The sequence below is a fragment of the Pezoporus flaviventris genome, unplaced genomic scaffold (assembly GCF_033815535.1).
Source record: "Pezoporus flaviventris isolate CSIRO_AGI_PZ_B2104156 unplaced genomic scaffold, CSIRO_AGI_Pfla_v1 ptg000038l, whole genome shotgun sequence".
Lineage (NCBI taxonomy): Eukaryota > Metazoa > Chordata > Aves > Psittaciformes > Psittacidae > Pezoporus > Pezoporus flaviventris.
In genome coordinates this window covers 586,328-657,665 of record NW_026892586.1, presented here as the reverse complement: position 1 = coordinate 657,665, position 71,338 = coordinate 586,328, and the positions used below count along the sequence as shown (strand labels likewise).

The window sequence follows — 71,338 nt, the reverse complement described above, 5'->3', positions numbered from 1 at the left end:
TCTTAATTCATGTAGATTCCATGGTTCTGGAATGGCACAAATTGCTTCTATACGATTTATTCCCAGTTTTCGCTGCCCCTGCGAAATTTCTCATCCCAGATACAGTACAGTCATGCATGCAATTTGTGCCTTTTCTTTTGAGACCTTATAACCATTCAAGCCCAACTGATTTGGAATTTCAATTGTTACCTTTATGCACAGGGACTCTTGCTCTGTTGTGATAAAAATGTCATCCACATACTGTAGCAAAAGGTATTGTGATCTTGGTACCTGTATTTTTCCTTGAGTAGTCCATGATTCCAATTCCTTGGCCAGTTGGTTCCCAAATAGGGTTAGACTGTTCTTGAATCCTTGTGGAAGTCTGGTCCATGTTAATTGTGTCTTCCGTCCATTCTGTGGATTTTCCCATTCAAACGCAAATAATTTCCTACTACTTTTGTCAAGGGGAATGCAGAAGAAGGCATCTTTTAAATCAATCACTGTAAACCACTTATACTTTTCCTTCACAGATGTTAACAATGTATAGGGATTTGCTACTACCGGATGGATGTCCTTTGTTATTTCATTTATTGCCCTCAGATCTTGTACCAACCTATACTTGCCATTTGGCTTTTTTACTGGAAATACTGGTGTATTGTATTCTGATTCACATTCTTCTAAAATTTGATATTTTAAAAATTTCTCAATTGTTTTTATAATTCCATATCTTGCTTCTAGTTTTAATGGATATTGTTTAATTCTTACTGGTCTAGCTCCATCCTTAAGTTCCACTGTTACTGGTTGAGCCATTTTTGATTTCCCCGGAATTTCTGTCTCCCAAACTATTGGTATCACAGCCTGTTCTACCTCCTCCGGGATTTGAGCAATAGGCTTATCTTTAAGGACCAAAATTTTTCCTGTTTTTGATTCTGGAATTTGCATTATTAACTCACCATTTTTGAAAATAATCGTTGCGTCCAATTGAGCTAACAAATCCCATCCCAAAAGGGGAATGGGGCATTCAGATACATACAAAAATTCATGTGTTAATTCTTTTCCCCTGAATCGCAAGTCTAGGGGCTGCAGGAATGGCCATGTTTCTTCCTTCCCTGTGGCTCCTACAACTGTTGTAGTCCTCTTTCCTAATTTTCTGTGTAGGTCATTTAAAACCGAATAAGTGGCCCCTGTATCTATTAAAAACTTTACTTCTTTATTTCCCAATTGGATTTTTACAAGGGGCTCTTCGTTTCCCACCCCACCTAGTCAGCTTTGATTATCCTATTCTCCCAATACCATCACCTTAGCTGTCTCCGATCCTGCAAAAGGTGCACCTATTTCACCTATTACTAACACTATGATTCCATTCCGTTCTAAATGCTCAGTATCTGAAGACCTACCTTGCTGTGAGGGAGCATGTAGGACCAGCTTGGTGGTCTTCATTTGGGGTGGGTGAGCCCAGACAAGCTGGGGTGGGCACTGGGCAGCTGCTCATGATGAAGAGGGTTGACCAATGTACAAGGGGGTTGTACAAGGGGGTTGTACAAGGCGGTTAGAGGAATTAACTTGCTTAAACAAAAGTATTGTCTGTACCTATCATGCCTACTAAGCAGAACAAAGTCACTAACTATTGATAAGGAAAAGCAGACCCCTGGTTCTATTGACAAGGAAAAGCAGACGCCTGATTCTACTGATAAGGAAAAGCAGACGCCTGAATCTACTGATAAGGGGGAGAAGTAGATGGTTTATGGCTGGGACACTGACCAAACCCTAAGGCCATATGTGAAGACTAAAAGGTGAAAAGTTCAAGAAGAGGAAGACTCATTTACTTCATCTTGAGACCCCTGCCCATGACCAGAGGGGGCACTGCGCAGTCGCAAAGGACCTTCTAGCTCAGTATAATACGAAGCGGGGATAGGACATGAATATGTATAGGCGTATTGTGCAACCTTATGAATACCTCTCAGAGGTACCTGTGATATATAATTTTCCTATTTATTTTACTGATTACTGTTTTTTAACTTTTAAACATCATTCCCCCAATATCACGGGCTGAACAACATCTCTCCAGCTTAGCTTTCTGTTTTTCCCTGTCCTTTTCCAAAGCCAAAATTAGGGATCTGGCAGAGCTATATTAATTTCCCATTCTGTCTGCCACTCCGGGTGGTTTCTTAAAGTGAAAAACATATCTGTATATATTCCTTCATTCCATTTTCCTGGCCACCTCAAAACCAACATTAACTGTAACAATGTATTATAATTCAGAGTTCCATTTTTAGGCCATTTCTCCTGATCTTCCAAAGTATATAAAGGCCACCATTGGTTACAATATTTTATCAATGTTTTCTTGTTTACTGAGCCCCCAGAAGACCCTCTCAGTTCTTTCCAATGTGCCAAACTGTAACCCAATGGGCTTTTCTTCAGAATTCCCTTGTTTTGACCGGCTCCCATTTCAAATAATCTTTTACAAATCTCTATAGCTTCTCTTTCCCAGTGCTCTGCAAATGCACTTAAAAAAATATGAGAGCACCTACACACAAGTTTTATGATATTCTCAGGGGGTTCAGCAAAATAATATCTCTGGGTTCTGCAGATCAACTCCCCTGTTGTTAGATCATAGTTTCAGTTCCAGCAAAATTTACACTGTCTTAATATCCACGGCAGGTTGCACTGATGCGCAGATAGACTCCACAACTCATTAAAAGTTGTAAAGTAGGTATGCTTTTTATTCAGCGCTGAGACGCATGGGGATAATTTCTCATACATATTCATGTCCTATCCCCGCTTTGTATTATACTGAGCTAGAAGGTCCTTTGCGACTGCGCAGTGCCCCCTCTGGTCATGGGCAGGGGTCTCAAGATGAAGTAACTGAGTCTTCCTCCTGTGGGTAGGGGTCTTCAAGATGAAGTAAATGAGTCTTCCTCTTCTTGAGCTTTTCACATATGGCCTTAGGGTTTGGTGTGGTCGGTGTCCCAGCCATAAACCATCTGCTTCTCCCCCTTATCAGTAGATTCAGGTGTCTGCTTTTTCTTATCAATAGCTGCTTATCAGTAGAATCAGGTGTCTGCTTTTCCTTGTCAATAGAACCAAGTGTCTGCTTTTCCTTATCAGTAGAACCAGGTGTCTGCTTTTCCTTATCAATAGAACCAGGTGTCTTTGTTCTGCTTAGTAGGCATTTACAACAGACAATACTTTTGTTTAAGCAAGCAAATTCCTCTAACCCCCTTGTACAACACCCCCCCCCCCCCCCGTACCACCCCCCTGTACATTGGTCAACCCTCTGCATCACCACTGTTCAAAAGCTATTATGCACCCGTATGTAATGCTGCAAGCCTCTGGTACTGAGTGTAAAGTCCAGGTCTCAAGAGTAGGACTACAGATATTAGAGGTTATACTTCTCTTATACAGCCACTGGGGCACAGAGAGGGAACTCTTCTTAACCCCCCCATTAGCCACAGTTTACTTTTGTCTACTCCTCCCCCACTGCTTAAACACTGTAATCTTTAACACTAACGACTGACATATACACACAAAACACTTAGACACAATACAAAACAAAGACACTTCGTCAGTCTCTGGCCGCTCTCCTGGCGGAGAACATGGTACCCCAGATCAGGACTCCACACTTGCTTTGTAGCTATGCCACGTCTCAGCCACACAAAACACTTTCACAGCCAAACGGGATCCCACAGGCACACTCCACACAGTGGTTCCGCTTACCCTTCTCCTGCTTCCTAGAGTCATTACCAGGCCCATCCTGGCTCCCAAAACTTGGTATGCAGCGGAGACCTGGTGGGTTTGCCTACTTTTCACCTGCTTACTCTACAGTCATTAGCAGGTCCTTCCTGGCTCCCAAAACTTGGGATGCAGCAAAAACCCGGACTCGCCCGAACTGCCTTCAGGATTGCTTGCAGCCGCTCTATCGGTCAGCGAGCCCCCTGCTTGCAAGCCCTACCTGCCAAGGGGAACTTCTCTGTGCGCCAGACGTCTTTGCGCGCCTTACCAGCAGCCCCGGGCCATGCGTACGCCTTACAGGCCCCCTAAATTACATAATTCCATAATTACATAATACCGTTTCTCTGCAGTCGGCACAGGTTGTTGTCTGTCCCAGCAGTGAGCAGACGAGAAGCGGAGCTCCTCCAGGCAAGCGGCCTGGGGTGCCTAGGATGTCTGCCTCTCAGCCGATCCTGCAGCCGAACAGACGTCTCCTGGCTGGCTTGCCAAATTGATACACGGATAGACTCCACAACTCATTAAAAGTTGTAAAGTAGGTATGCTTTCTATTCAGCACTGAGGTGCATGGGGATAGTTCCTCCAAAGTATGCACACCCAGGGTCATTTTTCCCTCTACATTTATTCTCTTAAGGTATACATATGCATTAGATTACTCGATACACCTATACATATTTAGTATCTATCCCCGTTTCATATTATAATGAGCTAGAAGGTCCTTTTCGATTGCTCAGTGCCCCCCCTCTGGTCATGGGCAGGGGTCTCAAGATGAAGTAAATGAGTCTTTCTCCTGTGAGTAGGGGTCTTCAAGATGAAGTAAATGAGTCTTTCTCCTGTGAGTAGGGGTCTTCAAGATGAAGTAAATGAGTCTTTCTCTTCTTAAACTTTTCACCTTTTAGTCTTCACGTATGGCCTTAGGGTTTGGTCAGTGTCCCAGCCATACACCATCTGCTTCTCCCCCTTATCAGGCACCTGTTTTTCCTTATCAATAGCTGCTTATGAGTAGAATCAGGCTCTGCTCTTCCTTATCACTAGAACCAGGTGTCTGCTTTTCTTATCAATAGTTAGTGCCTTTGTTCTGTTTAGTAGGCATGATAGGTACAGACAATACCTTTGTTTAAGCAAGCGAATTCCTCTAACCCCCTTGTACTTTGGTTAACCCTGTATCGCTCTGATCCATTGCCTTGTGGCTATGAGGGCAGCTCTGTAGCCTGCGGCGGGGCCCAGAGGCACTCGGAGAAGGAACCAGTATGTCGGAGCGAGCACCCCCCACCCAGTGTCACCCGGTGTCCCGTCCCCGTCCCCCTGCACCTGTCCAGGATGTGTTGCTTTGCTCATGGGTTTGGGATGGGGCCGCTTATTTGCAGAGGAGATGGTGGTGTGAGCCATGCCCTGCCCGCCTCATATCCCTCTGGAATGCTGGGCAGGGGGAAGTTGCCTGTGTCCACGTAGGGCCGTGACGCCAGAGACATCGGTCCTGGAGGAGAGGCTGCAACCATCTCTCCTCCATCACCCCGGGAGCGTGACAGGACCCCGGGGTGGGTTTCTCCTGAGAGACCTGGGTGCTCCATGTCAGGTGGCTGCTTCCCCCTCCTTCTGGGTGACTGAGGGGAGGAATGCTTGGAGGAATTAATGAGACAGACCTTGCTTTGTTGCTGGCCCAATCCTCCTATCTCCCAGTCCTCCCCAGACTGTCACAAAGTGTTTGGGAGGGCCTCACACCATTAACTCTTTCCCTGCCGCACCTCTGGCCATCCCAGGGCTTGCAAACAGCCTCAGAGGGTTTTACCTTTACCAGATTCTCAGAGAAGATTACTGAGGCCACTGGGAAGACCTGACCTTCCTATAAACCCTGTGTTGGCTGAAGACCTAGCTCCTGGATGGTGGCTGAGGAGCAGCCTTGCTGCATCCACTAACAGGGCTGGGGTGTCAGGCTATGAGGCTGTGCAAAATCAGGCACCCACAGGGCTTGCTGCTGGCAGCATTGCTGGTTCTCGGTGGGTGGAAGTCCCCAGTGCATCACCACAAGCTCCTGGAGCTGTGGTGAGAGCTGGTGTGGTGGTAGCTGAGCCCCCATAGAGGACACAACATGATGGGGTTGAGCATGGGAATGCAGCAGCCATGGGCAGGGCAGGGATGGGGATGCTGGGATGGGCAGCAATGAGGTGGGTGTTGGGGTGTGACTGGGGGATAACCATTAATCTGCAGCAGGGATGGTGGTGGGGATGGGGGCATCTCTTCCCAAACCTTGTCTGAGGCTTCTGGCCAGCACTCCCGCTTTGCCCAGGGATCTGCAGCTTGGGTTGCTGCGGGGTGCCTCAGTTGGGCATCATCCAGTGCCTGCTGCTACCCCAAAAGGAGCTGAGCAGTGGCACAAGGACATTTCCCAGGGATGCCACCATGCTGGACTCCAGCCTGCACTGGTGGCTGTGGCTTGGTGGGCACTGGAGCTCCTTCCATGGCTCTGACTTAAAGGACAGGACCTGGGAGACCCATCGCAGGCAGAGAGCTGTCATTTGGGGTCCCCAGGGAACAGTGCAGGCAGCCCAAGGCCTGCCTCAGCATGGGTTGAGGCCATCACCAGGCTGGGATGAGCTCACTGCCTCGTGCTTAAGGTTATTTGTAGGGCGGCAATTTATATCACTTCTATTTCTGCTGCTGTGTGGGGATGCTGTGAGGGGGAGAGGGCTGGAGGCTGCCACAGCCCTGGTGCCCGGATGCGGGGAGCCTGGCCCCTTGGCAAGGGATGCTGCTGGTGGCCTTGGTGCCAGCCTGTCTGTGGTTGAGCCTGGCTTAGTACAAGGGCTGGTCCTTCTCCAGCCCTCAGGGCATCAACCCTGCAGATAAAACTCTGCACAGTATCTGCAGCATTGGACTGCCAGGAGGTTTTGAAGCTGCTTTGCTGATTTCTGTAAAAACTAAAGTCAGAGGGGTCGGCTGTAGCTCTGTGATGGGGGATGAACATCTGCAGCTCTAGGACCTGGCTTTCCCATACCAGGACTGGCTCTTAACCTGGCCACATGTCACTTGGTCATTCACTGTGGTTCTCCTTCAAGCCACACTGGTGACATGAGGAAGTAATTTTGTACAATGAGGGACCAAGATTTCCTATTCTAGCTCGTGTAATTAGTGTGGCCCACTTACTCCATGTAGCATCGGTTGCATGATGTGCAGAGGAGGCCCTGCCTTTGAATATCCATGGGCAAACAGGGTGCCAGGAGGAGCTGTGCTTCAGTGCCAATCACTTCTGAAGCAGCTCAAACCCCTTCATAGGCTGCCAGTATCTCTTTCTCAGTGGGAATATAGCTGGCCTGGGATCCTCTGTATCCCCGTCTCCAAAAGCCGCAGGGTCGACCTCAAGTCTCCCATGGAGCTTTCTGCCAGAGGCTCCAGGTAGGACCATTCTCCCCAGCTGTGGTGTAGAGTACATTTTTCACATCTGGCCCTGTCTGGACTGGTCCAAGGGCTACTGCATGAACTATCTCTCGTTTAATTTGTTCAAAAGCTTGTTGCTGCTCAGGGCCCCATTTAAAATCATTCTTCTTCCGGGTCACATGATAGAGAGGGCTTACAATCAAACTATAATTTGGGATGTGCATTCTCCAGAACCCCACAACACCCAAGAAAGCTTGTGTTTCTTTCTTATTAGTTGGTGGAGACATTTCTGTTATCTTGTTGATCACATCTGTGGGGATCTGTCTACGTCCATTTTGCCATTTTATTCCCCAAAATTGAATCTCCTGTGCAGGTCCCTTGACCTTACTCCGTTTTATGCCAAAACTGGCTTTCAGCAGGATTGGGATTATTTTCCTCCCTTTCTCAGAAACTTCTTCCGCTGATGATCTTTAAGGTCCTTTCCAACCTTAACTATTCTGTGTTTCTGTATTGCCCCACACAATAATGTCATCAGTGTATTGCAGGTGTTCTGGAGCTTGCCCCTGTTCCAGTGCAGTCTGGATCAGTCCATGGCAGATGGTAGGTCTGTGTTTCTACCCCTGGGGCAGTCAGTTCCAAGTGTACTGGACGCCCCTCCAAGTAAAAGCAAACTGTGGCCTGCACTCTGCTGCCAAAGGAATTGAGAAAAATGCATTGGCAATATCAATTGTGGCATACCACTTGGCCGCCTTTGTCTCCAGTTCATATTGAAGTTCTAGCATGTCTGGTACGGAAGCACTCAATGGTGGTGTGACTTCATTCAGGCCACGATATTCTACTGTTAGTCTCCACTTTCCATTAGACTTTTGCACTGGCTATATGGGGCTATTAAAGAGTGAGTGGGTCCTACTGATCACTCCTTGGCTCTCCAGTGTATGGATCAGCTTATGGGCAGGAATCAGGGAGTCTCTGTCGGTGCGATACTGTTCTGCTGACAGACAGGGTGTGCCACAAAGTGACCACACACTAGCTGTATAATATGCACAGTTCATTAAACAAACACACTGAAGCCAATAAACCCTCCATAGCAAGCACACTAATGTGAATTAGGTAAATATCTCTCTATATATAGCAAATAAGTACAATAAATCAAATCAGAGAGATGTGTATATAAGTACCAAGGAAAGTTAGCAATGCATTAAATTATTACCATATAGAAAGAACAGAGATTAAGAAGAAATACATCACCAATTACCACTGAATCATCATCCTGTCCCACACTTCCAGCCGGGAAGCCCCATTGCAGCTGATGCCAGGAGTCTCAGGTGACTGGAAAAACTCCTACATGGTGCGTCCACCCATAGGTGAGGCTTCTCTCATGGCCACAAGAGGGTCCTGCTTTTATACCTTTATCAAAATAAATAGCTGTATGCCAGATCTGTAACTGTTTATTCGTGGGGCCATGCAGTTTCTCATGATCTCACCTGGTCGACTCTGAGAGCATTGGCCAGGCACCCCAGTGCGGCCAAGTATGAAGGTCATAGAACAGCTGTACACTTCTGTTTTCCTGTCTCTTTCTGACAAACAATCACGATGAACATAAACATATATACTCTTTGGAATACACTGTGGCAAACAACATCCTTTGTTATGTCTCTCAGTCATGAGAGGGAATCAACTCGCAGCTAGGCTCCCATCCATTACATACATTCGGTCCTTTGATTCCCAGTCATGACAGAGACACATGTGACACAACGTCTCATAATTGGTAGCATAGACAGCAATTCCATATTGTCAATGAACGTAACAACTATTATGCACACTGAGGGATGCTATAGTTATATTCCCAAATACTACTACTCAGATGGTATACATTTTCAGTACTATCAGCACAGTGAGTATAAGAACTAGAGAGGTTACAACATGTGATAGCAAGAACACTAGCATTAGCTATAGTTACTACATCTTAATCCATTTGATGTTGTACAGACAATTATTAGTAGCATTTTTCTGACAAACTGGTTTTCCACCCATGTACTCCTGAGGAAATGTTGAACTTGCTACAATGGCAAGGTTCATTCACATTACAGGTGCAATTATCTTGTCTGCAAGATCTGGTGCCGCTCTTCCATCTCCAGCGCACAAGCGAGATGTCAGTCCTTTTCAGATATCTTCCCGGGGTAATGTCATCATCCAAAGGGGCCATAAGACATATGAGGACAGCTAGGATCTGTAATTTCTGTAAAACACAAAACTAAAACATAATAATATTTTCTCAAATAACATTTATTCTCAAAGACATATTCCCATTTTTCTTGTCTGGATTTAATCACTAATACTGCATTGTCTTTTACAGTGGCAATAATTTCAGCTGGCTCAGGTGGGATGTTGCATGCGTGAACTCAAACTTTAGCTCCACTATTCAGTTGCTCAGTGGATCCAAATCCACAGTTCCCTTGATCTGTAGTTATCTGTGATGCTTCTCCCCTTCTCACTTGCGTTTTCAACACAGGCAAAATTGACATTTGGGCAACATGGTCTCATGGCTGGATTAAGATATCTTGATCTCTGCTATTCAACAAAATCACCTTGATCTCCCCTTGATAATCAGAATCTATTATGCCCCCAAGTATTTGAATACCTTTGATAGCCAAAGTGGACCTTGGGGCTATCAAACCAAAGTAACCTGATGGAATATATACTCCAATACCAGTATCAATGACACAAATGCCTCGAGTGTTCGACCTATGCATTTGTAAAGTATACAAATCTAAACCTGCAGCATCTGGACTCACTCGATAAAGTGCTAAAGCTCCCTCCTTTATTTCCCAGTATGTGAGGGTCTCTGCCACTGTTAATGGTTTTATTTGCAAATTAGGAGTAGTCATCCTCATTAAAGGGGTTTCCATTTCCCAAATGGGTCTGTTGTTCAATATCTGTAGTGCTTCAGGCAAATGGTCTCTCCATGTGTTTAATTTGCCTCCCCCCAGTTTCTTCAACTGTTCCCTAAGCAAGCCATTCATCCATTCAATTCATCCAGCAGCTTGTGGATAATATGGTATATGAAATATCCATTTGATGTTGTTCATATCAGCAAATTGTTGTACCTTCTGGTTTTTAAAGTGATAACCATTGTTGCTCTGAATTTGCAAAGGAATGCCATAGTATAAAATAATCAATTCCGGTGGTTTAATTGTACTATCCTGGGTTGCTCGTCTACATGGATGTGTTATTAAATATCCAGAGTATTTGTCCATGGCTGTACACACATATCGACAACCCTGATGGGCTGGCAGAGGATCTATATAATCCATTTGCCAGACTTGCCCTGGTAATTTTCCCTGATTCAATCGCCTTCGTACTAAATGTAGTACAAACCTTTGCTGTTTAAGTTGGCAGATGGGGCACTGGGCTATCACCATTTTAATGATATCTGAATTTATAAGAATTCCGTGGTCCTGGGTCTACCTGTGGCTTTCCATCCAAGATGTCTGCATTTCTGATGTGCCCATTTGGCCAGACCGGTCTGTTGTTTGCAATAAGGGTCTTCCACCACAACTTGGGAGATTTTTGCTTGTCCATCTACAACAGAATTATACCATCGTTCTAGGGTGTCAGCTCCACAGTGGACATCTACATGGAACACTGTGACTCGAGCTTGTTGGATGAATGCCCAAATATCTTGCCACAATTCCTTCCCCCATACTTCTCTGGAAAGGATGCTGGGGAGGGACTCTTCATTAGGGTCTGTAGTGATAGGACAAGGGATAATGGGTTAAAACTTAAATGGGGGAAGTTTAGATTGGAAGAAGTTCTTTACTGTAAGGGTGGTGAGGCACTGGAATGGGTTGCCCAAGGAAGTTCTGAATGCTCCATCCCTGGCGGTGTTCAAGGCCAGGTTGGACAGAGCCTTGGGTGACATGGTTTAGTGGGAGGTGTCCCTGCCCATGGCAGGGTGTTGGAACTAGATGATCTTAACACATACGAGATCAGTTTCATGATCAATGAGTCTACTGTATTACAAGTCATTACCATCAAGTACAGTGAAACGAGAACCTGAGCTCAGGCCCCAAAGCCAATAAACACTAAACCAGCAAATACTAGCTGTAAGTAAGGTATGACATGCTGATAGTCTGAGACCAAGCACAACAACTCCAAGAGAAAATAAATCAACATTGTGATAAGTGACTATTAATCTGAAACAATGAATGGTTATCACAAATATGATTACCCACACTCTGGTCAGATCTGTCATTATCTCAACCCTTTGTGCCCCACATTGAGTGCCACAAAGGACTGTCCTGTTTGAGCCCAGCCGGTAACTCAGAACCATGCAGCCACTCTTTCACTCCCCCCCATCTCCCCCCCACACACACTCCTGAAGGGTTGGGGAGGAGAATCAAAAGAATGTAAAACACAAAACCACTAATGCTACCACCAATAATAATGATAAAGGAAATAACAAGGGGAGAGAATATAAAACTAAAAAGGGAAGGGAAAAAACAAGAACAAACACAAGTGATGCACAATACAATTGCTCACTGACCTGAGCAGCAATCTGGGCCTTCCAGGTGACTCTGCCCAGTTTATATACTGGGCGTGACGTACTGTGGTATGGAATACCCCTTTGGCTTCTTTGGGTCAGGTGTCCTGTCTCTGCTTCCTCCTGGTTTCTTGTGCCCGTCCTCACTGACAGAGCATGAGAGACTGAAAAGTCCTTGATCAGGGTAAGCATTACTTAGCAACAACTAAAAGATTGGTGTGTTATCAGCATTGTTCTCAGACTAAAGCCAAAACATAGCACTGCACCAGCTACTAAGAAGGAGAAAAATAACTGTTACAGCTGAACCCAGGACACTCATCATGCCCCAAGCTCTGCTGGGCAACAGCAAGCTGGCAGAAGGTAGTAAGGTCCAGGCTCCTGTGGCCACAGAGCACTAAGCCTGGTTGTCATTTATTATTTGCTAGATGGCACTTAGAGAACCATCTGAGTGGGTTTCTAGGCCTCCAGATCACACCAGGTGCTGCACAGGTTGGGACACATGAGCCCTCCTCATCCCCTGTCCCTGCTCCTGCCGCCTTGCTCATGAATGACTCCATCTTAGAGCCTGTCATGCATACCACGTTTTGAGTCTGTATGTCTTGGTTGTTCATAAAGCCCATCCCCATGGCACCCTGGCACATGTAGAAGCCTTATGTCTCTAGCCCCAGCATATTATCCATGTCACCACATCTTTCAGAGGATGGCTGCTGCGGGTGGGAGTGCTGACTACAGCCAGCACCTATGGATGCAACCCTGTGTGTGCCTGGGGTCCTGGGGCAGCCCTTGGGATACCTGTGAATAGAATCCTAGAATGGTTTGGGTCAGAAGAGACCTTAAAACTCATCCAGTTCCAACCCCCTGCCACAGGCAGGGCCACTTTCCACTAGACCAGGTTGCTCCAAGCCCTGTCTAACCTGGCCTTGAACGCTGCCAGAGATGGGGCAGCCACAGCTTCTCTGGGCAACCTGTGCCAGGGCCTCACCACCCTCACAGGGAAGAACTCCTTCCTAAGATCTCATCTCAATCTCCCCTCTGGCAGGTTAAAGCCATTTCCCCTTGTACTGTCCCTACAGGCCTTTGTCAAAAGCCCCTCTCCAGATTTCTTGTCGGCCCCTTTTAGGTATTAGAAAGGGTCTACAACGTGTATGGAGATGTGCACAGCTGTCTGACATACTGGAGGTGGCAGAGCCCTGAGCCCTGGCCCCTTTGCCCCAAGCCAGGCTCTCCTGCAGCCTGTGGGTGATCCCTGATCCCTGCCCTGTGTAGGCAGGAAACTAAAGAACACGATGTGCAACATCCACAGCAGGAGCTCTGGGGGCTTTTTGAGCCAGATCCCAACTGAGACTTGCCCAAGGGTGTGCTAAAGAGTACAAGAAAGGTCTTCACTCTGTGGTCATATCATGCAGTCTCAGCTCTGCTGGGCATTAGCCATGTTTCCCTGGAAAGGCTGTCCTGAGTTCAGCAGTAGCAGTCATTTTTCTCCTTCTTGGTAGCTGGTGCAGTTCTGTGTTTTTGACTTTAAGCCTGGGAACGGTGCTGATAGCACCGATGTTTTCTGTTACTGCTCAAATGTTTGGTCTGGCCAAGGACTTTCTGAGCCTCATGCTCTGCCAGGGAGGAGGGGAAGCCAGGAGGAAGCAGAGACAGGACACCTGACCCAAACTAGCCAAAGAGGTATTCCATACCACAGCACGCCATGCCCAGGAAGCAACTGAGAGTTACCCAGAAGGGCCAGGGACTGCAGGGTTGGATGAGGTATCGGTCAGTGCTTGGTCAGGTGGGGTGGGGCAAGTTATCAATCAGCGGGTGGTGAGGTGGTGTATTCTCTTCCCTTGTTATTTCTCTTATCATTATTATTATTGGTGGTAGCAGTAGTGATTTGTGTTATACCTTAGTTATTAAACTGTTCTTATCTCAACCCGTGGGAGTTGCATTCTTTTCGATTTTCCTTCCCATCACTCCAGGAGCGGGGGAGGGCAAAAAGGGGGGGAGTGAGAGAGCAACTGCATGATTTATGGCTGACTTTGTTTAAACCATGACAAAGGCCAAGGAAGGTGGCTGGGTATGGGAATAGAACAGAGCTTCTGGAACTCACTTCACTGACCACAGCATGTTCTTGCAGGGGAAGATGGCAAATCAGCTCACCAGGGGTTGGAGGAGACCCTGGACAGCCTCCCGCAGATCTTTGCCCCAGCCAGCATGGCCAGCACAGCTTTCTGAGAAACCATGCAACCCCTCTGCCATCCTTTGAGGGCCAAGGCACTGCCAGGCCCGTGCCACTCCTGGCAGCACACTGCAACAGCACCCACACAGCAGCTCACCACAACCACACAGATTTACAGAGCACCCATGGCAGGGGGGGACTTCCTGCACATCCCACCCTCTGATTGCTATTTAAACCACAATGGGAGGCCACCTGTTCTGCCCTGTCAGCTGCTGGAGCAGCATGGAGACTAGCAAATTTCTGGAGCTGCACTTTGGAAACCACACCATTTGCTTTGCCCGGGCTATAGGGACCACTGCCCTTTGCCACCTGGAGTCCCCAGGACTTCAATAAAATGAGATATGAGATATTAGCATATTCTGCTGGTGTTTCTTCTTTCCAGCTCCCCATGCTCCTGCCCCTCCCTGGCTGTGGCTGTAGGGAACATTGGTGAGATATGACCTCAGCCCAGAGCCTTTCCTGGTCTGTTGAGAAGCACCAGGGAGGGCAGGGACAGGAGGAGCAGCAGAGGGACAGACAGACCCACAGACAGAAGGTGCCACCTTTTGGTTTTGTTTGTTTGATTTTCTTTTTTATTTACAGATTTCTACAGAAAAGGCAAAAAATTCTTATATAAAAATATATATAAAAATCTATATATAATGTAATTACAGAGAATGACTAATTTTGATTTAAACCAGAAATAAAACCAAACCTTTAATGATGACAGTGTCACAGTGTGGGTGGTTCTTTGCCCCCACTGCTCAGGGGCAGGAGAAGCTGGGAGTCAGTGCAGCAGGCTTGAGGGTGGTGGTGGGTCTCATGGGGTATAACTGTGATTTCTGGCATTGCCTGGGTGCATCCCTGACCCACAGCTCAGCCAAGTGTTGCCAAAATTTGGGTGCTGGGCATTGGAAGTGTCACCCAAGGTGGCACAAGGTGGCTACACTGAGGCTATGCGATTGGGATGCTCAGCACAGGCAGCCCTGGTTTCTACTGTCTTCTGTACCTGTGGTGGGAAGACACCACAGCACCTGAGCCCAAGCAGGGGTCCAGAGAGCTGGGGACAGAGCTCACCCACCTGAACTGGGTTTTCAAATCCCTTCCCATAAAGATCTGGCACCTCTTGGTGCTGGTCTCATCACTGAGACACACAGATCAAAGACTTATAGAATAGTTAAGGTGGGAAGGGACCTTGGAAATGCTTATCTACTCCCTGCTGCGCAAAGCAGGGTCAGCTAGAGTGTGGGACCTCATCTAGTTGAGTTTTGAGTATCTCCAAGGATGGAGATGTCTGAACTTCTCTGGCCAACCTGTGCCAGTGCTTGACCACACTCACAGAAGATGCTTTTCTGAAGTTTAACTCAAATCTCTGTATTTCAGCTTCACTTTGGTGCTTGGTCTTTCAATGGGCACCAATGAGGAGCATCTGCCTCTGCCTTCTTCACCCCCCACCAGACATGGATAAGAACCCATCCGAGCCTTCATTTTTCCAAGCAAAACAGTCTCATCTCCCTCAGCCTCTTTTTATATGACAGCTGCTCCAATCCCTTAATCATCTTATGGTCCTGGGAGGGGAGTTAGAGCAGCAAAGATACTCCAAAAGGCAGCAGGGGCAGGGGCCCCCATGGCACCACCAGCCACCCATGCCAGAGCAGGCTGCAGAGCATGTCCTGGTGCATGGGGTTTCCCAGATGGAATACCACCTTAGAGCAACCACTTTGAGATGCAGTTTTATCTGCAGATGGGATTGTGGGAAGGATGTAACCAAAGGATACTTTACTGCATCACTGCTCACTGAGCCTTCTTCCACCTGCTTTGGGGGCTGGACAAGCCCCAGGAGGGAAGCACAGTGTTTCTCTCAAAGCACTGCATCACACTGTCTGCTGCAGGCAGCAATAGATGTGGGATGTGGGTCCCACCTGGCACATAAAACTGTGGACAAGAGCACCTGAGAGGTGGAAAGTAGACCAGACATTTTATGTCATAGAATCCCAGACTGGTTTGGGTTGGAAGAGACCTTAAAGCTCATCCAATCCCAACCCCCTGCCACAAGCAGGGACACCTTCCAGTAGACCAGGTTGCTCCAAGCCCTATCTAACCTGGCCTTGAACGCTGCCAGGGATGGGGCAGCCACAGCTTCTCTAGGCACCCTGTACCAGCACCTCAGCACCCTCACAGGGGAGAACTTCTTCCTAAGAGCTCATCTCAATCTCCCCTCTGGCAGGTTAAAGCTATTCCCCCTTGTCCTGTCCCTACAGGCCCTTGTCAAAAGCCCCTCTCCAGATTTCTTGTTGGCCCCCTTTAGGTATTGGAAGACTGTCACAAGGTCTCCCATGAGCCTGTTTTGGTTTCTTTTCCCCTGAATAACTCCTGGAAATAAAACTAGTCCAGGGCTCCAGTAACCAGAGCCCCAAATTCAATTCACTCACCTATGTGTGTGTCCTCCTCGCCCCGCCAAATCCTAGCCCCATCCCTGCAGCACAATTCCACCTTCTGAGATAAGCTACTCCTTGGCTGTAGAGAGATGGGAGCAGGAAAGCAGTCTTCTGTCAGGGCAGGCAGGGAGCTGTGGGTCAGGACAAAATATCTGCTCCTGGAACTGCAAGGAAAAATCTCATTGTTTATGTGGCTTTAAGAACATTGGGGGGACTACAACAAAACAGATTAATTTAGGAATCTATTGCCCAGCCCTTTGCTCTGAATGGGTCTATGCCAGCATCACCAAAGACCTCTGCCCCATGGACACTGCCAGGTCACCTGGAATTGCAGGACTGCCATTTTAACTGGAATAAACTTCAAAAATACTTGGTTTTTTGGACAGCACTCACTGAAAACATTCACTGCAGTTTGCATTCTGCTTGGTTTGGGTTTTTTTTAGGGCTGTGAAAGAGTAGGACAAGCATCACATGAGCCAGATGTTTGAAAGGAGGCAGGGGACTCAACTTTTCCCTCTGGGACTTACCATCTCGTCCAGCCCTTGCGCAGGAACTGCAGTGCTTCACGGGGTGAACTCAGCAGCACACGGGGACACACACAGCAGCACACAGAGATTTTGCAACAGCATATTTGCTGCTTCAAAGGAGACAGTGTGCCAGCACCATGTTTGTCAGCCAAACCTGTGTCAGCGCTTAAACCATCTCCCTCTGGTACAGACATGCTGGTGCTCAGCAGCTACTTGCTCTTCCTGTAGAAGCTGCAGCCTGTGGGAGGGTGTCTGCGTCATGCTTGCATTACCCATGTGCTCTGGCTTTGGAAAGACATTCCTTTTCCCCACTTACTACTGTTTTTCTTTTAATCATAGGGGTGCAGATGAATTCTGGAGCACTTTGCAGTATCTATTTGTCCTGAGGAGCCCCTGCAGATCATCAGCACAAAATAACTGATGAACCAATGCACCCTCCTCTTGAACAGCATCAGGGCTGGTGCAGCTGCCCATGCTGTGACACCAAAAGCACTCACCAGCCAGGATCACCCCGAGCAGGCGATGCCACTTAGGAATGCCACAAGCTCTGGCCAGCCCTTGTATAAGAAATTACTTAAATCTTGATGCAAACTAATTTTTAGGGGGTTGTAGTTTGGTAATTTCCAGTTTGAGCAGCCTCAGTGTCAGACCTCTCACCTTATCCCAGGCTTTTATGAAATTGTGTTCCCAAGGCATTCACTAGAATGCTTAGAAATGATTCCAACAGCTAAGTAGTCTGGGCTGAACAACAACCTCCTTGTGATCACTGATGTGTTCCTCACAGGGCTGTCAGGCACATACATACAGGCTTGTTATCCAAGGACCACTCCTTGGGATGACAACTGGGGCCTCATTTCATTCAGAGACCAAAGCGTGCTCCAGGCAAACTCCAAGACTTAATTTAATGCTGGCTCTCAAACTCGACTACTGTCTTCCTTAAAGCTGAGCGAGGGGAGGAGGGTGGCTCCTGAGGGCTTGTACAGTGTGATGGAAGCACAGCAGTAGTAAGAGTGGGGAAGGAGGCAGGTGAGCTTGCCCTGGGGCCTCGGCAAGGTGTTCAGGAGCTCCTCAGCTTCAGTTCTTGCCATTCTGCTCATGGGCAAGGCATCTGTGGGAAAGGCCTCGCTCAGGCAGCTTTTCAAGAAAGAAGGATCATCTGCCTCTGGGTGTGTAGTTCAGACAGGCTTGGAGGGTGATTTTCAGGAGCACCCACAATTAGGACTGAAGCTGGGGGGTGGGGAGCTCAAATCCTCTGCAAATCAGCTCAAAGGTGCCTCCAAGTGACAAACACAGGATCAATAGGTCAGACCCACAGCACACACTGATAGAGATGGTCAGGGACACTTCTGGCAGAAGTCTAGGAATAGGTTTTTGCCAGAACAACTCCCAGCCCTGGGTATTTAAAGGAGCATATGAAGCAATTTTACATATAGCCAGTGCTCCTCTCCATTTTGAGTGAGAACTAAATTTTGAGCTTAAACCAGGATTCATGGCTACACACAAAAGATGTGCTGCTCTTCAAACATTACAGCACATGGATTGATGGGCTGACAGCTTAGGATAAATGTAACTGATTTTGAAAGAATTCACACTGCAGAATATCATTTCCACAGAAATGTTCTTCATGCTGTGCTGACTTAATTTCCCTTTACAGCAACAAAGGGAAGGCAATGGGTATGGGGTATTTTGGGATTTTAACAAAGCTTTTGATAGTCCAACAGGAGTTACACTCCAAGATCCTTGTGGATTCCTTCCAATTCTGGATATTCGATTTCTGTGATTCAAATATCTCATGCAAGGAAGACCCCAGAGGTCATGCTGTGGGCTACACCCTATCACCTTTCAGAATTAATGGCTGCTTTTTGCCATTCTTCAGCTAAGGCTGCAGAAACAGAGCTACATCCTCGTGATTCAACACAGCTCATCCCCTCTGGCTGCTCTCAAGCTACAGCTCCCCATTGTACCAAATTAATGGGCTCAGCCTGGTGTCACAGTCCTCAGAAGGGAACTTGGTCTCAGTTGTCAACAGCCCCAAAAGGAGCATCGGTGCTCAGAACACAGCCCATGGCACTGCCACACATGTTCTGCTTCTTCACAAGGACCAGGAGAGCTTTGGTAGGAGAAACCCATAAAGCAGGGTCAGGACCTGGACCTTCTTGCTCACCACCATCTCTCAGCCCAACTCCACCCTCACAGAGCAGCAGTGGGACAGCCTCTTCTCTCCATGATGCAGCTCAACATAAGCATTATTCAACATAAGCATTATTCAGAGTAGGATTTAGGGCCCAGGTTACACATGCTAATGTATGCTACATTTGCCTGGTAGCTTTGTTGCTTGCCAAGCGGATTGGGGTAAAGCCTAGGCTGCTGAACAGCTTTTACTCTGCCCTGCAATGACATATAAAGAGGCAAAAATTTGGGGGAGGATCATTAATATTGGTTTCAACTATAACAGCCTTATAATGTGTTAGTCCTACTAGCATGTGTTTGTGTTGAGGTTTCTTTATATTTAGACTTCTCTCTGAATCCCTGGCCTTATTGTTCTCCATGGATTGATAGGCAAGTAAAAAACACAGCTCCCTTCCAACGCATCTTATTTTTAAACTATTAATGTTTTAACCTATCACTCAAGCTCCATTTCACATATTTTTATGGCAAGAGGATACAAAGAGGATGCAGCACAAGTTCACTGAGTTCTCCCCTCAGCTTGCCTGTCAGTCAGCTACAGGTCTGTGACAATGCTACCAGAGATGAGAAAGCATGTTAAACCCAGAAGATTCATAGGAAACTACAGAAAATGAAATACAGCCCCTGTGCTTTCTCATAAGAATTCACACTGGATGCCGTGGCTAGTTCCACCTTTGGAGGTAAGAAGGGGAAAATTGTGGACAGACAGAAAACGCTGTGGAGTCAGGCTTCTGATGGATATGGCCCAACCATGTTGGCTTCCCTAGAAGCTTCCTACTAAATCCCTGGCACCACATTCACCCTTCCTGCAGCACTGAAACTTGAGCAGTTTGTCCCACTGGATTACAAGCTTGGTAAGCCCAAGGTCCTTTAAAACCACCAGGCAAACACCACCTAATTCCAGTAACTTGTTGGTAAATTGCCCCTACAACATTCCTAGTGATTAATTCATAATATTACTGACTCCTCTCCCAGTTTAAGCTTTGGTCTTTCAACCAACAAACGTCTCTTTTGCACAGGAGAAGGCACAAATTTCAGTGTGGGCTTTTGCCATGGCCTTATCATCCTCAGGAGCCCCTTCCCCTGGAGCTGTGTGGCACAGCCTCCTGCTCCTCTCGGCCTGAGTTTTCATATAATCAAATAATCAGTAGTAGTAGCAATCAGCTCCTCTCCCCAATGGCCTGCAGCTCTCCCAGCCCAGATCCTGCAGCAAGACACATATAAACCCAAGAGGAAATCGTGTTGGAGAGCACGTTGGACAGCCAGGAGGTTTCTGAGCAATCCCTGCTCCTGAGATGGGAAGCCAATGAGGTTCCATGCTCTGAGACTGGCACTTCCATGCTTCATCCCTGTGGAAGAGAAGATGCAGGAAGACCTCCTGACACCTTCAGAGCTGCACTCTGCTCCTGAAGCTGGCACCACGAGATGGCATCTCAGGAGTTTTACCCTCATCCTGCACCTCTTCTGCTTGTCCTGAGCTGCTGGTCCAAACTGGTCCCTGATGGGAAGGGTGTCCCTGGAGGAAAGTGGTGGCAGCCAAACAGGCAGACATGGGGTAAATATGGTTGCTAAAAGCCACCAGTGGGGCAGGGGTAGCAGAGGGGGAACATGTTGATAGCACAAGTTCTGCCACATCCTCCCCATGCAAGTGATGCTCCTCTGAGCCTTAGGACAGAGGAGGAGCCCTCTTCACATGCCACTAACATACATGTGGATGCCACCAGCCCCAGGCCATGGCTCCAGCCAGTCTCTCTCACCAGTGCCCATTACCGGGGGACAATCACTTCCTCATGCCCTGCTGGCTATGCTATTTCTGATACAAGCCAGGATGCCATTGGCCATCTTGGCTGCCTGGGCACAAGCTGGCTCATGTACAGCTCTGTCAATCAGCACCCCCAGGTCCTTTTCCATGAGCAGCTTTCCAGCCACTCTTCCTCATGCCTGTAGCATTGCATAGGGTTGTGGTGACCCAGGTGCAGGACTCAGTACTAAGCCTTACTGAACCTCATACTGTTGGTCACAGCTCATCAATCCACGCTGGAGGGAAGGATGCCATCCAGAGGGACCTTGACACACTTGTGAGGTGCGCTGATGCCAACCTCATGAAGTTTAACCATGACAAGTGCAAGGTCCTACACCTGGGTCGGAGCAATCCCAGGCACAGCTACAGGTTGGGCAGAGAAGAGATTCAGAGCAGCCCTGTGGAGAAGGACTTGGGGGTGTTGGTTGATGAGAAAATGAACGTGAGCCGGCAGTGGGTGCTTGCAGCCTAGAAAGCCAACTGTATCCTGGGCTGCATCAAAAGGAGTGTGACCAGCAGGTTGAAGGAGGTGATCCTGCCCCTCTACTCAGCTCTTGTGAGACCTCACCTGGAGTATTGTGTGCAGTTCTGGTGTCCTCAACATAAAAAGGACATGGAACTGTTGGAACAAGTCCAGAGGAGGGCCACGGGGATGATCAGGGGACTGGAGCACCTCCCATATGAAGACAGGCTGAGAAAGTTGGGGCTGTTCAGCGTGGAGAAGAGAAGGCTGCGTGGAGACCTCATAGCAGCCTTCCAGTATCTGAAGGGGGCCTATAGGGATGCTGGGGATGGACTCTTCATTAGAGACTGTAGCAACAGGACAAGGGGTAACGGGATAAATTTAAACAGGGGAAGTTTAGACTGGATATAAGGAGGAAATTCTTTCCTGTCAGGTTGGTGAGGCACTGGACTAGGTTGCCCAGGGAGGTTGTGAATGCTCCATCCCTGGCAGTGTTCAAGACCAGGTTGGACGAGGCCTTGGGTGATATGATTTAGCGTGAGGTGTCCCTGCCCATGGCAGGGGGGTTGGAACTAGATGATCTTAAGGTCCTTTTCAACCCTAATTATTCTATGATTCTATTCTATGCAGATCCCTCTACAGAGCCTTCTACCCTCCAGCAGATGAACACTCACGTCCAACCTAGTGTCATTTGTAAATTTACTGAAAATGCCCTTGATCCCTCTTGCTTAAGTGTAGGGAGAAGTGTTAGCTCAGGTGAAGCTAAGGGGGGAAGAGGAGGGGGGAGGGGGGGGGAAGGGGGGGGGAAGAGGGGGGGGGAAGAGGAGGGGGGAAGAGGGGGGGGGAAGGGGGGGGGAAGGAGGAGGCGGGGAGGAGGGGAGGAAGGAGGGGAGGAAGGAGCTGAGCTGAACTTGCTCCACCCCGCGTGACAGATGGACGCACGCACACGTTTGAAGTTAGCGCGCGCCCCACGACCTCGCCTGCTTCTAACACGCCCCGTGTGATGTCCCCTCCCCTTTCCACCCCGGGCTGGCGGGTCCACGAGCAGTCGTGTTGGCGCACGCGCACTACCGCCGCCCGCAGCCATTTTGTGTCTGAAGCGACGGTGGGAGTGATTAAACCGCGAGTCTGGCGCTGGGTGTGGGGTGGTGGTTGAGGTAGTTCCGTGGGGTCTGGGGGGCTAGGTGCGGGGCCGGGCCGGGTCGGCGGGGCCTCGGCGGCCGGAGCGAGTTCCGTGCAGGGTGCGGGTGCAGGTAAGCGGTGGCGGGGAGGTTTGCAGTCGCTTTCTCCGGCCTCTAGGTGTCACGATGGGGCTCCGGTTCAGGCTAGGGCCCCGCAGCGGCCGTCGCAGGGGAAGCAGGGGGGCTTTGTCTCCCTCTATCGATCCCAGGGCGGCCGGTGCTTGCCTGCCACCGCTGTCATTCCCCACAGCGCGGCGCTGGGCCGAACGGACTTCCCTTCCTGTAGTCCATTTCCTGCCGTCTATTTCCACCCGCCCAGGCCGCTAGCGGCCCCGACTCCATTTTCTTTTCTTTGTCTTCTCCAACGCGCCGCTGGCTCTGATGACCGCCTCTTCCCTATCACGCGAGCCGCCGGCCCTCCTCTTCACTTCTCGTCCCTTCCTCCCCTCCTTCCCTGCTGGGCTGGGCCTGCTCCGCTTCGTATCTCCCTCCTTTCTACTCCTTCGCGCCGCCTTAGCTCAAATCTTTGCGGGAGTTCGTCTCGGCGCTCTCTACCCGCTGCCTCCCTCGGTGTTTGGCCGGCTCCTGACATCAGGGTGGTGGCTGCGTATCCCGCTCCTGCCGGCTGCCGCCTCCCTGCGTTGCTGTGTGCTGCTGACTGAGAGGCGCTGCGAGGCGCTGCGAGGGACTCGAGCTCCCTCTGCAAGGCAGGCTGAGCAGCGCCATGCAGCACCGGGACGTGGGCACGGCTGGGGGGCGCCCCCGCTCTCGCCGCACTGCCCAGCCGACAACCGCCCCTTCTTCCCCCCAGCCCAGCTCCGCTCCCCGTCACCGCCGTGCCCGGGGAACAGGAGTCCCCCCCACCATACCCCGCCATTTCGCCAGGCCCCTGTGGTGTCTTCAGGCACACCTGGTTGACAGGCTTGTTTCGACATGGGCCGTGGGGCCCTCGAGGTAGCGCCTGGGCGGCCGCCGTCGCACTCCCGGTTAGGGCCGGAGCCCGAAAGCGCGGCACAAACCACGGGTTTATTCTCTCTTTTGCATGGGGGGTGGGAGCACAAAACTGGGTTCTTTTTGTGATGCAGAAAACTAAATCGCATATGCTCTGTTTCTAAGCAGTTGGCATTTTGTTCTTTAAATCAACTTCGGTTTTCTTCAGTAAATGTATTTACACGGTGTCAGAATTCGCCTTGCCTTAGCTTTTACGAAATGACTGATACAGGGGGTTTGTCACGTTGTGTGGATCCTTTTCTGTTCAGTGCAATCCTTAGCACTTGCCTGTTGATGAGAATGAGCTCGCTTTCCTGTTTGTGACTTATTTTTGGTTTGGGTGGGGTGTCTTTTTGGTGGGGTGTTTTTTGTGGTGGTGTTTTTTTGGCTTTTTTTGGTGTGTTTTCTTTGCGGTATTTTTTTCTTATTCAGTCTTCCTCCCTTAAATAAATGTAAGGCTGCTCCTCACCTCCTGCTGGTTACTGAATTCTGGTAACAAGCTCCAGAGGTGTTATTAGAAGCATCTGAAATACTGTTTACTGCTTAGTGTATGTGTGTTTTGTTTCAGTGCAGGAAGTGCATAAATATTTTACCACGTTCCAGTTTATTCTGCTTCTGCAGAGCCTGCTGAATTTGTGAGAGTCCCTTGGGTATAAGAAATAACTCTATATTGTTCTTGCTTAAGCTGTACCTTATGTTTTACTTTAGAACAGAAGACATCATTAGAACTGAAGGAAGGAGCAATTTTAGCATAAGGGCAAAACAATGTTGGATTTTGGTTTTTGGTGTTTTGGTTGATAATTTTTTTCTTTTTTTTTTTTTTTTACTTCCATTTTGCTTTGCTTCTGGATGTACAGGGCTACCTTAATTTTCATGTCTACTCACTATACATGGAAAGGATGTTAGGACTCACAGAATGGCTTCATTAACACTCTTGAAACTGAGTTCCTACAGCCTCGATTGGGCCTGCAGCCAAAATAATACAGTGAAGCTCATCCAGTTTGGACAGAACTTGGGACAGCGTCACTCCAGTTTTCTGGCAGCTCTTGATGAAGTGCAGGGAAAGAGTTATTTCAGAAACTGCTTTCCTTAGTAGCAGGCTGTGTCTTGAATATGAATAGTGGCTAATCTGTGTGTGTTGTTCCCAGCTCTTGTGCCTGCAGTTTGATACCTGCCTGATGCAGTGCCATTGCTCTTGTTTTGAAAATGCCAGAAGCTGACCCCTGTTTAGTCAGCATTTACCTAAAAATTTAATTATATGTGATTACTAACTTCCTGAGGAATTTCTGCATCAAGCCTACTCTGGCACTTAATTTCTTTCCCTTAGTACTTCATGTCCAAGGTCTCCTGCTTTTCTGATTAAGGTTTTTGGAAGTCAGATATTGAGCATTATTAGGTCTATCTACTCTCTGAGAAGAGCCGATCTATTCCTTGCCCTTATCCCTCATACTTTAACAGATTCTTCATCGCTTGTAACAGCAAGCTGTGTTGAACTGTGACCTCTGGATAGCTTTTCCTGCTGTCTGAACGCTTTTGTACATCAGCTATTTCATATATATATCTTAATTATACTTGCATAAAAACTCCATCCTGGCAACTCTTGCTGTTCCTACAGAAGTAGGTACCATTACCAGTGAGGTAATGCTTTAAGGGAGTAACAGAGCATTAGGATTGCAAATACTGCTTCCTCCTGTATTTGTACATGCTCTAGAAATAGGTGTAAGAGAAATAAGGAACAGCTGCTGCTATTACCTGTACCCATGAAGGCACACACAGAACTGCTGGTCTTCAGCTTCCATACTGAAGCTGCAAGAAACCAAAGCTTTGACTCAGTGTTTGTATTGTTTGTGTTGACTTACTGAACTCTACTGATTTGTTTGCTTAATTTTAAACCTCTGCTCATCCCTCTGGCTGTAGTTCAGATGCTTGGTGTCCAGTCTTTGTACTAAACCTTGAAATACAATATTAAGCTCTACTGCTCTACAATGCTACCTGATCTTAGAGATGCACACAGAATCAGGAAATGTCCCTTTTTTTGTTTAAAGTTTACATTTACTACTTATAAAAATTGTTCAGAATGTGGCTTTTGTTCTTTCAGATTTTTTTTTGCTGAAACTTAGAATCTTTGTCCTGTTATGACTGTAGATGTCACCTTTTTTGTACTGAAGGATATTTGAATTTCATTTAAAACACTGTTCTGCTGCTTGTCCCACTTCTCTCCAATAATCCATAATTTTTCAGGAATTGAGATACTTATTCTAGACACATTTGATATGAAAACTAAATAGTAGGTGCTCAGCTGAGTGTTCTCAGTATTTTCTGATTAACAGAACCTTGAAAAGAATAGAATAAACATGATGAGTAGGGAGTCTTATGTTTTAGATTGTATTAACATTCAAGTAACTGTACACTGAACAACTAGAGTTTGGTGTCTAAATTAAATTTAAAGTGGAGTTATAAATTATAGATTATAAAAACTTTGAAACTATCAAGTTTTAATGTTTTTTCAGTATGGTTCTTAACAGGTGAAATACAGAAGTAGCACAGAGGCAACTCTCAGGAACAGCACAGTTAACATGTGTTACTTAAGGGAGATCTGTGATAGAATGGATTCCTAAAGAATTACTCTTTAACTATCCCTGCAGATAAAGTTGTGGGTCATAAATGTTTAGAGTTGCATTTCTTACATAAAGCTTTGTTTTTAGAGACCCTTCAGTTCCAGCCTTCCCACTTTTTGCTGTCAGCTCTCTGAGGATTTCAGTGTGCTGTGTGGAGGTGATATTAAGAGGTAAGGCACTAGAAGTGCAGTGATCAGTTAGGTTATGCTGACCGGGTAACATAGGGGAGGGCTACTGTACTGGTAGCAGTGCAGAAAGCTCTGACACAGGCTATTTTCCTTTACACCCCATAGTTCAGGTAGTGTGCTCAAATACATAATTGCTTGGTCTGTCAGCTATCAGCATCGTCTTATTCTTATCCCATAGCAACAAACTGGTGAAGTTTCTAAAGTTTCTTGAATTTCCCTGTAAAGCTTCACTGTTATCAAGAGACCATGAACTAAGTTCAGCTTCTACCAAAAATCTTATTTTACTACTTTTTTTTTTTTCCTTCTCCTTCCCCAGAATCTAAAACTTTCTTGTCAAATTCTAACAAAACAGAAGCTAAATCTTAGATTGTTTGGAGTGTGAAAGACACCTTTGTCTGTATTAATATGCGTCATGATTAGAAGCTTGTATGTGTCTCAAATATCAGGTAAAGTAACTATCTCTAAAGTGGAGGAGAAAGTAGCTTGGTCCAATTCTATAAAGAATACTATTTGCCTTTACTTGGAATATCAAAGTAATCCTTGCTCTCTCTTTCAGGTATTTAGAATTAGGTTGCTGTTTTGCAAGCTTCTGAAATCGCTCTGGTGATGTGTTTTGTTGTTTTGGGTTTTTGGGGGTGTGGTGTGGTTGTTGTTGTGGTTTTGTTGTTTTTTTTGGGTTTTTTTGTTTTTTTTTTGTTGTTTGTTTGGTTTTTGTTGTTGTTTTTTTTTTTTAACAACCCCCAAACACAAACAAAAATATGCTCTAAAATCCCGCCACCAGAGTATATTGGGAAGTGTTTGCCTTGGCCAGTGCATTTTTTTTTTTTTTCTTTTAACACTGGAATATCTCTATCTGATATTGGAAGGAATATTGTACAGTTAATACACTTTGGAACACTAGGGAAATTCCAGGAGGTCAGGGAAGTTCTGATGTGTCAGTTGTAAAGAGATGGAGTGAAGAAACATGGCAGCTAGTAATATATGACTAGTACTACACAGTGTTAGTACATCTATAGTTTATCAGTTCTCCCATTTGTTCTTAGTACAGGATTGAGTTAAGGAGAGGAGAGTATGTAATTAATCCTAGTAGATAAGGCTTTAAGGAAAAAAGCTTATTAAACTTATAACTTGACATTGTTAAAGGTATTTCTCTTGATGTTGAGGACCATAGGGGATACAGAAAATCACTGAGTATCAGTAAATGCCATTCAGTTCAGGATAGTTCAGGAACAGTCCAGGGGGTCTACAAGTCTGAATAGTTTCCATGGATGTTCAGCAAAAACTGGTAATGGCTTGTCACAAATTGTTTTCATTCCCGATTTTGTTGGTGTGAAATATCTGATTTAAAACTCCTGCATGATGAAACTGTGGTTCATGGAGAGGCAATCAGCACTAAGGTGTAGCCATTGCTATTGTCAGGTGATGTAGATCCATTGGGATGTGTGTGCTAAGACTGCTGTTGTATAGCTATACACCTGGGAGCAAGGCAGTTCAGCCAAGTTTAAATCGAGGCATGTGGTGTCCTAAATTCAGCATCTGAACTGCATTTTGGAGTCACAGTGGATAAATGGTTTGAACATGAGTTTCCAAGGTGATGCTGTGACCTTGGAGCTAATGTAGTTCTCAAATGCATTAATGGAATTAGTAGAAACTCTTGCCTGTGTGGGGTGGGTTGAAGTCATTGCCAGTGTACTATGTGCAATTCTGGCATCAGCACTTAAATGTGTGCCAGCCCCCTTCCCCACCCCCAATTACTGTCTGCAAGGGAAATTGTTTTCCAATTTGATGGAAGCCTAAGTAGTAGTGACATGCAGTGAAGTAGTAAGAATTTACTGTGCAGTTTCTTGTCAAAACTGAGAGGTAACTTCATTAAGAGTCCTCAGCTATCTCCCTGGCAAGATAATACTGGATATTAATGAGCTTTTTTTAAATCTTGCTGACAAACATAACAGGAACTTATAACTTCAAAGATAAGTTCAAATTAAAAGATTTAAGTTTTTCACAGTGAAGGTGATTAACCATTGGATTATGATATGAAGAACAGCTGTATATTTCTGAATTTCTTAACTTTGAATAAAGATTGTGGGGAAAAAAAAAAGTCTGAAAGTTGTTTCAGGCAGCTGCAAGGTACTGAACTTTTGTTTCATATATGTTTGGAGAACTGTAATTCATAAGAGGTCAGACTTGGTGATCAGATGAGAGGTGATCATGCCAAAGAAAAAGGATGAGGAGCAGCTCCTCTTCTCTTTCACTGGCTTCCCTCTTTTTAAACAGAGGTACATTTAGGACTTTTCCTTAGAAATCTAGAACATGATCAAACCATGAAATCTGGAGAAAGCAAGCAGGTACTGATAGATATATAGGAGGTCTGTCAAAATAGTGTCCCATCTATTTGGTCCAAACATGCGACTGCAAAAAATCCTTATCTGTGGCTATAGTATTAGTGAGGTGTTGGTAGGATGTTATTTTTTTCTTTGCAAGGGCATGCTGCTGGCTCGTGTTCAGCTTGCTGTCTGCTGAGCAGCCCTGGGACCTGGTCAGCAGTGCTGTTCTCCAGCTAGCCAGTCCCAAGCCTGTATCACTAAAGGAATTCTCCCTTCCCAATTCACAGCATGGAAAATGCTCAGTGGGGGTGATGCAAGATTATTTTCATTGAATCTGCTTCAGAAAGTATATCTCTGTAAAACCGTTTAATTTTTTTGTTAGATAAAATTATCAAATCATGTTACATATTGCATTTATATGCATGTGTGAAGTTATTTTACATGCAGTAATCCTCATAAAGTGAATGCTGAGTAAAATACTGACTTAATTGGGAATGAAACTAGGGAGAGTAAAGCTGTGGGAGGAGTAAACAACACTTAATTTTGAGCTCTGATAATGCATCATGTGTGGAGACTTGACACAAGTGTGACATTTTCTGAGCTCTCCAGAACATTACAGTGGCCTGATGGTAGGCTGAACATCTGTAGGTGGAGATTGCTGAAAGCTAAAAGTACTTTTCATGCATCACATATATTAAAAAGGGGAGAAGGGGAAAGCGTAAGCTTGAGAACTCTCAGCTGCAGAGGTAAGTTGCATGTAATTCATGTCCTCCTCTGGATGGGAGTTTCAGCAGAAGCACCTGATGCTTGAGTTTGGCAGCTCTGGTTTCTCCAGGCTGTTTGTAAGAAGGCAAATAAGGTAGCTCTGCTGCTACTACTCGTGATTTGCAGCAGCTCAGTCTGTGTCCAGTCTGCTGCTCAGTGGTGTGGTTCCTAGCACTTGCACAAGGACAGCTTTTTAGGCAATTGCAGTGAGTTTTGTGGTGAGCCTGTAGCTTGCAGGAGGAAGAAATGGGGAAAATATATCACAGTTGATGGAAAACCTCTTTTACTAAAAGAGTTTAGGTTTGGAAATAGATCGTCAGGTCCAAAGCCTGAGGTCCCTAATCCCATATCTGGGTGTTGGGATAAGGGTGGTTAACTATGGACAGGACTAATTTCTCTCTCCACACAGTGTTTTGTGCTTGAGCTTTTTGGCGACTGCTGGACTAAATGGACGCTGATCTGTCCTTGTAGGCCTTCTTTTTTATGTTCATGTTGGAGAGTGGACAGTTTTACTTCCCAGCCTATTGATAAAAGCTATACAAGTGAATTGACAGCTCTTGATATGTTGGGAATAACACCAAAGCATTTAGGAAAGTAAAAGTCATGGCTTCCCTGGAATATTAAGGGAACTGTTGTTACCTCATCTCCTCCTAGTTGTGTACTGGAAATTGCATCACCATGCAATGAAGTGGTTGCCTAGATTTGCTTTGTGGGGGCAACTAGATGCAAGTGGATGTGGAGAACTGCAGCTCTGAGTTTTATTTAAGCCTTTGTGGAACTACTCCCTAAAACATGTGGTGTAGTAAAGGCTTTCTGAAAAGGCAGTTGAGATCACAAGTAGTAATGATATTTGTAAACACTTGGATATTCGTAAACTTTTTTACCCTTTTGAAATAAAGCAGTAAACTTTGTATGTTTAAGGTCAGTGTGGAAGGAATTAAAATCTCTCATTGTTTAATGGTGAAAGAGGCATCCTTGCTCTGGACTGGCTCCTGGAAGAGCTTTTCACTGCTGTAGAGCAAGTAGTGATTTTTTTTGGACTGCTTTTTGTGTTGTTCTTCTGTCTCCTTGTATTCAATTTGCAAACCTGTTTCCTTGAAACCTCCTCAAATATCCAGAGTTTTAATATAAAAGCAGGAAATGCTAATGAATTAAAAATGCCCCATTTTGGGTTGCACATACTTGACATAGGTGTAACAATACTATATTTTAAAACAGTAGCTTTCTCTTGTGTGCTAAACTGCTTGCAGTGGAGGTGCAATATAAACTAATTTTGCTTTCCCAGTATGTATGGTGAGAGAACCCTTTAGAGGCACTTAACGAGTTTTCAGATTACAGGTTGGAAAACGTAAGACTGAGAACTGTCTCAGGTGCAGAGGTAAAATGCATATAATCCACTTGGATTTTTGAAAATGAGTTCTTTCAGTCAAAGTTTATCAGATTATTAAAACCTTTTTTCTTTTTGGAGGATGGAAGAAGTTAGTGTTAGCCAGCGTTATTCCTGCTGAGTATATAACTTACTGCCACTTCTGATCTTTGAAGAGAGATTTATCGCTTCCTGTGGCAATACTGAATACTCATAAAGGTACTCATTGATTACTAGATCCTTGCCTACCTTCTACATTAATGCAATCCTTCCTGCTCAGGAATGGCTACTGTTGACTTTTACCTAATCTGAGCTACTAGTGCATAATATGAGCCTAGAGTAGAAACAAAGAATAGTTTGGGTTGGAAAGGACCTTAAGATCATCTAGTTCCAGTCCCCCTGCTGTGGGAAAGGGACACCTCCCACTAAACCATGTCACCCAAGGCTCTGTCCAACCTGGCCTTGGACAACCCATTCCAGTGCCTCACCACCCTCCTTATATCCAATCTAAACTTCCCCTGTTTAAGTTTGAACCCATTACCCCTTGTTCTATCACTACAGTCCCTAATGAAGAGTCCATCCCCAGCATCCTTGTAGGCCCCCTTCAGATACTGGAAGGCTGCTACGAGGTCTCCACAGAGCCTTCTCCTCTCCAGGATAAACAGCCCCAACTTTCTCAGCCTATCTTCATACAGGAGGTGCTCCAGTCCCCTGATCATCCTCGTGGCCCTCCTCTGGACTTGTTCCATTAGTTCCATGTCCTTTTTATGTTGAGAACACCAGAACTGCACACAACACTCCAAGTGAGGTCTCAGAAGAGCAGAGTAGAGGGGCAGGATCACCTCCTTTGCCCTGCTGGTCACACTCCTTTTGATGCAGCCCAGGATACAGTTGGCTTTCTGGGCTGCAAGCGCTCACTGCCAGCTCCTGTTAAGTTTCTCATCGACTAACACCCCCAAGTCCTTCTCCACAGGGCTGCTCTGAATCTCTTCTTTGCCCAACCTGTAGCTGTGCCTGGGATTGCTCCAACCCAGGTGTAGGACTTTTCTCTTGTCACAGTTAAACTTCATGAAGTTGGCATCAGCGCACCTCACAAGTGTGTCAAGGTCCCTCTGGATGGCATTCCTTCCCTCCAGCATGTCAACCAAACCACACAGCTTGGTGTCTTTGGCAAATTTGCTGAGGGCGCACTCAATCCCACTGTCCATGTCAGTGGCGAAGATGTTAAACAAGACCGGTCCCAACATCATTCCTTTAGGGACACCACTTGTTACTGGTCTCCAGCCGGACACTGAGCCATTGACCACAACTCTTTGTGTGCGGCCATCCAGCCAGTTCTTTATCGACTTGAGTGGTCCACCTATCAAATTGTTGTCTCTCCAATTTAGAGACAAAGATGTCGTGTGGGACAGTGTCGAACGCTTTACACAAGTCCAGGTGGATGACATCAACTGCTCTACCTCTGTCCATCAGTTCCATAGCCTCATCATAGAAAGCCACCAAATTGGTCAGGCAGGATTTCCCCTTAGTGAAGCCATGCTGGCTATCACCAACCACCTTGTTGTTTTTCATGTGCCTTAGCATGCCTTCCAGGAGAATCTGCTCCAAGATTTTGCCAGGCACAAAGGTGAGACTGACTGGTCTGTAGTTCCCCGGGTCATCCATTTTCCTCTTCTTGAAAATGGGGGTTATATTACCCTTTTTCCAGTAATTGGAAACTTCACCTGACTGCCATGATTTTTCAAATATGATGGACAGTTGCTTAGCAGCTTCATTCACCAGCTCCTTCAGGACCTGAGGATGGATTTCATCAGGGCCCATGGAGTTGTGTACGTTCAGGTTCTTAAGATGGTCTCAAACCAAATGCTCTGCTACAGTGGGCCTAATGTCTTCATTCTCACAGTCCCTGCATCTGCCTTCCAAGACTTGGGTGGTGTGGTCAGAGCCTTTGCCAGTGAAGACCGAGGCAGAAAAGTCATTAAGAACCTCAGCCTTCTCCAAATCCAGGGTAGCCAGTTCTCCCAATAGCTTCCGGAGGGGGCCTACCTTGTCCCTAGTCTATCTTTTATTTGCTACATACCTATAGAATCCCTTCTTGTTATCCTTAACATCCCTAGCCAAGTTTAATTGTAACTGGGCCTTAGCTTTCCTAACCTGGTCCCTAGCTTCCCAGACAACATCCCTGTATTCTTCTCAGGCCACCTGTCCTTGCTTCCACCTTTTATAAGCCTCTTTTTTCCTTCAAATTTTCCTCAGGAGCTCCTCATCCATCCAAGGAGGTCTCCTGGCCCTCCTGCTGCACTTCCTTCTAGTCAGGATGCAACACTCCTGAGCTTGTAGCAGGTGATCCTTGAATATCAACCAAGAGTCTTGGGCCCCACTGCCCTCTAGGGCTGTATCCCATGGAGCCTTACTAAGCAGGTTCCTGAAGAGGCCAAAGTCTGCTCTCTTGCTTTCCAGAGCAGTGAGCTTGCTGCTTGCTCTTCTCACTGTCCTGAGGATCTCGAATTCTACCATTTCTTGATCGCTGCAACTAAGGCTGCCCTGTAGCATCATATTTCCAATGAGTTTTTCCCTGTTGGTGAGCAGGAGGTCAAGCATGACACCTCTCCTTGTCAGCTCCTCTATTACTTGCAGAAGGAAGTTGTCTTCCACACAATCAAGGATCCTCCTGGATTGCTTGTGCCATGCTGTTGTTCCTCCAACAGATATCAGGGTGGTTGAAGTCTCCCATGAGAACAAGGGCCTGTGAGCATGAGGCTGTTCCTGTCTGTCTACATAGTGCTTTATCTATAGAGTCCTCTTGATCAGATGGTCTTTAACACATCTCCACAATAATGTCCCCCATCGCAGTTCTCCTTTTAACCCTGATCCACAAACTCTGACTGCTCACCTCTCCCCAGACAGAGTTCCGTACTCCAGCCTGTCCCTAACATAAATAGCAACTCTCCCTCCCCATCTGCTGTGCCTGTCTTTTCTGAGGGTCCTGTAACCTTCCATTCCAACACTCCAGTCATAGGAGCCATCCCACCTTGTTTTTGTGATGCCTATTATTTCATACCCCTGTAGATGTGCACATATCTCCAATTCCTCTTTTGTTCCCCATGCTATGGGCGTTTGTATAGAAGTATCTGAGCCGAGCTCCAAATGAAGCCAGCTCATTGGCTGGAGCAGCTGGAATATCTCTACATTGCTCCAAGCATTTATTATAGGTGCTGGCAACTGACTGTGTATGTTGGGATGGAATGATGCCCCCCTCCCCCAACACATCTAGTTTAAAGCTTTCTTTACCAGCCTGTCAAGCCTTCTACCAAAACTGTTCTTCCCCTTCTTTGTCAGACCAGCTCCGCTAGCCCCTAGTAGACCTGGCCTACTAACTTGGGTCCCGTGTTCAAGATACCCAAACTTCTGACTATGACACCACCCTTCTAACTATTTATTAACTTGGCCAATCCTCCTAGCCTTTTTAAGGTCCTCACCTTTATCTGGAGAATTGTTGAAAAGGCTATCTGAGCTCCAGAGCCCCTAACCACCTCCCCCAGGGCTCTGTAGTCCTTTTATGTTCTCCAGGCTACTGCTATCTATATTACTAGCACCCACATGGATCACTAGAAGTGGGTAATAGTCAGTGGGACTTACTAGAGCAGGCAGCCTCTCTGCAACATCCCTGATCCAAGCCCCTGGTAGGCAACCCACCCCTTGAGACTGGGTCAGGCCAACAGATGAGTGCTTTTGTTCCTTTCAAAGTAGAGTCCCTTACTACTATGACCCACTGATTTTCCCTGCAGTATCAGTAGTAATCTTTTTTAGCAGCGGGTCAGCCAGTTGTTCATGATGTGAGTGTGTTTCTTCATCAGCTCTCTGCAGGACAGTAAAGTGGTTCTGGGTGGGACAACAGATTTAGGAGGAAGCCCCTTGCTTTTAATTGTCCTCTTCCTCCTTTTTTTTTTGTTGTTGTTGCTCTTTCCCAGCTTCTTGGGTTAACGGCCTTCTTCTTTCCTCCATGAGCTACAGGGGATGCTTGAGGCCCCTGCACAGTTTGGGCCTGAAGCAAGCATTCCTGTTTCCTCTCAGCTTCCCTGATATCTTGCAGCCTTTTAATAGCATCCCGCAGCTCAGCCACCTGCTGCAGGAGGACCTCCACCAGGGAGCACTAAGTGCAGCCCTGCCCATTGTGCAGTCTCCCTTCACAAGACCAGTGCAGGTGCTCTGCACTGCAGCCTCCCCTCTCAATCAGCTCTGTCTGGGTGCCTATGCTGGCCACTGCCTGGGCAGCCAGAGCAGACCTCCCAGACCGGGCCCTGGTCATACACTCGCTCAACATCCTGCTTGCCTGCCTGCGCAAACTACCTCTACCCGCCCTGGTCTCTTGCGTTCCCTGGGGCAGGTTTTTACCCAGTCAGGGCTGGTTCCACTTCTCCTGGCTCCGCCCCCTATGAGTCAGCTGCTCGTGTCAGCTGAGCTGCTGGCTCTTGGGCAAGTCCTGTCGAGGTCTTGAGGCTCCCTCGGTGGCTCTGAGTTGAGGCTCCTGGATGCTGAGCTTAGGTGTTGAAGGTGACCTCTCTTGAGCTACTCACTTCAGCAATTGACCCAATTAGTTTATACTTGGCTTCTGTAGTGTGTGCTGAAATAGTTTTGTCCTGTTGAATCCTTGTTCTACCAGCGTTTTGACCTACATGAAGAAGAATTTGGCAGCTTCCATGACTGTATGATAGAGCAGTTTATCAAATATTCAGATGTCTGACTTGCTTGACATGACATCTCTAATGTTTTTAGAGGCATCTTCTTTGAGTGGCTTGTGCAAACAAATCCTTAGGGATATTTTCTCCAGCTCCACCAGATTCAAAGAAGGGAGATAGCATTGAATGCTTGTCCTGCTCTGTTATCAGTCTGGCCCTCCCTGGTTAGAAGTACTGGATCCAGAGCAGTTGTTGGGTCATGTTATGTGTTACCATTTGTTCTTGTCCTAGAGCTGCCTCTTCAAGCAGGCTGTCCCATGCTGGCAGCCAGGGAGCCTTTTTAGCCACCTTCTGAAACTCAACATATCATCTCTTGTTAAAATTCTGGAGAAAAGAGCATACTATCATCCTTACTTTTTCAAAGACAGGTCTGTATTTTTCATTAGTTTAGTATTGCTCATTGTGGTCCTGGGCTTTCTCCTGCCTGTTAAAAGTAGTGAGGTCCTTTGTCAATATTGCTTCCACCTTTTCTATCTGAAGTTCACATAGAAGCCTTGTTTGATGTAGATCTTTACAGCCCTTCTTTGACTTCGTGTCACATGTGGGTTTGTGTCTCCTGAACAGTGATACACTAAGCCTGTGCACTTCTAATGCTGTTCTCTTAAAAGCTAGGTGGCTTTGTATAGTCACCACTCTTGTATAGAATTTCAAGAAAATCAGAGTTAGGATAAAAGACTAGCAGTTGGTAAAATGATATTTCCATTCAATGAAGCATGCTCTGCTGAGGAGTCCTGGGGTTTTTGGCCAGTGATGAGACCTCTGAGATGATAGTTCCACACGGGAGGTGTTTGCATTGCATCAAGTGTCTTCTGACTGGAGAAGTCCTTCACTTTTAAGGCTCTTCTGTGTTAATTTACCAGTTGTTAAATTTTAGGAAATAGTTTTTTCCAGGGTTACAGGTCAGGAATAAAAACTTAGCTACTAGCAGTAACTGGTTTATATGCTTACCACCACTGTGTGCAAGCTCTTGCCAGCACAGAACCTGGCAAGGATGCAGCTTGGGTCAGTCAGCAGTGTTAACATGTCCTTAGCAGTGGCACACACCCCATGTATCTTCTGCGCATCCCCTTTTCTGATCAGTGAATGTATAGAGTAGATGTGACTTTTGCAAAGTGTGAAATAGAGATCCATTCCAAATGCTTTTTAAAAGCTTGCTATTGCTGAGCATCTCCAGCTCCCACAAACTTATCAGTGGTGTACTTTGAAGCTGATAAACTATTAAAAGTAGATTTCTAAGGAAAAAAAATAAAAAATGCAGCTGGAACCCAGACTTTGAGTGTCTTGTACTAAATAAATGACAGAAGACCCAGGGAGAAAAGTACTTAAATTCAAAGGGTGTAGAACTAGTGTGAAATTAAACACCGCTTTGTCATATCGCTGCATGCAGCAGGACTCTGTGCCTTGCTTGAGAAGTACTTCTGTGGAGCTGCTTACTGCTCCTGGGGCTTGTAGCATGTATGCACATTGAGGACTGAAAAGTATTACAGATGAGAAGTAATGTATAGTCTTGTAAGTATTTTAGTTCTGTAAACGTATTTTAGTTCTGTAAACGTATTTTAGTTCTGTAAACGATTTTAAGCTTTTAGTTGATAAGGATAACAAAGGTAGCTTTGCAACTCTGCCATGAGCTGGCTATTCTTCCTTAGGAAAACAAGGTTAGAATCATGTTAGAGCAGATTTTGTTACTTTATCAGTAGTGCTGCTTGTTGCATTAACAGTACTGAAAGGGTTGTACTTGGTCTAATCTAAACCCCTTTAACAAGAAAAATTACTTTGGTATTGTAATTTGGTATTCCACAGCATAGGAGAGAAAGACCAGCTGAAGTAGGTATAACCAGCTCCAAAATGTCATATTACACTCTTCACTTGACACAAGGCATACAGAGATTTAGGTTGTAAGAACTGTAAATGCTAAGAAGTTTGAGAAGAGGCAGAGAGAGGAGTTAGTAAAATGAGTTCATTCTTCCTGGTGAAAAGTATTAAAGCCAATTAAGGTGTTTGGGGTTTGTTTTGTTCTTGTAAGTGAAGGGGTCCTCAAGCAGTTATAAATGCTGCTCTTAGAGGTGTGGGGCTACACTTTTTCTGTCAAACAAGCATTACACATTCAAGCAGTGCTTCCCCCTCCTCTTTCTCTTCAGTGTAGTTTCATTCACTAGTATGACTTACCTGCTCCAGAGTGTGTTCTGATATAAAGAGATGCATGAAGAATGGTTAGCATGAAGAGAACAAATCGGTCCAGGCAGAAGTGTCAAGAACCTAAATGTAAATTAAGGGGTTTAAAGTGTGGTATGCATTCCATGTGAGGCAATAGTTTCCTGAGCACTTAAAGCTGACACTGTGCAGGGAGAAACCTTCTGGCCGTGCTTCTCTTGTGGCTGGCCTGAGCGTTGGGCACACCAGAGATGTGGTCTGGATGGAAATAATTTTCTCTTTGGCGGAGTGAGTTCTGTCCTGGATAAGTTTCCTTCCCAGTTAGCTGCAATCTTAGAAATGCTTGTGCTAACATGAGGGATAATTGGGGTGGTGTGGGCAGCTTAAAGGTAGGGATGACTTCTCTGACAGAGTTGAGTGTGTTTGGAAATGAGGCCTTATTCCTGCTGGAAGGGTTTTTTTCCTCTGAGGTCAAGTGCCTTTGTAGGATTTTAATTTTTAATTAATCTACCTTGAAGGTTGATTGTAATGGCACTTTTAGGGCTCAGTGTATGAGAACATTGGGAATGTGAATCCAAGTGAATTAGATGTGTATATAAAATGTATTAAAACTGCAGCATGAGGGCTACTGTACAGGGTTCACCTGGATTTTATTCTGTTTGCATCTGTTCCAACACTTATTAATTCAGTTAAACTTCCCTGTGATCTGTGATTACAAAGCAAGGATGACTTGGGCTCCAGGAGTTTCTTGTCCACTCCCCTTTCTGCCATAGGTGCTTCAAACACTCTCCTGGATTTTCCTGTCCCTGCTGCAGCAACAGTAAACTACACCTCTAGATTTGACAGCCTGACATTAAGTTAACTAAGTGCTGACTTTAGTTTTCCTTATCAGCATCGGGGTGTAATTTGTGATGTGACTTTCAGTTCCTGCATGGGCAGCTGTTGGGTGGGACCCAGGGATGAGTACTTTCTGCTCCTCTGATTTGAAGCCTGAATCCCCTTGTCCAGGCAGAGTGTCACTACTTAATGAGTACTCACAAGAAGATAAAAGGAGTAGCTGTTCCCCAAAAGGTTGTTCTTGGATACTCATTCATCTAGATGAAGCCTTCCAAATGTTTGTTAGCTCACTAAAGTCTCCAGAATGCCATGAAACCTCTTGTACTGGTCTCTTCTTGGGTGTGGTAGGGTCTGGTGTTGTCTTTTTGATACCATGCTGCATCAGATGGCCAAAGAAACCTCCTCTGCTCAGAGTGATTTTTGTTGGTTTTTGTTTGTTTGTTTTTGTTGTTGTTTTTTGTTAAGAAACACTTTTTTTTTTGCTGTTAGCAATTTGCTAATAGCCTAAATGACAGCCTCAATTCATGTGTGAGGGGGTAAAATAACTGCAAATACTTGAGAAAACTATTAATCTTTTCTGGTATCTACCTACAGTAGATAGATAGAATGGCAATGGATTTTACAGGTTGTTTTAACCTGAAATAGTTTTCTGTTGTTCTCAATTTATTACCTTCAAGTATTCCAGTGGTCTTCTGTGAGCTCCTTCATTATTTTTATATTATGAAGAACTCCAAAAGGGAGGGACCAATTACTTTTATGATCTAGCATCAGCTGAAAAGGAATTCCTCTGTGACTGCTACTTTGAAAGTGTAAATCTTTCTGTATTTTACACCTGATAAAATTGCCTGTTTGTCCTTCTGAAATGAACTGTAAAGTTAGCAAAACAGAATAGCTTTCTTAATAGATTAAAAAGGGAAGCATTTCCCCCCCAAATGATTGATATGTGGAAGGGTTTCATTTACATTTCCCCATTTTGACTAGAGAATTCTATGTATGACTGAAGTAGTTCATCTGGTGAGACTGCACTAGCAATTATTGGAAGAAATAGGAAAGAATCAAAACTAAAATTTTAAAGAATGTTAGCTAGGAATGGAGGGAGAAAGAATGGAATGAGGTTTAAGAACAAGAATGTTTACTAAAATTATCCCTACTGTCTTCTCAATAGAAGTTGAATTTTCCAAATCTAAAGGTAAAAAAAGGAAAAAATGGTTCTTCTAGAAATAAAGCTGAAAAGCTTCTACCAGACTACTTTCATTATTAAGGTTTACTGTGTCAGATAAAATTAGTTATAGCCCAAGTGACTTCAACATGGATAGGATTTGTTGTCAGTAACTGCAATGCAGTACTTGGTAGTTGGGTAAATTAATATTTCTTCACCATACAAGTTTGATGCAGTTGGCATTGTTGTATGACACTTTTTCCTTTCCACTGCAGGCTACAGCTTATTACAGCAGAACTAGCAGTGTTGGTTCTGGAAGAGCTGTGACTGTGGGGCCTTTGCCACTGTCAGGTATAAGGATTAAGAGGGAGCTTGTGCTGCAGACAGTTGAGGAGGGAGAGTGAGAGAGAAAAAGAATTGAGTTGTCTTCTGTCTTGCTGGGGAACCCTGTGTATCTACTGTTTTCATGTGTTGCACATGTCTTAACGAGTCCTTGATCCAAAGTCCCAGGTTAACTTTATCCTGAGTAATTGCAGAAAGTCACAGGTGTGTGCTACTTGCTGACTGAAAAATATGGTCAGTGCTGAAGGGTCTCATCACTTTGAATTCTTTAATGAGACATGCTGTTTGAAAGAGTTCTGCTAAGATCCCTGGGCAGGAGCAGCAACTAGGAAGATTACTTTTGTAGGTAGAAAGGAGAGCGATAAACAAGAAATGGCAAGGGGGAAGCTGGAGGTAGTTGTAGAATTGTCACAGGATTCATGTTTATCTTCATTCTACAACAAATTGGCTGTGGGTAATGTCCTGTAACCATGGCAATGGTAGCTTGGCTGGGCTCTTGGGAGTTCATAAGGGTAGAAGGTAAAGATTACTTTTGATAACATCTGGCCCAAAGCGTGCTATCTTCACGTAAGCATAAGTAAAAGGTAACTTTGACACAGTTAACACAATTAACTACCAATTGAGTAAAATAGTAGTGTGGCATCACAGTTAAATGCTACTGGATTTTAAACAGGAAGGCACCCACAAACTGGCTGTGACCCAGAGGGTTGCAGGATGCTCGAGAGGGAAATTGCACTGTAGTGTGACTTGGTAGATGGCACAGAAGGGAGCGGGACACAGCTCAGTGTTAGCCACCTAGCTTCCAGGACATGGTTCTAGGTTCTTTGTGCTAGGGTTTGCTTAGAGCTTTAAGCTGGCACTGCTGCTTAAGGTGGCCCTGGCACTCTGAGCCTTCTCCTTTACTTCTGTGGGGAATTAGATCAGAAACATGTTCTAACATGCTTAACTTTTTTTCCCTGCATTAATTTTCAGCTGGAATTAGTTCTTGATCAAGTTTATTCTGGTGTATGCAAAGGAAAAGGGGAGAGCAGCCCTTTTGGCAGCAGTGCTGTGTTTTCCTGTTTTACAGGGATTATGAAACCATTCTGGGAGTTAAGAATTTGGTCTCCCATCTGGTTAATGGAGGGGGACAGGTGGGTTTCTCTAGATGGCAATTTAGTGTAGGGATCCACTTACAAGCTTTGACTTGCTCTCTGGAAGGATGTGCTCTTCTCCCTGCCCTATTGGGGGAGGCCAGCCTTCTGGCACAGACACCTCAGTTAGGTAACCACCAGCAGGACTTCAAATGCCACCACAGCTGTTGGCTGCATCCCATCCCTTTGCCGGGTCAGCATATAAGGAAATCATCCTTCTGCAACTACACATTTGCATTATACGTTTGCTATTGCAGCTGTCATTCCTGAAGCTTTTTTACATATTGCTTGGGGTGGCTTCACATTGACAGGCCCTTTCTAGGTTTCTTGCTTTTCCTTATTCTCTCCAAGGTGCTAAAATATTTCTCAGGCCAATTGCTTAATAGTTGGTTGTTTTGTTGTTTTATTTTTTTTAATTTATTTTTATTTAAAGCTGCAACAGATGTTTGTGAGCTAGTGTATTTGATTTGTTTTGGTTTTAGTGCCCATGTTGTAAATGGCAAGGAGGAAATGAGAAAACGGCTGCTGATAGGCATAGCAGCCAGTGGATATGGAATTTATGCAGTTGGCAAATAAAAGCTTTAAGTTTCCACCATGAGAAAATTGCTTAATATAAGAAACTTATCTCAGCTGCTTACTTTCTGCTGTTGGTAGTAAATCTTTCATGTTTTGCATATGATAGCATGTGAAAATATCCTACTTCAAGATGTTCACAGGATGCTACCTTAAAGCTTTGTGAGCTTTATTAAGTAGTTTTACATTCCTAGGCTTATCTTTAAAAAAAAAAAAAAAAAGAGGGAAAAGTTGGTTTCCTCTTCTACCTGCTCCTAAAGAACTGAGCTTAAGATTCTTAAGCTTTTGTATAGCTTTTATTTATAACTGGATGGTGTTAGTCTTCTGTATTTTTGTGGGCAGCTAACAACAGGAATGGATGAGAGTCTAGTGTGAAATTTTGGTCTATGTAATCTGACTTCTGGATAACCTGTGGGTCTTTGACCTTATGCACAGCTTGGATCCAGCTGAGCCTCTTGAGTGTTTTACCATGGCTGAACTACTCCTAGAACCACCTTTAGTTCAGAAGCATTATAGCCATGTCTGTGAAGTGCTGAGACCAAGGTAGGAAACTCTTCTTGGGGGTGCACAGCCCTGCTCAGAGCTCTTCAAGCATCTTCCTACCACTTTCTGCATTGTGTCAGGATTTATTTTTTATTTTTTTTTATGGGAGTGCTGCACCATGTGGAGAATCATTGGAATGGTTTTAAACCAACAGAGCAGATCTTTGAGAAGAGGTTGCACATCCAGCTAGTTCATGTTCCGGATTTGCTGCCTGTTCAGGGCTACTTCTGTCACACCCTAGGAGATGGGGAGCAATTGTAGTGAACAGTGAATAAGTGCAGTGCTGGGAAAGGCTGTACTTAGTACTTTGTGGTTTATATATGTCTGTTTGCTTTAGAGAAAACCATGTTTGTGCCACCTTCATCTCTTATCAGGGAAGCCCTGCTGGAGGAGATGGGAAGGCTGCCTACCTGTTAAACTGCTCTTTGACTATGCTTAGTTGTGAGACTGTTCTGGGGAAAGATATAGCTGTCACAATGGGGAAGGAGGATGGCCAAAGCCTTCTGCAGTTACTTTCCATCTTATAGACATACATACTGGTGCAGAGCAGTTGATGTCATCTGCCTGGACTTGTGTAAAGCGTTCGACACTGTCCCACATGACATCCTTGTCTCTAAATTGGAGAGACATCAATTTGATGGATGGACCACTCAGTGGATAAAGAACTAGCTGGATGGCTGCACACAAAGAGTTGTGGTCAATGGCTCAATGTCCAGCTGGAGACCAGTAACGAGTGGTGTCCCTAAAGGAACGATGTTGGGACCCGTCTTGTTTAACATCTTCACCACTGACATGGACAGTGGGATTGAGTGCACCCTCAGCTAGTTTGCTGATGACACCAAGCTGTGTGGTTTGGTTGATATGCTGGAGGGAATGAATGCCATCCAGAGGGACCTCGACACGCTTGTGAGGTGGGCTGATGCCAACCTCATGAGGTTTAACCAAGCCAAGTGCAAGGTCCTACACCTGGGTCGGAGCAATCCCAGGCACAGCTACAGATTGGGCAGAGAAGAGATTCAGAGCAGCCCTGTGGAGAAGGACTTGGGGGTGTTGGTCGATGAGAAAATGAACATGAGCAGGCAGTGTGCGCTTGCAGCCTAGGAAGCCAACTGTATCCTGGGCTGCATCAAAAAGAGTGTGACCAGCAGGTCGAAGGAGGTGATCCTGCCCCTCTGCTCTTGTGAGACCTCACTTGGAGTATTGTGTATAGTTCTGGTGTCCTCAACATAAAAAGGACATGGAACTGTTGGAACAAGTCCAGGGAAGGGCCATGAGGATGATCAGGGGAGTGGAGTGGAGTGCTTCCTGTATGAAGATGGGCTGAGAAAGTTGGGGCTGTTCAGCCTGGAGAAGAGAAGGCCGCTTGGAGACCTCATAGCGGCCTTCCAGTATCTGAAGGGGGCCTTTAGGGATGCTGGGGATGGACTCTTCATTAGGGACTGTAGTGACAGGACAAGGGGTAACGGGTTAAAACTTACACAGGGGAAGTTTAGATTGGATGCAAGGAGGAAATTCTTTCCTGTTAGGGTGGTGAGGCACTGGAATGGGTTGCCCAGGGAGGTTGTGAATGCTCCATCCCTAGCAGTGTTCAAGACCAGGTTGGACGAAGCCTTGGGTGATATGGTTTAGTGTGAGGTGTCCCTGCCCATGGCAGGGGGGTTGGAACTAGATGATCTTAAGGTCCTTTCCAGCCCTAACGATTCTGTGATACTGACTGCAAACAGGAGGAAAAAAAAAAAAGGGGGGGGGTATGCCTGTTTGTAAAACCCATTTTTTTTTTGTTTGTTTTTGTGTTGTTCTTTTTTTTAATCTTTAAGCGTCAGAAATACTGAATAACTGTAGTCTTTTAGCTTTTGCTTGCTCCTCTCTTCACCTTTCAGAGGTTCACAGGGCATGCAGGAGAAAAATAAGTCTCCCATGTTTTAACATCATGCTTTATTTTCACTCCCATATTAATTTTAATAAGTGGCTAATCCAGAAGTGTCAAAGCCATGAGTGTTTTGGAGTGGGATGTGGATTGACTTGAGTTCAAAGTCTGAATATGCCTTTTGATTTTTGTTTTTTGCACTGATGTAGCTGCTGCTATTAGCATTTTTTTGAATGCTAAAAGTTTATTGACAGCGTTTGACTTCATTGTTTCTCTTGTTTTGTGGTTTTTTTTTTTTTTTTATTTGGCTTTCTCAAGTGAGCTGTACATTATAGTACTAAAACTACTCTTCAATTGTTTTGCATGTCCCACAGTTCTTTAATGAGGCTGTACTTTGGCAAAAAAATAAACTTTTTGCTGTTATTTGGATCATGAAGCCTCATGCAGTTCAGGGTTTGCTTTTGTAACATTGTCTGAGAGGCAGGCCCAAGATGAGCACTGTTTGGATTGCCTGCTGGCTAGTGTTAAGCACTTACATCATCCTGTGTACTTTAGCTGTTTGTCCATATGGATTTGCTCTGACAAGCTGATGGGTGGTGAAGGGAAGGATAGGCTGCATCCCTGCAGGGGAGTGCACGTGGAGCCATATGTTGGTATTTCTGCATGTCTGGTACTCTCTGGAGACTGCTGCTGCCCATGATGGGATGACTATCGAGACAGCACAGGAATAGATATCCCTAGTCTGAGCAGGCTGCAGAACAATGAGCTGTATTGTTCTGACACAAGTGCTGGACTCTAGAGAAGGCAGTAAAGCAAGGATTCTAAAAGTAATAAGTTACAGGTATTGTAATTCTGATAAAGGCTAATACTGTTTCATGTTTGTGTATACGAGCCTGTGTGTTTCTGAAATGTGAATGCAAGGTGAAGTGCAGATATTTGAAAGTAGTACATTGAGATTGAAGTGCTCCCAAGAGAGGCTCAATAGAGGTTCATTCTGTTATCTGGTAGGAGAGGCCAGTCAATCCCGTAGGAAAACCTGTAAGCCTTGTATATCGGGAACTAGAATCAGAACTTTATCACAGGCTTTGTACTTTGCTACTTGCTTCAGCAGTAAAATTGACCAATGTACTTTAACACTTGAGGGGTATAATAAATCATATCCTGATGCAGGGAATGAATTTGATGTGGTGTTGGAATCTGCTTTCATTTTTCCAAAGTAAACCACCTGAAACAGAGGTAGACTTATGAAATACTCCTTTACTATAATTTTTATTACTTTGGGGGAGGGGGTGGAGACAGCTGTCAAATCATAATTTATTCTAGTTATGATGACTGAAACAACCTTCCTGCAGAATGAAAACGCAGGAGTTGTGTTTTACCCTGACTGTGGAGAATAATGCTGGCTGGTCTGAGGAGGAAGAAAATCTCAACCTTATACTTGTATGCAACTATTTTCAGAGTTACAGTTAAGGCCCACCAAAATTCTGAGCTTCAGTATTGTTTGTGACTATAGATAGATTTAACCCAGGTGGTATGAGACATCATTGAGTCCACAGCTCTGAATCCACATCATTTAAATTGAAGTCAAATCTTACCTGAGCCTTCTTTGCCTGTTGCAGCTTGCTCAATCTGAAGAGGGCATTGTGCAGCATCCTCTGCTCAGGGGTTCAGTTCTGTGCACAATTCTTAATGCTTTTTCTTCCTGGAAGACTTCTGCAGTTCTCACATGTCATACTTCCTATAAGGTTGGCTTTTTACTTTTAACAGTATGTTATTTTTGTCCCTTTAAAATTTATAGCCAAAGACTGCCTCTGATATTGCTAAGCTGTGTGAAGTGCCTAAACAAGCTCAGTAAGGAATGACACTGCAGGAGGTACCTCCTCCTGCCTGTGGGATTTGTGGTCTTTGACAAACAGGAATATACATGTCACAATCTCTTTTCTTTGCTTTCCTTCCTTTTCAAGAAACTGGTATAATTGTGTTGTGGTTTAAGCCCAGCTGGTAGCTCGGCACTATGCAGCTGCTCACTCAATTCCCTCCCCCCACTCCTGGAGGGATGGGGAAGAGAATTGAAAGACTATAAATCCCATGGGTTAAGAGCAGTCCAGTAACTAAAGTATAATACAAAACCACTACTGCTACCACCACTAATAATAATAAGGGAAATAACAAGGGGAGCTAAAAGGGGAAAGGAAAATCAACAATAAACAGAAGTGATGCACAATATAATTGCTCAACATTTGTTGACTGATACCCAGCCTGACCTGAGCAGAGATCTGGGCCTTCCGGGTAACTCCTCCCAGTCTATATACTGGACATGATGTGCTGTGGTATGGAATACCCCTTTGTCTACTTTAGGTCAGGTGTCCTGTCTCTGCTTCCTCCTAGCTTGTTGTGCCCCTCCTCACTGGCAGAGCATGAGACTGAAATGGCCTTGATTGGAATAAGCATTACTGAGCAATAACTAAAAACATTGGTGTGTTATCAGCATTGTTCTTGGGGTAAAGTCGAAAACACGGCACTGTGCCAGCTACTAAGAAGGAGAAAAATAACTGTTACAGCTGAACCCAGGACAAGTTGTCTCACTTCAGGCAGCATTATGTGATTGTCTTGGTTTCCAGTGCTCATAGGCTCATAGTCATAGTGGAGACTCCAATTCTCAAATCCTGTTTCTGAATGTGATGGCATTACAATGCTGCTGTTGAGCCCATTGCTTTCAGTTGGGCTGTTTGTCCCTCTGTGGGGTTTGTGCAGTTGTTGAACCTCCACTGGATGGTGTGTGGCATTCATTCTCTTGTTTTTTACAGCAGGTAGGTAAAATGGAAGGTGAGGCAGTTGAAGCTATCGTGGAGGAGTCAGAAACTTTTATTAAAGGGAAAGAGAGAAAAACCTATCAAAGACGCCGTGAAGGTGGGCAGGAGGACGATGGTTGTCACATATCACCAGACCAAGCAGATGGGGGTGAAGTAGTGCAGGATGTTAACAGTGGTATGCAGATGGTGATGATGGAGCAGCTGGATCCAGCTCTTCTTCAAATGAAGACTGAAGTAATGGAAGGTGCAGTGCCTCAGGAAACAGAGGCTACGGTGGATGACACGCAGATCATTACACTTCAGGTTGTTAATATGGAAGAGCAGCCTATAAACCTTGGTGAGCTTCAACTGGTCCAAGTACCTGTACCAGTGACTGTACCTGTTGCCACCACATCTGTGGAAGAACTTCAGGGAGCTTATGAAAATGAAGCCTCCAAAGGAGGCCTGCAAGAGGGAGAGCCCATGATATGTCACACCCTCCCTTTACCAGAAGGCTTCCAAGTAGTGAAAGTGGGTGCAAATGGTGAGGTGGAGACACTGGAACAAGGTGAACTTCAGCCACAGGAAGATCCTAATTGGCAAAAAGATCCAGACTATCAGCCCCCAGCCAAAAAAACAAAGAAAAACAAAAAGAGTAAGCTTCGCTACACTGAGGAAGGCAAAGATGTGGATGTCTCTGTGTATGACTTTGAAGAGGAGCAGCAGGAGGGTTTGTTGTCTGAGGTCAATGCAGAAAAGGTGGTGGGCAATATGAAGCCACCTAAACCAACAAAAATTAAAAAGAAAGGTAAGCTCCCCATCTCCAAGTGGATTTTGAAAATGTATTTGTTATGGTGGGACCTTGCAGTATGATTGAAGTGACTGAGTAGGTCCAAGTGGGAGGAAAGCAAGCATGCCCAGTGACGCTTATTCTTTACATAATAACACTCGGCTCTTGTTTCCTGGGCAAACCTCCCATCTCTATCTAGGCTATAGAGGAACTAATTTTCTTCGAGTAGGATGCTGTGGAATTAGTATTCCTATATGACTACAATTGAAGAGGTTTTTCTCTTCACTGCAATATATGTGTTTGTGTACACATGGTTTACATCAGAAACCAATGGTATAATTAGGTCTGGGGTTTTTCCTAACCAATTGCTGGGGAAGGTAAGATGGTACAAAATGCAGCAATAGGTATGTTTGACTTTTCTTAAAGCTGTAAGTTAAGGAAGGAGCCCTTTTTAGAGTGGAGAAGGAATATTGAGTGTTGACATACTAATGTAAATTGAAACCAAGCCAGCCATAGGTAATGATTGTTCTGAAGCATATGCAGTTGAATTTAATTGTACATGTTGGTTCCTTGTGGTAGTGACACCTCCAAGAACCTTTCCTTTTACCTACTGAACTCTTAGGTTACACAGTAGACCACAGTACTGTCAAGACTAAAGATTATTTCCTTCATGGCTAGGTGTAAAGAAGACATTCCAGTGCGAACTGTGCAGTTACACTTGTCCACGTCGTTCCAACTTGGACCGCCACATGAAAAGCCACACTGATGAAAGACCACATAAGTGCCATCTCTGTGGCAGGGCTTTCCGGACAGTCACGTTATTGAGGAACCACCTAAACACTCACACAGGTACTCTTGCATACCTTGTTTCTTTAGGATCCGCTCTGTTAGAACAAAGAGAGAACCAGGATGGATTCATAATGGAGAGTTGGGCAGGGAATAACTTGATGAAATATAACAAGGGAAAGTGTAGAGTCCTGCATCTGGGCAGGAACAGCCCCAGGTACCAGTATAGGTTGGGAAACGACCTGTTAGAGAGCAGTGTAGGGGAGAGGGACCTGGGGGTCCTAGTGGACGACAGGATGACCATGAGCCAACACTGTGCCCTTGTGGCTAAGAAGGCCAGTGGCATCCTGGGGTGTATTAGAAGGGGGGTGGTTAGTAGGACGAGAGAGGTCCTCCTTCCCCTCTACTCTGCCCTGGTGAGACCGCATCTGGAATATTGTGTCCAGTTCTGGGCCCCTCAGTTCAAGAAGGACAGGGACCTGCTGGAGAGAGTCCAGCGCAGGGAAACTAAGATGATTAAGGGAGTGGAGCATCTCCCTTATGAGGCAAGACTGAGGGAGCTGGGTCTGTATAGTTCGGAGGAGACTGAGGGGTGACCTTATTAGTGTATATAAATATATAAAGGGGGAGTATCACGAGGATGGAGCCAGGCTCTACTTGGTGGCAAACAATGATAGGACAAGGGGTAATGGGTACAAACTGGAACACAAGAGGTTCCACTTAAACTTGAGAAGAAACTTCTTCTCAGTGAGGGTGACAGAACACTGGAACAGGCTGCCCAGGGAGGTTGTGGAGTGTCCTTCCCTGGAGACATTCAAAACCCGCCTGGACACATTCCTGTGTAACCTTATCTAGGTGTTCCTGCTCCGGCAGGGGGTTTGGACTAGATGATCTTTTGAGGTCCCTTCCAATCTCTAGCATACTGTGATACTGTGATAATGAATCCAATTCCTTTCATGGAACAGGCTAAAAAGGAAGAAACCATAGAATCATAGAATGCTTTGGGTTGGAAGGGACCTTAAAGCTCATCCAGTTCCAACCCCCTGCCATGGGCAGGGGCACCTTCCACTGGAGCAGGTTTGCTCCAAGCCCCATCCAACCTGGCCTTGAGCAGTGCCACGGATGGGGCATCACAACTTCCTTTGCAGCCTGTGCCAGTGTCTCGCCACTCTCACAGTTAATAATTTCTTCCTTATATCCAATCTAAATCTCCCCTGTTTAAGTTTGAACCCAATACCCCTTATCCTATTGCTACAGACTCTAACGAAGAGGACCATGCATTGCTGCTTGTTTCTCGTACAAATCAAGTTGTTTGCTGCCTGGCCACAGGTATAAAACTGTTCCTGGGCTTGCTCCAGCATCACTTGTAGTTGTAGAGATGTTCCATTTGTATTGGGTATTTGTGTTCTGAGCTTTGTGTTGCCACTGCTGCTTGCAGAAAACTAAGATGAGAATAAGGAGCTAAACATAAAGGAACTGAAAATAACAAAAAAGGAAAAAAAAGCCATCTTAACCCCAAGGAATAGATAATAAACTGGACCAATAAAATTTGTGGCTAGGAACTGTAGCACATTTATGTTGCTCCTTACTAAATTTTCTGGCATAAAACTACAGGTAATTGAACTGTAATTAAACTTCAGCTTGTTGTGACCTTATGTCAAAAGAAGTGTGATTCATGTCCCTCATTTTCTCTGTATGCTTATGTCTTATAAATCACCAAGTGATAGAAAAATAAGGGAGCCTTTCCTCACTGAAAGGGTATCATGCTCTATCTAAGATTTTCAGTCCATTACTTAAAATATGGGACAGTTTGGGGTTGTTTTTTTTCCTTTTATCACTAAATCTCAATGTCATTGTCTCCTCTTTCTGCTGCAAACCATTAGGTACTCGCCCTCACAAGTGCCCGGACTGTGACATGGCCTTTGTGACCAGTGGAGAGTTGGTTCGGCATCGCCGCTACAAACATACCCATGAGAAACCATTCAAATGTTCAATGTGTGATTATGCTAGTGTGGAGGTATGTTGGTTGTTACAGCACTGTTACTTCCTTGGAGGCTTTGAAGCTTGTTTACCACCTGTTAGATACTCTGTTCTTAGGCATTTCCTCTTTGATTTGCTTAGAAGGCTCTGAGCAAAAGAACTTATAAATCGGGTTTGTTCTTGAAAGCAAATGGTGAGGTTTCCTCAGTTAATGAGGAAACAGTTTGAGAGCATTTATGCACAGAAATCCTGGTTGATACCCGTTTCCTCCTCGGAGGCGGTAGTTGTTGTCATTGTTTCTTATTTGGCCTTTAAGGTGATTGCAGGAATTACATGCTCTACTGAAACAGGCAGCCATCTCTTCCTGCAACTGGGTGTACTTTCAGACTAGAGGTGCCCTTCCACTTGAGAAATGTACATTCTGCACATAGTCTTTTTATGCCATTAAGGTGACTAGCCAAAGCTAACGAGCCTCAATATTGGTGAAAAGCAGCTTTGCTAATATTGGATGATTGTCACATTTGCTCAGATAAAGAAAGCTTCCTTGAAAATTGTGTTACGCTATGAATGCTTGCCCCTATGCAGTATTGTTCCTTAAGGATAGCTTTTATATTGTGATAGGAAATTTGAGCAAGATGATGAGCAGCATAACTTAAAAAGGGATGTCTGCAGTGGAAGAAGGCTGCAATGGGAGAGCTGGAGTAGGGGCTTGGGGCTTTTTTTCCTACCCACACTGTGGCTGTGGTGCTGTAATTCCAAGCCTTGTGGTTTGAGTGCTGAATAAATTGCATTGCAGTGGTTTTCATAGTATGCATTGGGAAAGAATAATCAAGTTGTTCCTTCTGTGAGCTCACACTGTGTTTTGTAGACATAAGTTGGTGACAAAGCAGCGTGGTCAAGCTGGAGTTAGAGAATGTCTGAACATTTGTGTTTACGTTGACCTTTGAGCTGGGTTTGTACTTGCTAAATAAAAGCAAGAGAGGAAAGGAATTCAGTCGTTCTGTTGATTGTAGGACTAGATTATTTTTTTTGTTGTTGTTCTTGGTAGGAAATAGATTTATCGTATTCCTCAAAGTAACTGGAACCCAGGGAAGCGCCTGTGGAGAAAAATATCCTGTGCAGGGCACACTGAATCCCTGCAATGTTCCACTGGCTTATGCTTTCCCAGAACACTTTCTTGTGTCTCTCCAGGATACTTTCAAATTTTAACATGTCTTCAGATACTGAGATGGTTAGTAACAGTAAGGTAAACACAGGACTTTAAATCAAGCTGCACTGAGTGTGGGGCAAGCATCAAGCAAGGCTGGGAATGAGGTTGGCAGGTGAAGTAGAGTGGGCAAGAGCATGTGACTCTGCAGTGTGAGAGTGGCATTGAAATGTGTGTTTGGTTTAGTGACAAGGTAAAACCAGACTACCTTAAATTCTTGACTGATTTCTGGTATTTTGGTGATCTGACTTGCTCCTCTCTGCTAACTTCAGTCTTGTTCTTGACTTCCAGGTTAGCAAATTGAAACGTCACATCCGTTCTCACACTGGAGAGCGTCCGTTCCAGTGCAGCTTGTGCAGCTATGCCAGCAGGGATACCTACAAACTGAAAAGGCACATGAGGACCCACTCTGGTATTGATGTCCTGGGGTTTTAGTGTCAGTGCTGAGGCTGTGTACAATGTGTGCTAGCACTTAAGCAGTGAAAGAAATGCTATTTTGTAGTTTAATATTAAACCTTTATAAAGTCTGCATCTGAAGAGAATGCACCATGATTTGTAAGCACTAGTAAATTTGTAATCTGCACTGAGAAATGAGCTTGGAGGGCTCTGATTTCCAGTTTGAGGTGATAAAATACAGGCACTTGTGGTAGGAACAGAAGAAACTTCTATTATCAGTGTTCAGCTTCCAGCAGAATATTATAGCCATTTGCAATTTCATGCATGAGTGTATTTGTAAAAGCATCTCATGCATGTTAGTAAAGACCTGAACTTTTCCTTCAATAGACATAAGGATGGTTTTGGCACAGAATGCTATTGGAGTGCCAGATTAACCATATTGCTAAAATTGGAGGGGTGGGGAAGAAATGCCCTTGCATGTATATATGAGCATTCAGAACCTCTGCCTCCAAAAAACTGATTCCACCTGCTGTCTTCTGGCAGTCTGCATGCAAGTCTTCATGCATTTCTGAGAATAAGGGTAATAATTTAACTAATTTGCTTAAAGACTGAACTTGAGTCTCTTTGCAGGAAGGAGCATGCTGGAGCTAAAACCTCTAGAGAGAGACGCATCATTGAGCTCTTTCTAGAGTTACTATTTCTATCAGCTAGCTGTCTGTTCCAAGTTCTGGGATGTTGTTTTGTTTGGGGCTTTTTGGTGAGATTTCTTTAATAAAAGTACTTGTGCTATTTTCTTCTGAAGGAGAGAAGCCATATGAATGTTACATCTGCCATGCTCGCTTCACTCAGAGTGGGACCATGAAGATGCACATTTTGCAGAAGCACACGGAGAATGTGGCCAAATTTCACTGTCCTCACTGTGATACTGTTATAGCAAGAAAGAGTGACTTGGGTATGTATCTCACAGATATTCTCCAGAATTAGAGCTTGCATAACCCAACTGCTGTCTCTTCTAACCTAATACTTGTGGTAACTGTACAATATGAAGAACAGGCTTAGATGTGTGGCTGGTAATACAACCTTTCAGCTTGCAGTAGCTGCTGCAAACTGTAAGAACTTTCAGTTTCTTTTCATTCTTTGAAAATGTAGCATGTTTTCCAAGCATACAGGGCAAGCTACTGTTTTCAGCCTATAGATGCAAGGCATTTATTGAACTTGGACTGAGATTACAATTGTATATGGTTTGGGGTCTAAAAAAGCATAAAATCATAGAATGGGTTGGGGTTGGAAGGGACCTTAAAGAACATCTGGTGACCTCCTGCATGTTGAAGGCCATTAAGTTTCATGCAGAGATACTTTCATCAAGCTAAAAGGTTTGAATTAGACCAAACAGTTTAATTTTCCAGGATGTGGAGCTGTGTGCCACAGACAGAGTAGGAGAAACTGAGTTGCCACAAGAGCCCTGAGTCCTTGCAGTAGGAAGGTCTTGATCTAGTGAACAGTACACAGTGTGATTTCAGCAGGGAAGCTCTCATGTTCTACAAGAAGGTGAAAAATATCATGCCCAGAGCAGCTGTGGAGAAGGAAGAAGACATGATTTGGTATAACTTTGTCTGTAAACGGAACATCACCCAAATAATGGGAAGGCAGGTTCCCTTCCAGTAAAGGCAAGTGTAAATTGCTACAACGAGAAGCAGTTTGAGAGGATGTCAGTCAGTTGATGTCAGGAGCAAATGAGCTGACTTACAACAGGGGAAAACTGATGCTAGCTATGAATTATTCTTCTAATAATGCTTTAATCTACCCTAAGCTACCTTGTGCAGCTGTGGTATGCTCTTAATTGAAGGATTTGAAATAAATTATTAAAACCTCTGTTGGGGATTATCTGGTGGTATCCCTGTTGCCTTCTAGCCCTGTCACTCTGACTTCTAATACTGCAGGAAATCATTTTTTCCCCTGCTGTATTACCTTGCCTCTGGCTGTATCCGGGCAATTCTGATTACTCTTAAGCATAGACAAGGCCCTTAGTGACATAGTTTAGTGGTGGCCTTGGCAGTGCTGGATTAACGGTTGGACTTGATAATCTTAAAGGTCTTTTCCAACCTAGTTGTTTCTATGATTCTATAGCAGTCCACAAGACTCTAGCTTGACGATCGCATGTTATCAAATGCAAGTATTTCATACTAGGACAGATTGTGACTAATAAATCTAGAATCCTGTGGAAAACCTTGATGGAATTTTCCTGCAAGCCCTTTCTGTCGAGAGAGAAATTGTTCTTGTTGCTTTTTATTACAAATCTTTTAGGTCTTTAGTTGCATCCTAAATTAACTATTTTACTTTTTTGGCTTGAGCTCAAGAGAATATGGAGGGAAGGTCTCCAAGGGGACTTTAGGCTAATCTTTTGTGTTTAGAAAGCCATGGTGGTTAAAGCCTCTGATTCTTTTGCTTCCAGGTGTCCACTTGCGAAAGCAGCATTCCTACATTGAGCAGGGCAAGAAGTGTCGCTACTGTGATGCCGTGTTCCACGAGCGGTATGCCCTCATACAGCATCAGAAGTCTCACAAGAATGAGAAGCGCTTCAAGTGTGACCAGTGTGATTATGCATGCAGACAGGTAAGCTGGTGGGACTGGTGTTGGAACAGGAGCTGAAAGTAGGAGGTGGAGATATTGGATGTTAAGTTTTACTGGCTGTTAAGTTTGACCAGCTGTCAAGATCAAATTAGTGCTTTAAACCTTTTGAAGGGTATGAAGGGAAAATTCAGTGGCCTTTGCTTCTTGGTGTAGTGCTCCCCTGTAGAGAAATGTCTCCTAAGCTACAATCTTGATGTTCCTGTTGAAAAAGTGATTAGAGTCCATCCAGGATGGAAGTAGCTAGGACTGAATATGCCATCAATCAGGATGATTCTCACATTCCTGTAGAATCATCCTTTTCTTGATATTAAGGAAAAAGTTTCAGCTTCCTTTTAGCTGAAAACTTGCTCTTCTGTATCCATATGTCTTGTGTTCTCAAGCTACTTCTCCCATCTTGCTTGTCCCTGTCAGGAGCGGCACATGGTCATGCACAAACGGACCCATACTGGAGAAAAGCCTTATGCCTGTAGCCATTGTGATAAAACCTTCCGTCAGAAACAGCTCCTCGATATGCACTTCAAACGATACCATGATCCCAACTTTGTCCCTGCTGCCTTTGTCTGTTCCAAGTGTGGCAAAACATTCACTCGCAGGGTAAGGGAATACATGAATTGTAGGTGGAATGGGTGGAATTGGGGTGGAAAGAGGCTTTTAGCCAAGGGGAGTGGAACATGGTTACCCAAAAGGAAAGGTGGGTGAGGTACAGGGCACACAATATTAATCTTTTAAATAGAGCATTTCTTTCAGAGAGGAAAAGATATGGGGAGACCTGGTATACAGAATTAGTACTAGCGCTTATTCACTTTGACATCATAAGCAATGGGAAAATGCAAACTTTATTCATAAAAGTTAATGAAATGAAATTTACCCAAAAAAACGTTATCAGGAATGTGTTTGAAAATACAGAGTCAGAATATCTGATCTTGAATTCAATGCATGTTGTATTTTTTGTTGTGTGTTTAATCTTCTGCTGAGTAGAACACAATGGCCAGACATGCTGATAACTGCTCTGGCCTAGATGGTGGGGAAGGAGAGAATGGAGGAGAAACAAAGAAGGGCAAACGTGGCCGAAAAAGAAAGATGCGGTCTAAGAAAGAAGATTCCTCTGACAGTGGTAAGAAACAGCTCAGTACATTGAGAACTACAGGCATGCGAGTCACTTAATTTGCCTGTTCTGCAGGTTGGCTCTGGCACTTGAAAGGCTTTTATCTAGTTGGCAAGCAGAAAATGATAGTACATGGTCAAGTATGGAGGGTACCATAAAGGTGGTGAGACACTGGAGAATGCATTGCCCCTGTCAGTGTTCAGTGTCAGGCTGGATGGAGCTTGGAGCAACCTGGTCTAGTGGAAGGTGTCTTTACCTGTGGCAGGGGGTTGGAACTGGATGAGCTTTAGGCTCCCTTCCAGACCAAACCATTCTGTGGTCCTGAGAGGTGGTCCTTAAACTCGCTAAGAAAAGCTGCCTGGAGGTTGATGCCTGGGATCCTGGGCAGGATGGAGGCTTGTTTCAGCAGATATGTGTAATATCATGGCTACTGTAAGCTTCTCTAGAACAGACATGACAAACTGCAGCAGATAGTGATCCCCCTCGCTGCAGTACTGTTTGTGAAGGAAGAACTTGGGCATAGTCCTGAGGGAAAACTTAGTCATGTCTTGAACAGTAAAATCCAAGTAGGGTCTTGAGACCAGCCAGTTCCAAGATGATTCTGCAAAAGCAGTGTTGCTGAGGAATTAGGCTTTCATCTGGAGTGCTTTATGCAGATAATCAAGGAGTGTAGGTTGGAAGAATGGGGATATTTCTGGCTAGAGAATGTGTATCTGAAATTCTTCTGTGGCAAATGGTTTTATAGGATGAGTGTGGTCAAATGGCTTGTGCAAAACTTGACTGACTCCATAGAAATAACATGACTTTAAGCACTTAATTGGTATCACAGACACAGGGTTGGATGGCTCCTATGACTGGAATGTTGGAATGGACGGTTACAGGCATTTTAGAAAAGACAGGCCTGGCAGACAGGGAGGGGGAGTCGCTATTCGTGTCAGTGATGGGCTGGAGAGTATGGAACTCTGGGGGCAGGTGAGCAGTCAACAGAGAGCTTGTGGGTCAGGGTCAAAGGGAGAACAGCGATGGGGGACATTATTGTGGGGATCTGTTACAGACCGTCTGACCAAGAGGACTCTGGATGAAGCACTCAATAGAGAGGTAGGATCAGCCTCATGCTCAAAGGCCCTTGTCCTCATGGGGGACTTCAACCACCCTGACATATGTTGGAGGGATGGTACAGCCCAGCAGAAGGAATCCAGGAGGGTCCTCGATTGTGTGGAAGACAACTTCCTTCTGCAAGTAATAGAGGAGCCAACAAGGAGAGGTGCCATGCTTGACCTCATGCTCACCAACAGGAAGGGGCTGGTTGGAAATGTGACGTTCCAGGGCAGCCTTGGATGCAGCGATCATGAGATGGTAGAATTCGAGATCCTCAGGACAGTGAGAAGAGCAAGCAGCAAGCTCACTGCTCTGGACTTCAGGAGAGCAGACTTCGGCCTCTTCAGGAACCTGCTTCGGAAGGTTCCATGGGATATAGCCCTAGAGGGCAGGGGGGGCCAAGACTGTTGGTTAATATTCAAGGATCACCTACTATAAGCTCAGGAGTGTTGCTTCCCAACTAGAAGGAAGTGCAGCCGGAGGGCCCGGAAACCTCCTTGGATGGATAGGGAGATGCTGAGGAAACGCTGAAGGAAAAAAGAGGCTTATAAAAGGTGGAAGCAAGGACAGGTAGCCTGGGAAGAATACAGGGATGTTGTCTGGAAAGCTAAGGACCAGGTTAGGAAAGGTAAGAGCCAGTTAATATTAAACTTGGCTAGGGATGTTAAGGATAACAGGAAGGGATTCTATAGGTATGTAGCAAATAAAAGATAGACTAGGGACAAGGTAGGCCCCCTCTGGAAGCTATTGGGAGAACTTGTTACCCTGGATTTGGAGAAGGCTGAGGTTCTTAATGACTTCTTTGCCTTAGTCTTCATTGGCAAAGGCTCTGACCACACCACCCAAGTCTTGGAAGGCAGATGCAGGGACTGTGAGAATGAAGACATTAGGCCCACTGTAGCAGAGCATTTGGTTTGAGACCATCTTAAGAACCTAAACATACACAAGTCCATGGGACCTGATGAAATCCATCTGTGGGTCCTGAAGGACCTGTTGAATGAAGTTCTGTCGTGGTTTAAACCCAGCCGGACAGCTCATTGACTCACTCCCCTCTCCTTTTCCTCCCTCTTTTTTTCTTCCCCCCGAAGAAAAAATGAGTCCGACCCAGAAGACCCCATGTCCTTCCGGGTAACTCCCAGTGACCCCCCCCACCCCGGGCATGATGTGCTGTGGTATGGAATACATCTTTGGCTAGCTTGGGTCAGGTGTCTTGTCTCTGTTTCCTTCCGGCTTCCCCTCCTCCCTGGCAGAGCATGAGACTCACGAAGTCCTTGGTCAGGGTAAACATTACTTAGTAACAACTGAAAACATTGGTGTTAACAGCACTGTTCCCAGGCTGAAAGTCAAAGCACAACGCTGCACCAGCTACCAAGAAGGAGAAAAATTGACTGCTACTGCTAAACCCAGGACAGTATCCACCCCTTATTCCATACCATTCATGTCATGCTCAGATCCCACATTTTCAATATACCATCACTCTCACATATATATACATCCACATATACACACAGACCGAGAGAAAGAGATCATTTGCTTAGTGCATGGACCAATCCCTATAATGCTGCCGAGTCCATTCGGTCCATGATGTCAGGTTCCATCTCTTGTAACAGTCTTTCAGGGCAGGAAAGGCTGTGTGCTGTGTTGGTATACATGAGGAGCTGGGTAAATCATATCATCCCTCAATTGTTCGAGATCCTGGGACAATTTTTCCAGAGCTGAGATGATGGAAGGGGTGAGATTGTCTTCGACCTCTCAGAGTTTATGAATCATTTCATCCACTGTTAGTGGTACTGTGTCATTCCAGGTTACTGTTGCCAGTGAATGGGCATATGATGACGGTGCATTCCGTGTAAGTTTTTGCCACATGGGTCGTGTACATTTGATTTCATCTGGGTCTATGGGTATATCCCTGTTATTTGGCTTGATGTGATAGATCATCTCTATGATGGCCGATTCCCTCAGAGACTGGATGCCTTTGTCTAAAGTAGTCCACTTGGCTGAATGACTCATAACATCGTCCTTGTATGGAAACCTTTCTTTCACAGCTGCCAAGAGCCGCCTCCAAAGGCTGAGGGACTTTTTCTCTCTTGCAATTGCTTTGTCAATTCCCCCTTCTCTAGCAAGTGATCCCAGCTGCTTGGCTTCTGTACCTTCTAGTTCATGACCATTGGCCCCATTGGCCCAGCATCGGAGCAACCAGGTGATGATGTGCTCCCCTGGTTGACGGGTAAAATCATTTTGCGTATTCTGTAGCTTGGTTGAGGTCCAAGGTCGAGAAGTAATCTCTTCTTCTTCGTCATGTGATGATGACTCCTGATCAAATGCTGGACCGGGTGGTGAATACATTGTTTCTTCATCTTGCTTCACCTTTCTTGCGTCTTGTTTGGTTTTTCTCTTGCGTACAGGGGCAACCGATATTGGTACCAATTGGTCCTCTGGTTTAGCTGAAGTGATTATCACTGTGGTTTGAGTAGGGACTGTATTTGTTGCTGGTGGTGGTGTAGCTGCTGTGCTTGGAGCTGGGGTAACCGCGCTGTCTGTTGCAGTTGAAGTTTGAGCAGCTGCTGTACTTGCCACTGGGCACTTCATTGCAGCCAGAGTTTGAGTAGAGACTCTACTTGTTGTTGGGGGTGGTGTAGCTGCTGTGCTTGGAGCTGGAGTAGCTGCGCTGACTGTTGCTCTGCTTCCATGGCTGCAACCACCCCCACAGGGCATTTGCCACTATCCATGAGTCACTGTACAGATAAAGTACTGGCCATTTTTCTCATTCAGCAATGTCCAGGGCCAGCTGGATGGCTTTCACCTTGGCAAAGTGACTCGATTCGCTCTCTCCTTCAGCACTTCCTGAAACTTGTCGTTGAGGACTCCATACGGCTGCCTTCCATCTCCGTTGCTTTCCCACAATACGGCAGCACCCATCAGTAAACAAGGCATACTGCTTTTCACTTTCTGACAGTTTATTATATCGTGGGGCCTCTTCAGCACGCATCATCTCCTCCTCTGGTGATATTCCAAAATCTTTGCCCTCTGGCAAGTCCATCCACTTCTAGGATGCCTGGACGATTGGGATTTCCTATTCAATATCGTTGTGTAATTAGTGTGGCCCACTTACTCCATGTAGCATCGGTTGCATGATGTGCAGAGGAGGCCCTGCCTTTGAATATCCAACCCCGCATAGGCAAACAGGGTGCCAGGAGGAGCTGTGCTTCAGTGCCAGTCACTTCTGAAGCAGCTCAAACCCTTTCATAGGCTGCCAGTATCTCTTTCTCAGTGGGAATATAGCTGGCCGCAGACCCTCTGTATCCCCGTCTCCAAAAGCCGCGGGGTCGACCTCAAGTCTCCCATGGAGCTTTCTGCCAGAGGCTCCAGGTAGGACCATTCTCCCCAGCTGTGGTGTAGAGTACATTTTTCACATCTGGCCCTGTCTGGACTGGTCCAAGGGCTACTGCATGAACTATCTCTCGTTTAATTTGTTCAAAAGCTTGTTGCTGCTCAGGGCCCCATTTAAAATCATTCTTCTTCCAGGTCACATGATAGAGAGGGCTTACAATCAAACTATAATTTGGGATGTGCATTCTCCAGAACCCCACAACACCCAAGAAAGCTTGTGTTTCTTTCTTATTAGTTAGTGGAGACATTTCTGTTATCTTGTTGATCACATCTGTGGGGATCTGGCGACATCCATTTTGCCATTTTATTCCCAAAAATTGAATCTCCTGTGCAGGTCCCTTGACCTTACTCCGTTTTATGCCAAAACTGGCTTTCAGCAGGATTGGGATTATTTTCCTCCCTTTCTCAGAAACTTCTTCCGCTGATGATCTTTAAGGTCCTTTCCAACCTTAACTATTCTGTTTCTGTATTGCCCCACACAATAATGTCATCAGTGTATTGCAGGTGTTCTGGAGCTTGCCCCTGTTCCAGTGCAGTCTGGATCAGTCTATGGCAGATGGTAGGTCTGTGTTTCTACCCCTGGGGCAGTCAGTTCCAAGCGTACTGGACGCCCCTCCAAGTAAAAGCAAACTGTGGCCTGCACTCTGCTGCCAAAGGAATTGAGAAAAATGCATTGGCAATATCAGTCGTGGCATACCACTTGGCTGCCTTTGACTTTAATTCATACTGAAGTTCTAGCATGTCTGATATGGCAGCACGGTGTTGTGAATTCAGGCCATGATAATCTACTGTTAGTCTCCACTCTCCATTAGACTTTTGCACTGGCCATATTTGGCTACTAAAGGGCGAGCGGGTCCTACTGAGCACTCCTTGGCTCTCTAGTCTACAGATCAGCTGATGGATGGGAATGGGGGAGTCTTGGTTGGCGCGTTATTGCTGCGGGTGCACTGTTGTGGTCGCGATTGGCGCTTGTTCTTTGACTTTTAGCAACCCCACAACAGAAGGATTTTCTGAGAGACCACACAAGGTGGACAGATGCTTCATTTCCTGTGTCTCCAAAGCAGCAACACCAAAAGCCCATTGGTATCCTTTTGGGTCTTTGAAGTACCCTCTCCTGAGGTAGTCTATGCCAAGGATGCATGGAGCCTCTCCCATCAGTCACAATGGGATGCTTTTGCCACTTCTTCCCAGTCAGGCTGATTTCAGCCTCCACTGCAGTCAACTCTTGGGATTCTCCTGTCACCCCAGAAATATGGGTTCCACCCCTTGACAGCTTGATGGCCTCAGGGTACAGTGTGCACTGGTATCTACTAGAGCCTTATACTCCTGTGGGGCTAATGTGCCAGGCCACCTGCTCCACACAGTCCAGTAAACCTGATTGTGCCCTACCTCCACCTGGCTGGAGGCAGGGCCCTTCTAATAGTCATCACAATAGTGGTCACTTAAGTCTTGTACAAAGCAATTAGTCTTACCACAGGAGCTGGATTTAAAATCATCTCTTCCATTCCATCTGGGAACCTGTTCACCAGGGACTGAAGCCACAGCTTTCATGGGATGATCAGCCTTGACCTTTGTTCTCCTCTTCAATTCATGCTTCTTTTCCTCCAGGGCTGAGGTAGGTTTTCTGTTACACTTCCTCATGTCTTTTCTGTGATCCCCCAGGTAAAACCATAGAGTGGCCTGTGGCATGTACCTCCTGTGTCTTCTCTCTCAAGCAGTAGGATGCTTTTTGTTAATAGCTGAGATCTGGATTGGTACATGTGTGGAGCTGGATAGATTGGAGAGATTGTCACTCAGTTTTTTGAACCCCTGGGACAGTTTTTCCATAGCTGAAATGATGGAAGGGGTGAGATTGTCTTCGACTTCTCGGAGTTTATGAATCATTTCATTCACTTTTAGTGGTACTTCGTCAAGCCAAGTTATTGCTGCCAATGAATGGGCATGTGATGATGGTGCACTCCTTGTAAATTTCCGCTACATGGGTCATGTCCATTCGATTTCATCTGGATCTCCAGATACATTCCCGGTATGTGGCCTATGATAGATCATTTATAGAATGGCTACTTCCCTCAGAGACTGGATGCCTTTCTCTAGAGTAGTCCAGTTGGCCGAATGACTCATAACATCGTCTTTGTACAGAAACCTTTCTTTCAGCTGTCTCCAAAGGCTGAGGGACCATTTCTCTTTTGCAATTGCTTTGTCAATTCCCCCTTCCCTAGCAAGTGATCCCAACTGCTTGGCTTCCCTACCTTCTAGTTCGTGACCATCGGCCCCATTGGCCCAGCATCGGAGCAACCAGGTGACGATGTGGTCCCTTGGATGACGCCTGAAATCTTTTCGCATATTCTGTAGTTCAGTTGAGGTCTCGATCAAGAAGTCACCTCTTCTTTTTCCTCTAATCCACATAATAATAACTCTTGTTCGGATGCTGTCCCCACTAGTATGTGTATTGGTTCTTCATCTTTCTTCTCTGTACAGGTTGCTTTTTGTGCCTCTTGTTTGCTTTTCCCCTTGCATAGAGGGGCAACTGATATTGTCATGAATTGGTCCTTTGGTTTAGCTGCAGTGATTATCACAGAATCACAGAATCCCAAGGGTTGGAAGGGACCTCAGAAGATCATCTAGTCCAACCCCCCTGCAAGAGCAGGGTAACCTAGAGTACATCACACAGGAACTTGTCCAGGCGGGCCTTGAATATCTCCAACGTAGGAGACTCCACAACCCCCCTGGGCAACCCGTTCCAGTGCTCTGTCACTCTCACAGTAAAGAAATTTTTCCTGATGTTCACATGGAACCTCCTATGCTCCAGTTTACCCCCATTGCCCCTTGTCCTATCACTGCACATCACTGAAAAAAATCTAGCTCCATCATCCTGACACTCACCCTTTACATATTTGTAAACATTGATGAGGTCACCCCTCAGTCTCCTCTTCTCCAAGCTAAAGAGACCCAGCTCCCTCAGCCTCCCCTCATAAGGGAGATGTTCCACTCCCTTAATCATCTTTGTGGCTCTGCGCTGGACTCTTTCAAGCAATTCCCTGCCCTTCTTGAACTGAGGGGCCCAGAACTGGACACAATAATCCAGATGCGGCCTCACCAAGGCAGAGTAGAGGGGGAGGAGAACCTCTCTTGACCTACTAACCACAACCTTTCTAATGCACCCTAGGATGCCATTGGCCTTCTTGGCCACAAGGGCACATTGCTGGCTCTTCACCTTTGAAGGTGCTGGATAGTGTTGAAAAGGGCTCTGTAAGCATAGGCCAAGCCCCAGCATATTGCCATGATTTGTCCCTTTCTGGTATAACCAGGATGTCAACACACCTCCTTTAAATGTTTCACTAGTTTTTCCAGATTTTGCAATTGTTCAGTAGTGAAGTTCCAAAGCACTGGAGGGGCCCAGTGGCTTAGATACTTGCCTATATTATCCCCCACACCCTGCCACTCATGACTGTCCAGCCTCGAGGAAAACTTCTTGGTCCTCCTGTATTGTCATCTAATCCTAGACAAGACCCAAACCCAACTCTGCTTAACTTTTGACTTCAGACAAAATGGTTGTGGGTAAAACACATTCTGTATGTGTGCCAACATGCTGATCCCCATCACAATGAGCAGGCAGGTCTCGAGGGTACCCAAAGGCATTCAAAATCTTCAGAACTCTCAAATGATGCTGTAAACGGTCTGGTGGGGGAGCTGGGGGTGTAAGGCAATGTCTTCCTCATAGCTTGACCATCCGAGGAGGGGAAAAAAAGATGTGTAATGGCTAAACACTTCCATTATATACCTCTCAAAGCATAGAGGTGGTGACCACACTGGGAACACAAGCCAGATCAGTTTCATGATCAGTCTATTGTATTACAAGTCTTTGCCATGAAGTACAGTGAAACAAAAACCTTAGCCCTGGCCTGAAAGCCAATAAACACTAACAAAGCAAATAATGGCTCTAAGTAAAGTAGGACATGCTGAAATTCTGAGATGAAGAGCAACAACTTTGAGAGCCAATAAATCAAAATTGTGATGAGTGACTATTAATCTGAAACAATGAATGCTTATTACAAATATGATTAGACACACTCTGGTCAGATCTGTCATTATCTCAACCCTTTGTGCCCCACGTTGGGTGCTACAAAGAGCTGTTGTGGTTTAAGCTCAGCCGGTAACTCAGAACTGCGCAGCCTCTTGCTCACTCCCCCCCTTCTTTCTTCCCCCGCTCCCAGAGGGATGGGGAGGAGAATCGAAAGAATATAACTCCCACAGGTTGAGATAAGAACAATCCAGTAACTAAGGTATAATGTGAAACTACTACTGCTATCACCAATAATAATAATGTTAAGGGAAATAACATAGGAAGAGAACATAACCACTCACCACCCACTAACTGATACCCAGCCTGACTTGAACAGCGATCTAGCCCTTCTTGGGTAATTACCCCCAGTTTATATACTGGGCATGATGTGCTGTGGTATGTAATGCCTCTTGGTTAGTTTGAGTCAGGTGTCCTGTTTCTGCTTCCTCCTGGCAGAGCATGAGACTCATAAAGTCCTTGGTCAAAGTAAAGATTACTTAGCAAGACCTAAAAACATTAGTGTTATCAGTGTTGTTCCCAGGCTGAAAGTCAAAAACACAGCACTGCACCAGCTACTAAGAAGGAGAAAAATGACTGCTATAGCTGAAACCCAGGACAGAGGCAACAAGTAAAATAACTGCCTTGATAGAAGGTAGTTTAAAATGTGGGATTCTGAGGTATCTAAGTTTTAATATGTGATTTGTGGGCTTTTTGGGAGGCTAGCTTATTCTGAAACCCTGAATCTTGTTTAGTTGATAAGGTCTGGATTCAGAACAGTGGTTCATGATTGTGGCTTAGACTCTGTGACAGAGAGAATCCCTTCAGTCTCAGATGGGTTGGCAAGTCTGGGTTGACTTTCTCGGGAACCATTTGATCCACGTGAAAAGCTGGCTAGTGTGAGCTGGGTAGTGTTAAGGAAGAGCTCCTAACCAGGTTCCCAGGAGAATTGCATTATCCAGGGTTGTGTTTAGATCTGTGGTTTCATGTGTTTTGGCAACTGCTAAATATCTAGAAGTGGTGAGTAAGGCTATGACACAAGAGACCCACCCTATGGTGATGGGAAATGGCAAATAATGTGTTTGTTTCCCATCTGGGGGGGACTTATAATGTTTCCCAATATTTGATAGTCAGGTGATAGACCTCGAGTTGAGAGGGCAGTGTAACGAAGCCATGAGAAACTCATAAACAGTTGGGGAATATTCCTCGGGTGACTGTAAAATAATGCAGCATGTACATCCCTCAGTGTACAGAAGGGACAGTTTTTGGGGGAGGGTTGGTCCCCTTTAGTCAGATAAACAGAAGTGTGCCTTTTGCAGTGGCTCTTCTGTTCACGGGACACCTTTACAAATGTAAGGGCCATTCTTTTGCTGTCCAAACAATATTATCTTATTCAACACCTCTTTCAGCTTTTTGTCTGCTTTGGTTTTGCCCCAGGCATTCTGAACACATCAGTGGTGCTAACCTAGTAGCTTTCAGGAGTCTTCTGAAGAATAAAGGGTAGAGTACTAAGCTCAGTGAACAACATAAAAGTTGTTACAACCCCACAGCTTGCCATGAGGACTTTTGGAATTGGCTCCAAAATGCACTGAGGTGCAGAGTTGGATGTGAATGGGAGGTGCCATCACAAAGTCTTTGAGTAGTCAGGGCATTGTAAAATACTCTGTGTTAGACCCATCCTGCCTCTGAAGAGTGGTCTTGGGGAAGAGCCTCTTGGCCGCTGAGGTTGGTGAGCAGTATGTTGATAACCCTGGGAAGCATGGTGCATAGTCTTCAGGCTTGGACTCAGCCATAATGCTGAACAACTCCCAGTTTTGTGTGGTTCTGCCGTAGTCTGCTTGAGATTTTGAGGTCTTGGACAGAAGTCCTGGTGTCTGGGAGCTGCTACCCTGTTTTCCTATCTTAATGGACTGAAATATGTCATTGTCATTTATAGGATCATAGAATCACAGACTGGTTTGGGTTGGAAAGGACCTTAAAGTCATCTAGTTCCACCCCCCCCTGCCATAGGCAGGAACGCCTCACACTAGACCGTGTCATCCAAAGCTCTGCCCAACCTGGCCTTGAACACTGACAGGGATGGAGCATTTATCAGTTCTTTGGGCAACTTGTTCCAGTGCCTCACCACTCTCACAATAAAGAACTTTTTCCTTATATCTTATCTGAACTTCCCCTGTTTAAGTTTAAACCCATCACTACTTATCATATCGCTGCAGTCCCTGATGAAGAGTTTCTTGAGGGCTAGGAGACATGCTCTTGCATTCCTTGAGTTCTAGTGTTTCATAGAGAGACTGCAGTGACTGCTACTACTATTTATGTAACTGGCCCCTTTTATTCTCTTGCCCCTCCATTTTCCCCCACACTTACTCTTCTCCAAATCACCTCAGCCCATAAGTGTGATCCAGTACTGCCTTTTCCCTGCACCCTGTTGTGTCCCACCCCCAGCCAGCAGCTCTCCCATACCTCTTCATCTGAAATGTGATCTGGAGAACTGCTTGTAGTGGGATTCACACCTGGATGCTGGAGCTGATGGCTCTCCTGGGAGATGCTTGTTCCTCAGAAGTGGTTGCACCTGCCATTATTCACCCCTCTGCTCTTCTGGGTTGTGCAGGTGGGACTTTGGGCTGATGGCTCCTCTGATTGGCCTGGGAGTAGCCTGGAAGTATATTACTTGGTACCCCTCCTGCTATTGCCTCTCCAAGCTCCTTTGTGGATGTGCAGAGGAGTTGTTTTCACATAACCTAACATAATTCTGTTTACTTTTGCTTTCTGAAGTTCAGCTTGTTCTCTCTAATGTGAGGGTAACCGACTAATAGTCTGTGCCACCAGCTTCTCCTCAAAGGTCTTGGTTGCTGCCTTTCTTATCAGAGTTGACTCTTTTTGGATGAGGATTTGATGGTGCTTCTCTGTAGATGGATGGTTTCATTCTTGTTTAAGCTGAAGACTTACCTGATATAACTTTTCTTACAGAGGAGAATGCTGAACCAGATTTGGATGATAATGAAGATGAGGAGGAGACAGCGGTAGAAATTGAGGCTGAACCAGAAGTTGAGCAAGAGGCTCCTGCACCACCTCCTAGTAAGAAACGAAGAGGAAGACCACCAGGCAAAGCTGCCACCCAACCAAAACAATCCCAGCGTAAGTCACCAACCGAAGCCGGTGTTACGCTGCTTGCTTGAGCTGCCTTTTCCTTGGATTTAGCAGTTCTTGTAGGAGAACTGCTTCCCAAGATGATTATTTAAAAAGTAGGTAACTGTACTTGTCTCTGCTTTGCTAAGAACTCACCTTCCATGTGAAATCTGTTGCAAGGGTTTCCTAGTCATGAGGGAACATAGACACTATGTTAAAAGGAGAGGACTTTTTTTTTTTTTCCCCCCTGTTAGGAAAACAAGGACTGGACTACCTGTGGGCACTTCTGTAGGTATTACCCCAAACCAACATGCTTCAGGCCTGTAGTTCTAAGCACAGTGTCAGTGCAGATGTTGTTTCAACTCTGCAGAGCTTTTTCTGTAAAGCTAGACATCTGTAACTGCAAAGCCTGAGTAAATGAATTCTAGGAACAAAGCAGGAAGGGCAAATTTTTTCCTTTGAGGGGTAAGGATTTCCCCAGTGGCTTGTTTGGCTGCTCAGTGCTCACTAAGTATGGCCTGTGTCCTTCCTGGAATTACAGTTTATGCTGAATTCATCACTAGATTCCCCTGAATTTGAAGTTTTGCTTTATGCCCATACATTGCTATGCTCTTGTTTGTTGATTACTCTATAAAATCCATTGTCTGAATAATGCCTTAATATCAAAAGGCATACTGGAACTGTTGTAGTGGTGGCACATCTTCATACAGGGGCAAGAAAAAAATAGACACTTGATGCTTGGATGAATGAGGTGGGTTGAATCACTTGCCATTGATGTAGGAATGCGAGTTGTGGGCCTTTCCACAGAAGAGTCTTAACTTTCTACTGAGAAGTTATCTGGTAAGGGTTGCAGGCCAGCTGTAAAAAACCTGTTGTTCCCCCCTCCCCCCTTTGTGTTCTGCCCTTCTAGCTGCAGCAATCATTCAAGTTGAAGACCAGAACACTGGTGAAATTGAAAATATTATAGTTGAAGTAAAGAAAGAACCTGGTACGGAAACAGTAGAGGAAGAGGAGGAAGCTCAGCCTGCTGTAGTGGAAGCTCCCAATGGAGACATCACTCCTGAGATGATTCTTAGCATGATGGACCGGTGATGGAGGAAGACAACATTGGCTGACTGAACTGGCCTGGGCTGTGTTTAAGCGGCTCAAATCTATTTTTTCCTTTTATCTTTTTTTTGGCTTTGGGAAATGCATCATTTTAGACCATTTTACCAAACATACTGGGAAATAAAAAGTTCAAAATGATGTTAGAATGTGATTTAACTAGAACTTGCTTTTTTTGGTTATCATTACAGGATCATGGAATGTTAGGAAATACTTTGGAAATACTTTCCTGTGAGATGCTTGATTTAATTTTGTTCTGAACTGCATTGTAAAGCTGGTCCAAAGGCTGTGGGTACATGCACCAAGTTTTAATACACAAAAGCAGAAGCCTTGACTAGAGTATGTGGTAAACCACTCTGGACTTGGGAGGGTTATAGACTTTTAAAATGGTTTTTGCTTTTCCCCAAGTCGGCTGCACATGGTAATTTTGGCATGCTCCAACTGGTTTCTGTCCTTACTATGCTTTGCTTTCTGCAAAGCATTTCTGTAATGGTCAAGCTTGTAAATAACTTTATTTTTTACATTTTGATCTTTTTCCATTAAGAGGTATGCAAAAATGGAGTTTAAATAAACCCCAGTATTTTAATTCATTTCAAACTAAGTGACAAAAGAAATTGATAGGGTGTAAATGTTTGAAAAGCTGTTGATAACCAGTTGTGTAGAGAAGAGATATACCCAGACTATTGCTTGCAGACCAAGAGAAACCCCACACCTGAAATATGGTTTTGAAGCACACAGAAGTGGCATTTGGAACATGTATAATTAACCTTTTTGAGTTCTAATTTCATTACTATGTTTTCTTTGCTCTATCTTGTAGTTGTTTTTTGTGTTTATGAATCCTATGTTAAGGCAGAAGTGGTGATTTCTAAGTGGGTCACTGCAGCCCTCCAAACTTGGGCCAGGAAATTTTAATAGGTCAGTAATTCCACATTTTTGGATCTCTTGATAAAGATAAAAAGGAATAATGTGAAATACAAATGATGCCTGTATATGAACCATCACATGTTAAAATATGTAAGCTTTTTATAGAGCCTCAGTCTTGCTGATTTCAAACAAATTTTTCTTTTACGTATTGCTTTTAAGAGAGCTATCAGTTTAGCTATCAGACTCTAGGTTGATGCATTTTTGTACTTAGCTGTACTGTGTGATATTTTTCATTATTTTAGGAAGCCAACATGGGGAATAAAAAATAGCTATAAAATATGTAACGGGGTTTGAAAGCTGGGAAGGAGAATATACTGCTGTACAGCTAATAAATAATAACGGATTAACATGTGTGCTCACTGCCTGCTTTCTTTGTGGCTGTTCAGGGTGACCAGCCCAGCCTCACCATCTTGCACCAGGCATCTGCAAGGGGAGACCATACCTGGCAGTGTTCAAGGCCAGGTTGGACAGGGCTTGGAACAACTTGGTCTAGTGGAAGGTGTCTCTGCCCATGGCAGGGAGTTGGAACTGGATGAGCTTTAAGCTCCCTTCCAGCCCAAACCATTCTATGGTCCTGAGAGATGGTCCTTAAATTCACCAATAAAAACTGCCTGAAGGTTGATGCCTGGGATCCTGGGCAGGATGGAGGCTTGATTCAACAGGTGGGTGAGGTAAATGTCAGGGCTGCTTCTTCAAGGAAGGATAAATCCTCACACACTTTCTCAGTTGGACAAGGACTTTGTGTACTCAGAAGCTCAAAGATGTTTCAGACAGAGGCAGTGCGCTGGAGGAGATGTGATTTTGGGGAAGTCTAGAGTGAGGGAGGCTTTGTGGTGAGATGGAAAATGAAAGGTGACCTCAGAGCTGTAGGAGTGTCACCATCATCTCTTAAACACCATAGCTCAACCCACTGCTGACAAGTGGGGCATGAAGGATGCTGCAGTGGCTTTTGTTTGGCTTCGTTTTAACTGGTGACTTGTGATGGTGCCCCAAGGAGGTATCATGCATGCTCTGGCAGAGGTGTCTCATGGTCTGCATGAGCACTGCTGCAAGACCTCTGTCCATAGCAGCTTGTGCTGCTGTACCCAGGTCTGAGTGACCACAAGGGTGGTGTTTCCAGCTGTCTGTGTTCAGAGGGATGGTGGGCTGAAGAGAGCCTGTGAGGTCTACTTGTCCAAGGACCACAAGTGTGGTTGATTCTAAGTAGTCCTTGGCAGCTCCTACCCTGCCAGACACAGCCCACAGCTGAGGCAGCACTGGGGAAAAGAGGCCGGTTTCCAAAGGGGAGCACTGATGGCTTGTCTTGTGCCACTGGAGGAAACCATTTCTAAGTAGCATTTTATTGTGGACTGCTTTTTGAACCTTCTCCAGAGACCCAAGCAAGGGTTTAGTGGGGATGGGAGCACTCACCCTGTGGTCATTGTCTTTTTTTGTGCAGCTTGGTGTGTTACTTGGTGGTCTGCTCAGTTGACTTGGTGCTTGGAGTTGGGCCAGGTATCTCTTGCAGGCTTCTGGTTTGTCCTCGGTGGAGCTGCTCTGGAGATGCAGAGCAATGTCCTAGCCTCTGCTTCTGAGGATGTAAATCCAGGGCAGTGGTTCAAGCCTGAATGTGGATGCAGACAGAGCATCCCTGCTCAAGCCCAGTGCTGGAAAAGCTGTGCCATGTGTCCTGGACCATGAGGGAAAAGCCAGGGCTAGTGTGGATCCAGGGAGCATTGCTGCTTTAGCCAATTGCTTTGCCTGGCTTCTATTTCTGGTGCTTGGGCTGCTCTCCTGAGGCCGTGCTGGAGAATGACATCAGGATGGAGAGGGGCTGAAACCAGCTCTATGTGACTGCTGTAGCCTGCCAGAGGCTTGTTTAGCTTCCAGAAGTTGAACTCCCTGGGTTAGAAGGACCAACCCCTCTCACATTACTGAACAGGGGT

The 71,338-nt window shown here is 45.3% G+C and overlaps 1 protein-coding gene across 4 annotated transcripts; it reads left to right on the top strand.

Moving 5' to 3' along the window:
* Window positions 1–22,360: 22,360 nt before the first annotated feature.
* On the top strand, window positions 22,361–69,760 carry LOC133275273 (transcriptional repressor CTCF-like). Of its 4 annotated transcripts, none has more exons than XM_061465127.1 (12): window positions 22,361–22,498; window positions 30,780–30,896; window positions 46,832–47,621; window positions 48,282–48,452; window positions 50,273–50,406; window positions 51,868–51,988; window positions 52,775–52,924; window positions 54,425–54,585; window positions 55,015–55,197; window positions 55,582–55,717; window positions 67,227–67,394; window positions 68,296–69,760. In XM_061465127.1, the coding sequence occupies exons 3-12, from the start codon at window positions 46,841–46,843 to the stop codon at window positions 68,475–68,477; spliced, it is 2,187 nt and encodes a 728-aa protein (XP_061321111.1). In that variant the 5' UTR covers window positions 22,361–22,498; window positions 30,780–30,896; window positions 46,832–46,840; the 3' UTR covers window positions 68,478–69,760. The 4 variants fall into 4 exon arrangements, with proteins under 4 accessions (XP_061321111.1, XP_061321108.1, XP_061321110.1 ...); XM_061465124.1 differs by having other exon boundaries at window positions 46,829–47,621; XM_061465125.1 differs by lacking the exon at window positions 22,361–22,498 and adding an exon at window positions 25,970–26,204 and having other exon boundaries at window positions 46,829–47,621.
* Window positions 69,761–71,338: the final 1,578 nt, after the last annotated feature.

What these genes read in the sequence shown, in the direction of transcription:
- LOC133275273 (XM_061465127.1), top strand. Translation starts at nt 46,841, where the DNA reads ATGGAAGGTGAGGCAGTTGAAGCTATCGTGGAGGAGTCAGAAACTTTT. An exon ending in AACAAAAATTAAAAAGAAAG is followed by an intron (nt 47,622 to 48,281) that starts GTAAGCTCCCCA and finishes CTTCATGGCTAG; the next exon opens with GTGTAAAGAAGACATTCCAG. An exon ending in GTGATTATGCTAGTGTGGAG is followed by an intron (nt 50,407 to 51,867) that starts GTATGTTGGTTG and finishes CTTGACTTCCAG; the next exon opens with GTTAGCAAATTGAAACGTCA.